Raw genomic sequence first — 53,389 nt, 5'->3', positions numbered from 1 at the left:
TGATCAAGCGATTTGTCTCCTGCCATCCCTCTCCAGCCTCTGACAAACAGAGGCCAAGGACACCATTTTATCCCCTGGCTAATAGCCTTTTATGGACCTAACCTCCATGAATTTATCCATCTTCTCTTTAAACTCTATTATAGTCCTAGCCTTCACAGCCTCCTCTGGCAAGGAGTTCCACAGGTTGACTACACGCTGTGTGAAGAAGAACTTTCTTTTATTAGTTTTAAACCTGCTACCCTTTAATTTCATTTGGTGTCCTCTAGTTCTTCTATTTAGGGAACTAATAAAGAACTTTTCTTTATCGGCCCTCTCCACACCACTCATGATTTTATAGACCTCTATCATATCCCCCCTCAGTCTCCTCTTTTCTAAACTGAAATAGCCAGGAGCTATTTAAATAGGATCTTGCTGTTAAAGCCACCGCCTGGAAATTCAGTGGCACAGGCAGCAGGATATCAATAGAAAGCGTCCGGATGCCATCAGTGGGCCAGATCCGAGGGTTAGATGGGCCGGATCTGGCCCCTGGACCATACCTTGCCCAGCCCTGTTGTAGTCTCTTTGAAACGAGCACTTTTCTGCTCTCCGGGCTCTCATGCTGCCCTGGGCATTGCTTTCCCAGGGGTATCTGGGCCCACACCCCTAGATTTCCGTGGGCATTAGAAGCCTCGGTGCCTTTCCAGCCCTGGGCCTGAGCGCCTTCCAGAATAACTCAATAAATCGGTGAGTTCCCCGCATTCCTGGTGGCCATATGCAGGAGCGTCGGAGGCTGCCTAGATGTGGGGGGTGGGTACTGGTGCCCAAACAAAGGCCCTGCCCCCACTCTGCCTCTCCCCACCCGAGGCACTGCCCTCACTCCGCCTCCTCCCTGAGGCCCCGCCCCTTCTCTGGAAACCCCACCCTCACTCCACCACGTCCCCTTGGCCCCGCCCACCTCTTCCTCCCAAGGCCCCCTGCTCTCCCCCACCCCAACCCCTGCTCTGGAGCCCGGCTACACGTCCTCACCAATCCAATTGCAGCTGGGCCCAAGCCCGAATGGGCCTCGGCAACTGACCGACCCTCTGGTCCCGGGCCAGGGTTGAAGCGTGTTGGGCAGGCAGCCGGAGGAGGGTTGGTATGACTCAGGTGCCCACTCGTCAGTGGCTAGCTGGGAGAAGCCAGGCCCCCGAGGGCCACTTTGCCCCCGACTGAAGGACTTGAGGGCACCAGGCGCTTGGCAGAACCAGATCCGCGGGGCTCCCGCCACTGACCCCGAAATGTGCTCCCCTGCCTGAGAGCTCACACATACCTCACGGGGGGCCCCATGAGCCCCGCCATGGTTCAAGTCTCTCATCCCGAGCTATGTCCCCCGGGGCTGTGCTAAGTCATTCCCTCCGCTCGGGCGTGCAAATCCAACACACGCCTGGGAGCGTGCTCGCCCCGACAGATCCTTTCCCAAACTTCCCCTTGGGGAGCAGCCGACGGCTCCAGCGGGAAAGCTGGGCCTTGCGGGGAAGGCACAGGGCTGGCACTTGCGTTCATTTCCCAGCTCTGATACAGCCTCCCTGCGTGACCTTGGGCAAATCATTTAACTTCTCCGTGCCTCAGTTTCCTTCCCCTGCCTTTGTCTATTATAGAGCAGGGATGGTTTCGGGGTACGCGTATGGACAGTGCCTCTTTCAACAGGCTCTGGGCTCAGCTGCCGCCTGTAGGTGCTGCCACAGGATAAGCAATAACACAGGTAAGACCCCTCTGGTCCAGGACTCTCTGGTCCAGCAACATCCGTGGCCTCCCTCACCGCGCCCGTCCCAGACAGCAGGAACCCGGCCAATAGGATAAGGGACCCTCGGGAGGTTGGGGTGGGTTCTGGCGTGACCTCGGGGATACGGCCTCCAACCACTCATCACACCCACACTGACAAGAGCCCCTGCCGCCCGGCACCACCTCCCGCCTGCCCCTGCGGCTCGGACAGCAGCGAGATAGCGAGCGGTTCGTCCAGAGCTTTCCTGGGCCTGTGTCCTGGCGAGCCGGTAAGGCTGGAGGTGCCTGTTTAATTCCTGGCCTGTCAGTTCCCAGCATGGCGAGCGGCCGGGGCTGGAGCCCAGGCTGTGTCCCCAGGGAACATCAAACACCACTCAGCGGCCGCCAGCAGAGAGGACGTGCGGGCCGGACCCTGGGAGAGCGTCTGACACGTGAGAGCCGTCGTCCCGAAGGAGCCCACAGCGCTGCTCAGTTACCCCCTCCCTTTCCCCGTGCCACGCTTCCACACCTCCCATTGGGCCTTCTTCAGCTAGACTCCCATAGGACCCCTGGTTAGACTCTGGGCTCCAACGCTCTCTCCCTTCCTGGGGTACCAGGGCTTGGAGGCACCTCGCTGCCCCTCGTCCTTAGGGCGAGGAATCCTTGGCTGAGCCGGGCATGGCTCAGCTCCCATCCTCCATTGGCCACTCGCAGGCTACATCTACACTGGCATGATTTTCCGGAAATGCTTTTAATGGAAAAGTTTTCCGTTAAAAGCATTTTTGGAAAAGCACGTCTAGATTGGCAGGACGCTTTTCCGCAACAGCACTTTTTGGGGAAAAGCGTCCGTGGCCAATCTAGACGCGGTTTTCCACAAAAAAGCCCCGATCGCCATTTTCGCCATCGAGGCTTTTTTGCGGAAAACACTAAGTGCTGTCTACACTGGCCCTCGCGCGCAAATGATTTGCACAAGAGGGCTTTTGCCCAAACGGGAGCAGCACCGTATTTCTGCAAGAACACTGACAATCTTACATGAGATCTACCCTGCCGACGGCAATGCCAGGTCCCAGGGCAGTACCGGCAAGTCTGTAATCTAGACAGCACCACACCCCCTTTTTTGACCAGAGGGGCCACGTGGCCTGTTTGCTCCTGCCAGCTGAGCGAGTCAGCAGGGACCGTCGTGCGCTTCGGTTTTTAAATGAGGCAAGTGCCTCTGTGAGGGAGACAGGACAGGGCTTAAAAAAGGGCCCGGCCCAGTCAAAACGGGTCATATGGTCACCCCACACCAAGCCTGTGCTGGGCCGGTGAGCGATACGGAGAACCCCCATCGAACGTGAGCTTCCAGCTATCTTAGGGCTGGATCACCTTGCCCTTTCCCCACTGTTGGCTTTTCACACCCTCCATTGTGTCACATTGTGATGGAGCCAGGCCCAGAGGGCCATAGAGGAGTCCTCCAGGAAGCTAGAGTGGCTGTGGAGGACTCGTCCAATCAGGAGCCAGGAGGGACGATATAAGAGGCTGCAGGGCTAGAAGCAGTTCAGTTGCAGCCCAGACCTGGAAGGGAGATGGTCAACGGGGGTTGGTTGGCAGAACCAAGTACAGCTCAGAGTGGTGAGCTGTTTTGGCCACTGTCTCCAGGAGGAGAAGCCCTGGGGGGCACTTTTCCTGAGTGGAGAGACAGGCTGAGAGGCATTCTCCAGAGGGCTCGGGGATGGGCCACTGGTAGAGGTGTACCGCGGGAGGGGCTTGCGAGCGCATGAAGAGGGCTGAGTAGCCACAGGGCTTTTAAAACTGAGGCAATGCCAGAACCCGCACGCGGCCGAACGGGGGTGCTCACATGAGGCGGGTCCTCTTCGACTGTAGCCTCTTTGCCGTGGCCTGGCCAGTGCCCGACACGTGTCAGGGTGTTACGGAGCCCGAGGGCCGGATCTAGCTTCCCATTCATGTCGGCAGGCCGTCTCCTGCTGATCTCAAAGCTGCCCAGGGACCCATGCACAGCACTGATTGGCCCTTTTCAGCATCGCCACAGCCAGTCACGCGGGGGTGATGGATTTTTCCTAAACGGGGGAGGGCATGAGGCCCCACCTCCTCCAGGACCCTGTTTTTGGCTCCGCCTCTTTTCCCTGAAGCCCCACCCCCAGGCAAGTCCAAATCCAGAGCTGGGTCCGGGGGAGGGGCGAGCCTGCAACCCCACCCCTGGACTCCCTGCCCAGGGTCTGCGGCTCGCCTCAGAGGCCCATGTGACCCACCTCCACACGGCTCCGGCTTCCATCCTGGCCTCCGGGCTGAATGCCTGCAGCCGGGCCATGATAAGAGCCACCCAGGCCCCTGTGGGGGGCTACAGAGCCTCCTCCTGACTTGCACGTGGGGCCGAGGGGGGTGGACATGGGGCAGGGGCTGCTCTCAGACCCCTCCTACTCTTGGCAGGTGGAGGGTCCCCAGCTCCCCACGGCTGCCCCTTGGCCCCCCTCGACCTGGTGCCCCCGTAGTCGCAGGCTGTCTTGGGGAAGGGCCATCACTGGCGGGTCTGAGGCCGCGTGGCTGAGCCCCCAGCCGCGGAGGGGGAAGGAGAAAGGTACTTGGCTTTCTGAGCAGTGTCCCTCTCCCCTCGCAACAGGCTTAATTCAATGCCCGGGTTCCTGGAGCAGCTCAAATCTCATTACTCATCTCTGCACTCTGGCTCCTTCAGCCAAGTGCTGCCAGCGCCGGTGACCCTGCGGCAGGGGGCTCTTCTAGACCTCATCCCTGGGAGCCGCCGGAGAGACGGGGCGGGGCGCCTGTCTGCACTGCGGAGGCGAAGCCTCGCCACGTCGCATGGCTCAGGCCAGGGGAAGGCACCAAGCGCCCTGTGCCCACACTTGCCCCGTGCTTCAGACAGCAGCCAGGACTCACGGGGGCCCAGGACCCCAGGGAGAAGTAAGGGAGCCCCTCGTTTAGCCGCTGTCTCTGTGGGGTCCTCCCCGAGCTCCGGCAAGGCAGGACAGAACTGTTATCCTCACTGCACAAATGGGAAACTGAGGCACGGAGCGGGCGAGGCCCAGGGCCGCTGAAATATTTCGGCTCCTCACGTCCATTCAAGGCAATGGGACCAAGGGACCTAAATGTCTTGGAGAATCTGGGTCTAAGTGACTTGCCCAAGGTCACACAGAAAGCCAGGGGCAGAGCAGGCGAATCCAGGTCTCTCCTAGGCTAGTGCCCTCATCAGCAGACCAACCTCCCTGATTGCCCCAGAGACCCCTCTGCCCGGCTCCCCCGGGGGCTCTGTCCTTCCAATGCTCCCCACTTGCTTCTCCATCTTTCCCCTCCCCCATTACCCTTTCCTGACGCACACGCCCATCGGTTCACTCTCCTTCCCCAAGCCAGGCCCTATTCACCCTCCCCCAGCAGCCGTCTTCCCCCTTGGGCTGTGAGGAGGAGGCTGATGGAGCCAGAGGCTGCTGGATTCTACGGCAGCAGCTAGGGCAGGCAAGAGGAAGCCCAGAGTCCTATGGGAGGCAGGCTAAGGGGGTTGTGAGAGCCCCAAGAAGCGCAACTCCTGGAAGGGAGAGCGGGGCTAGAACCCCTGACAGAGCCATTCTTGTGGCGGGCAAGGAAAAACAAGGGGCGGGCAGGAGTCAAGCCGTGAGGGGCGCAGTTCCTAGAACCAGCCACAGGGGGTGCTGCTGCGCAATGGTACATGCAGCCACACCTTGAGGAAGGGGATGTGTGGATGGGACGTCGACCGTGTCCCATCTCGGCGCTGGCCTTTTCGCCCGACTGCAACGCTCCGCACAAGGGAACATAAACCAGCCGCCCGGCCGGACGGGGCAGAGGAAATCGGAATCTGGGCTCTGCTACACGGAGGGGGAATGGAGAATGACTTGCCGGTCAAGGGATCAGACAGCTGATGGCCGGAGAGATGTGGGAAAGCGGCGTGGGGACGCGCGCTCTTTAACAAACCCGTCTGCAGCCTGACAGCCTCATTAGCCGGAGCTGGCTGAGGGCTGGGAGGGGGGAAAAGCTATTTTTAACGCTGTGGTCTCTAGTTTTTGTTTTCCTATGAGAGCCTGGTGTGCACCCGGGCGTGGGGGCCTGTGGACATCCCCCCGCAATGTCTCTGCAAACAGTTTCTTCTTTCTGTGCTAGATGCAGGCCCGGATGCAGGAATTTCTTTGGGGCGGGGTGCGAGCCGTGGGAGGAGCTAGTGGTTGCCCCGCCCCCCATAGCCCAGCCCCACCCCCAGCCTCGTTCCTGGGGTGGCGGGAGGGGGGGGTAGAAATCACCCCCAGCCTTTCCCCAGCTGGCTGGAGCATGGGGGAGGGAGGCTGGGGGAACATGCCACCCCAGCCTCACACTTACTTGGAGGACGATGGGGGGTGCATTCACACCCTTCGCAGCCCCCCCCCCTGCCCTCTTGCATACGGGCCTGAGATGCTCCCCTTCCCCCCCTCCCCCCCCCTCACGTCTTCGAAAAAGGAGGCTGGCATTCAAGCGGTGACAGAGTGAAGGTGACATTTGCCCTGGGTCCAATTTCCTTAAATTCTCCAGCTGTGTCCAGCAAACAGCGGGATGGACAGTGGGTGGAGCCCCAGCCCTTCCCCTCTGCCGAAGCCCTGTTCCTATGGGAGTCAAGTGCTCCCCCCACTCCCAGCCCCACACCACAGGGGTGGGCGGGGCCAGGCTGGTGGTTTGGGAAGGCAAAGTCTTCCCTCGCCTGGCACAGCTGCCGCCCACAAAGAGCAGTTATAGAAAACAGGGAAAAGGCAGGAAATGATGAAGAATTATCTTCCGGGTCCCCCACAGTGAAGCAGGAAGGGGACATACGGTAAAGGACTTACTGGGTGACCCACTGAACACTCTGTGCCTCAGTTTCCCCCCACCCCCATCCAATGGGGAAACGCTGTCCTTTCACTCACCCTGCATCCTGGGCTCCTTGTAAGCGCTTTGGGGCAGAGGCCATCTCCGATTCTGTGTTTGCGCAGTGCCTGGCACGGTGGGACTCCAGCTCTGGCAGAGGCCTTCAGCTACGGCTGCAATATAAATAGTGATGATGCCACAGACACAACACACCAAAGTGCTCGCTGTATTTGAAGACGCCCTTTTCTTCTCCGGTGGGGATCTCCCCCCTCGGGATGGCAAGCTCAAAAATCAGAGTTTTATTTAGTTCCTAAGGGATTGTTAATGGCTAATGGTCAATAGCAGATCACATGGGTGCTGGTTTTTAATGAAGAAAATTCCTTTGGTCTCTGGGTTGAAGACGATCAGTGCAAAATGGCCAAGGTTGTTGTCCCCAGCCTCGGTTTTGCTACAGGTTGCGAATGGGCAGCAGGGCAGGAATCACTGGATAATTCCCTGTTCTGTTCGCTCCCTCTGGGGCATCTGGCAATGGCCACAGTCAGCAGACTGGACACTGGGGCTATGTCTACACTACAGAGTTTTTTCAGAAAAACAGTTGTTTTTCCAAAAAAATGTCACTTACTCCACACTGCAATCGTGTTCTTTTGGGGGGAAAAATCGAAAGACCAGAGGGGTTTTTCCAACATTGGTAAACCTCTTTCTACAAGGAAGAAGCCTTTTTTCCAAAGAGCTCTTTCACGAAAAGACGTGTGTGGACGGGGAAAAGGGAGTTCTTTTGCAAGACGAGGAAAGAGGAAAAAGCACCGGTGCCCTGGTGGCCACCCGTCCATAGCAATCACAGCTTAAACGTGAGTGTCCATCAGTGTGGATGCTCTCTTTCGAAAAAGCAGATCGTTTTCGATGTACTTTGGCAGTGTGGACGCTCTCTTTTCGAAGACGTTTTCTCGGAAGAGCTCCTCCGGAAAAGCTTCTAATGGGTTAAGCCTGCAGTCTAGATCAGTGTATCTCCACCTTTTTTTTCATAAAGTACCCCTTTAAAAAAAATTATACGTACCCCCAGTACCTACAGTCTTCAGACCTCTACATTTTTTTTCTACCATTGCAACACATTTGTTTAAACAACTTGGCTATGTCTAGACTGGCATGATTTTCCGGAAATGCTTTTAACGGAAAAGTTTTCCGTTAAAAGTATTTTCGGAAAAGAGCGTCTAGATTGGCACAGATGCTTTTCCGCAAAAGCACTTTTTGTGGAAAAGCGTCCGTGCCAATCTAGACGCGCTTTTGCGCAAAAAAGCCCAGATCGCCATTTTCGTGATCGGGGCTTTTTTGCGCAAAACAAATCTGAGCTGTCTACACTGGCCCTTTTGCACAAAAGTTTTGCGCAAAAGGGACTTTTGCCCGAACGGGAGCAGCATAGTATTTCCGCAAAAAGCACTGATTTCTTACAGTAGGAAGTCAGTGCTTTTGCGGAAATTCAAGCGGCCAGTGTAGACAGCTGGCAAGTTTTTCCAGAAAAGCAGCTGATTTTCTGGAAAAACTGGCCAGTCTAGACACAGCCCTTCATCGTAAGTTTAAGCTTAACTTACACTTAAACAACTTAATCGTGGGTGATGAAATTTTTGGGTGTAAAAAGTACAAAACTAATAAAGCGCTGTAAAACTTAAAACAAAAATTCAGTTTTCTCCAAATTTCAGTTGTCTTGACATACCCCCCAGACGTCTCTCGAAGGGTACTCGTATCACTGGTTGAGAAACACTGATCTAGAGGTAGCCTGGGCTAACTGGACCTTTGGTCTGATCCAGTGTGGCCGTTTTGATGTTCTAAAAGTACAAGCATCAAGACTTGGGTCAAAGACTCTGGAAAGTCTCGCGGACACAACAGTAAGATTCCCATGGGCTCCGGAAGCTGGAAAGGACCCAGGAGTCCAACTTACGCAGATCAGGAATGAGCTTTTGGAGGCTCACATTGTCACTCCACTTCGCAAGCTCCAAGAAAAATTCATTTCCTGCCCAAAGCAGGAACCCCCTTGGGGAGAATAGCTGGAGTGAGATGCACCATGGGTCTGGGCAGACTTGGCTAAGGACAGACCAGGTTGCCTTCCCTGGAGAGTGCACCCCCCCCAAGGATATAAGGCCTGACTGTAAGAGACGTAACTCGTATGTTAGACTTGCTTTACACATTTGGGATCAGTCAGGTTCCAAGCCAAAGGCTGCCAGTGCCGCTGTAACCCCAGTGTTCCCTCCCTACATAAGAACATAAGACTGGCCGGAGTGGGTCAGACCAAAGGTCCATCTAGCCCAGTATCCTGTCTGCCGACAGTGGCCAGCACCAGGTGCCCCAGAGGGGGTGGACCGAAGACAATGATCAAGTGATTTGTCTCCTGCCATCCCTCTCCAGCCTCCAACAAACAGAGGCCAAGGACACCATTTTATCCCCTGGCTAATAGCCTTTTATGGACTTAACCTCCATGAAATTATCTAGCTTTTCTTTAAACTCTATTATAGTCCTAGCCTTCACAGCCTCCCCTGGCAAGGAGTTCCACAGGTTGACTACGCGCTGTGTGAAGAAGAACTTTCTTTTATTAGTTTTAAACCTGCTACCCATTAATTTCATTTGGTGTCCTCTAGTTCTTCTATTATGGGAACTAATAAATAACTTTTCTTTATCAGCCCTCTCCACACCACTCATGATTTTATAGACCTCTATCATATCCCCCCTCAGTCTGTGAGCTTCGCACTGCTGCCCCTCATCATGGCATCTGGGTGCCTTCCATAGAACATAGGTTAGCAATAGAGAAGCCCCAGTGGACTTCTTGAGGCTTTGCCTTTGCTCCAGTTTCAGGGCATAGAGTGCTCAGCATGGGGCTGGTTCTAGGGATGGGTAGCCGGTACTGGGAGAGTCACTCCAGTTACAGTAGCAAGCTTTATCGACTAGGGCGGTTTGGCGGCGTTATCCCAATCTGGTCTCCGGTTTCATCAAATCTCCTCTTCCGCGGCCGATCCCCCGTGCTGCGAATAGGGAGAATTCCCTCCCCAAAAGACCACCTTCTCATGCAGGTGTGGATAAATGGGGTTACTGCCTTTTAGGGTCCCCACCAGTGTTCCCTGTTAGCTGCGCACTTGTGCCACCACTCCGGAGAAATTCCAGTGCTGCCCAGCTGATGAGCAGAGCACCCACCGCTAGGTTTGTGTTTCTACTGGTGGTGCACATTCGCACATGCCTCGGTGCACATCAAATTATTCCACACATGTGTGGGAAAAAAAATCTGCACGTGGAAGGGAAAGGTTAGAGGGAACATTGGTCTCCACTCACCTTCTACGCTAGAGGATTTTGATATTTACGCCCACTGAAAAATAAATAGATGGGCGACAAAGGGGCAATAACTCCAAAGGCCAGCAGAGACTCGGGTGATGTTCCATTCCTCGCCAGTTCCAGGCATCACCCTACTCTTCCCCAGCCTATCCCATGATGTGCCAAGAGAGATCCCTAGGATTGGGCCAATGGTGCCCCTGGGTGCATCGCATCAGACGCTGATTCCAGGGCTGCTCTGAGGCTCAAGCACCCACTGCAAAAACAGGAGCAGCTCCGCGTCCGCAGGGCCAGATGAATCTTTTGTGGGCCCTGTGATGTAGTGTTGGAAACTTGCTGGTGGCTGTGCTGGGCGGAGGGCTGTGGGTGACCTCCACTGGTTGCTGTCTGTAGCACGGCCCAGCAGGACGGGGGGATGAGTCACTAGACAAGGGTCTCCCAACCTGTCCGACCAGTTACCTCCCAGGGAGAGAAACAAAGGAAGGAGGGGAGGGGAGGCCAGCCCCTGGCTGGGGGGCAGGGCTGGAAGGGACGTTTTTTTAGTTTCTGTCTGGTATCATGGAGGAAGCAGCCTAGGAAAGGGTCTGGGGTTTAGGGGCCCAGTCTCCCCATCTCAAGGGGGGCTGAGGCATCCTAGGCCTGCCCTGGAACCAGATGACATCTTTGCTGTGCTGTATCCTGGAGAAGCAATAAACTGCCTCTATTCTACTGGCTGGTGGAGTCTGTTCGTGCCACTACGGGGGCGCAGGAGGCGGGGGAACCCCGACAGGCTGCCACAGGCCCCCAGGCCCAGACCTCACCACCTCACTCTGCCCTGAAGCCCTGCCTGTCCCTCCGGAGGCCCCACCCACTGCTGGCACAGGGGTGGGCAATGGGCGGAGAGGAGCACCCATGGCCACACACAAAAGTCACTGCTTGAGGTCCACTGTGAGGGGGCGCCTGCCCTGCACTGGCCCTTTAAGGGGAGAGGCCTGGAGCTGTGGAGCCAGCAGCTGAGGCAGATACAGCCAATCAGGGCTCAGCTGAGGGCTGTATAAATAAAGACGCCTGGGGGAGGAGACTCTCTGACTCACTCTTGCTGCTGCTGAGGAGAAGGAGGGACCCGGCTCCCAGGGAAGCTGGTGGGTTCCTGACACAGAGCAGGGCTGGGGAAAGGCAGGCAGGGCTGGGGAGCTCCGGCCAGGCAAGCTCCCAGGCTGCAAGGAGGCAGCCAGGGAAGGCCAAGGCAGCAGGTCCACACCCCCTTGCCAATGCTGAGCGGCCATTTCAGACTGTAGTCTGCCCCGAGGCGGGGGCTAGCTGACGATTGCTGGTGGGTCGCTGAAGCTGGGTGGGCATAGGGGGTTGGGGTTCCCTGAGGGGGTGCTGCTGTGGGGCAGTACCCGGTGGGGAGGACGCTGCCGTTTGGGAGGGACGTGGCTCCTGACGCCAAGTGGTTCGCAATAACAGATCACAGCAGGTGAGACGCCAGCCAGAAGGGGGCGCTGCAGGGGCTGACGAGCTGATTCCCTGAGTGGCCAGCAGGAGGCGCCGGGGTGGTGAGTGGCGCCCTGCCACACCCACGCTGCAGTGGCAGTGAAGTGAAGGCTCGCCCGCTGTCATCGCGCTAGCGTGGGTGGCGATAGTAACAGACGCCGTGGCGCTGGCTGGTAACCAGAGTCCCTAGCCAGGGTCCAGGCTGGCTTGTCCCTGTTTGCTAGGCCCTGTCGCCCTGTCTCGCATGTGGAGGCCCCTTTCTGCACTGAAAGATGGAGAGAGACATGCATAGAGGAGACTCCCGTGCACTGAACGGGGTGGGTACGGACTGCCCCAGTGCGGCCACTGACCAGGCTAGGCGGGTCCATGGAGCACTTCTGTATCTGGGGCTGCTGTTTCTCTGGCATCATCTTCCCTCCACCATTTAGAAGCCAGTGCACAGCGCTAGCCTCCTGGTCGGTGGTTTGACATCAACTTGCAGCCCATTTCGCTGCAGCTTATTTTGGCTTCTGAATGAGCCCCAGCTTTGCAATTACAACCGTCCGAGGCAGCTGTTCACAGGCGAATGGGTCCCTTTCCATCAGCGGTTGCCGGGTGCCCGCGCTCGGAAAGAGATTACATCCACCCACAGGCCAGTCATCCTGCTCTCTCACTTCACAGAGCTCAGTGCGGAGAGGGCTCGTTCAAATCAGCAGCAGGCATGGGGAGGAAGAAGGGGCTGGTTATAAAAACCTTTTAAGTAAACAAGCCCAAACTTTAGGGAAGGTTAAATCCAGAAATAGACACTTCCTGGCTACGTCTACTCTGCAATGCTGTTTCGGGAGTATTCCAAAATAGCTATCCTGCGTCTTAAAGGCAAGCCCATTATAGAGGACAAGAAGCAATGGGCTTAAACTGCAGCAAGGGAGGTTTAGGTTGGACATTAGGAAAAACTTCCTACCTGTCAGGGTGGTCAAACACTGGAATAAATTGCCCAGGGAGGTTGTGGAATCTCCATCTCTGGAGATATCTAAGAGCAGGTTAGATAAATCTCTATCAGGGTTGGCTAGACAGTACTGGGTCCTGCCATGAGGGCAGGGGACTGGACTCGATGACATTTCGAGGTCTCTTCCAGTTCTAGTGTCCTATGATTCTATTCTGATGTCTGTGTAAACCTCATTCCACGAGGAGTTAAGGGATGTTTCAGAATAGTGAGTTATTTCAAAATGTGGTGCTGTGTAGACAGCGCCAAATGGCGAAATAAGCTATTTCCAAATAAGATACGCAATTAACTACAGTGCAGTGTAAACGTAGCTGCTTCCCCCTGTACACTAAAGCAGTGCTTCGCAACCTTTTTTTATAAAGCACCCCTTTTTCCAAAAAAAAAAAAGTAACTCCAGTACCTACAGTTTTCAGACACTTTTTTTCTACTATTGCAACACATTTGTTTAAACAACTTAATCGTAGACAGGCGGGCGATTAAATTTTTGGGAGTAAAAAGTAAAAAATAATAAAACGCTATGAAACGTAAAGCAGAAATTCGGCTTTCTTCAGTTTTCAGTTGTGTTGACGTATCCCCAGACTGCTCTCGAATACCCCTATGGGTACTCGTACCACTGGTTTCGAAACACTGAAGTAAAGCCTTGGATTCAAACTGCACAAGATTTGGTGACTTAGATTGTGGCTGTAGATCTGGTCTGTGTTGTTAGCATCTGGTTGGCAATACACGCACACAACTTGTGGTTTTGAGGGCTCAAAACATTTGTGGGTGCGTCTAGACTGGCAAGATTTTGCACAAAAGCAGCCGCTTTTGCGCAAAAACTTGCCGCTTGTCTACACTGGCCGCGAGAATTTGCGCAAGAACGCTGACTTTGTAATGTACAAAATCAGTGCTGCTTGCGCAAATACTTGGATGCTCCCGCTCAGGCATAAGCCCTCTTGCGCAAGAATACTTGCGCAAGAGGGCCAGTGTAGATAAGAACGTTAATTTCTTGCGCAAGAAAACCCATTGGCTAAAATGGCCATTGGAGCTTTCTTGCACAGGAGAGCATCTACACTGGCATGGATGCTTTTGCGCAAAAGCAAATCTTTTGCGCAAAGGCACATGCCAGTCTAGACGCTCTCTTGCGCAAATACTTTTAACGGAAAAACTTTTCCATTAAAAGTATTTGTGTGAAATCATGCCAGTCTAGACACAGCCTTGTGTGTATAAAGATTTTATTCATCTAGCTAGCCAGAGGAGAGATTCCATCTATAACAATAGCTCCCTCCTGCAAATACCTTCCTAAATTAACTCCATGGCCCAGCTTAATGTTCATTGAGTTCACTGATGGTGGGTCTAACACCTCCACCAGTTGGCCTTCTTAGCGCTTAGCAGGGTTGTTGATTCGAGTCCCATGACTTGAACTCGAGTCGGACTTAAGTCGCCGAGGTGACTCGACTTGAGACTCGACTCGGGTTCGTTGTTTGTGACTTGAGACTCGACTTGAGACTTGCTAATTTTGTTACATTGACTTGGTGAAAAAATTGTCCGAAAATGCCGCTGTTGTTAGTAACAAACAGTCCACAGTGGCGATCGCGGCCCCGCCTCCCAGCTGGACTACTAGTAGTTGATAAGTACGGCAAGTACGATTAAGGTTAATAAATGAAAACAGAGAGTGATTATTGTTATTTATCGATATCAATGGCTTGTACAAAAGTGACTTGCCATTTTTAAAATTAAGACTTGAGACTCGACTTGGGACTTGACTTGAAAGTGACTTTAGGGACTCGAAACTTGAACTGTAGTGACTTGAGACTCCACTTAGACTTGACAATGATGACTTGAAGACAACACTGATGCTTAGTGCCTTCCCCGTGCAGTCAGGCGATTCACTGGGCACACAGCTTCTATGACATTAACGTCACAATTTAAAGAACGCAAGGATCGATCCGTGGTAAGGAGGAGCAAACACGTTAGTGGGGGAAAGAAGAGGGTTAAATTAAAAGAAAGGGGCTTTGGTAGGAACCAGGGAGACCACAGCGGTAACTAACGGCTCCCTTTCTCGGCTGCTTACTGTGATGTGGGCAGGCTAGGTGAAAGCTCATGCCGACATCCCCAGACCTCAATGAAACACTGACACAGACATCAGACTGGATCCCCTATGTGTTAGTAGCATTAAAATAGGTAAATGGAGTTATAAGAATGGGGTTAGTCTTTACTGAAGACGTGTGGAGTTGCTGCCCGCAGTAATTTCCCCTGTAACGCCCATATCCCATATTGTAAGGGCATATCTGAGTGTTTGCATTGTAGGCATCTCTAAATGTGCAAATCAGCTGACAGGTGAAAGACATTAACTAATACGAGTTTCCAACAGAAACGAGGAAGGCCCGTTGACAACAGATGGACTATTGTGGTACGTTAAAGAGGACAAAAGATTTGGTTGTTTACTCTCTCCCTCACTATGAAGGTACGTCTTGCAAGTGAATTTTTTCCCTTGGCTAAGTTTGCAGCTCCACGCAGAAGGGGGAAAGGGACTAAAAACGCAAGGGACTAGAAATGCAAGGATTATTAGGCATAAGCAAAAGATCCCAGTGTTTAGTCTGGGTTAGCCATAAAGAATGTGCTTATTATACAAGCTTCTATCATTTTATTCAATTAAGATTGAAACTCCTCTGTGCACAGGTATGTTTACCTGCTTTAAACTTGTAAATGACTCTCTTAATTCCTTTTCCTAGTTAACTAATCTTTAGATACCTTATTATTGGATTGATTACAAGTGTTGGCTTGGATGGGAGATCTAAGGTGCAATGGGCCCGGGTAAGTGACTGGTCTTTTGGGATTGGGATTAACCAGAACATGGCTGTAATTCTTGGGGGACCGTCTATCGCAAAGGTAGGGTCACCTGGGTGGCGAGATAGCCTGGAATACTCAAAGGGACTGTGAAGCTATGCGGTGGCTGGCACAGTGCTGGAGGAGTGAACGCTTAATAACTGGTGGAATCTGATTAGAGAACTCATCGCTCGTTGAGGGATTAGGCCCAACTTCGGAACAGCCTGCCCTGAGGTGGGGTACACATGGCGTGGAGCCAGGCACTTCCCTGGCGTCAGGAAGATTTGCCAAGCGGAAGCAGCGTTTGGGGTCTTGTGAATGCTGGCTGGGACCAAAATCCATGACAGGAAACCGGGTACTTCCTGAGTGATGTGTCAAGCACAAGTCCCGTGCTCCTGAATCATAGAATACTAGGACAGGAAGGGACCTCGAGAGGTCATTGAGTCCAGTCCCCTGCCCTCATGGCAAGACCAAATACAGTCTAGACCATCCCTGATAGACATTTATCTAACCTACTCTCAAATATCTCCAGAGATGGGGATTCCACAACCTCCCTGGGCAATTGATTCCAGTGTTTAACCACCCTGACAGTTAGGAACTTTTTCCTAATGTCCAACCTAAACCTCCCTTGCTGCAGTTTAAGCCCATTGCTTCTTGTTCTATCCTCAGAGGCCAAGATGAACAAGTTTTCTCCCTCCTCCTTATGACACCCTCAGTCTTCTCTTTTCTAAACTAAACAAACCCAATTGCTTGCTGGTTTGACCATTTGCTTGCTGGTTTTTTTACTTGTCTCTTGGTTATAGTTCAAGATTGTAGAGGCCTGTCTTTCAGCCTTCCCTCATAGCTCATGTTTTTTAGACATTTAATCATTCTTGTTGCTCTTCTCTGGACCCTCTCCAATGTCTCCACATCTTTCCTGAAATGCGGTGCCCAGAACTGGACACAATACCCCAACTGAGGCCTAACTAATGCAGAGTAGAGCGGAAGAATGACTTCTCGTGTCTTGCTCACAACTGAGGGGGTAAGAAAGGACACAGCGAGTACACCTGGTGGATCAAATCTCCCCCCAGGCACCGTGGCCTGTGGCATGAAGAAGCTGTCTAGGGCTGCTGTGTCTCTCTAGGCCTCGCCTGCGATCTCAGACAGCTCCGGCCACTCTGTGCTGCTTCCCCCCTTAGCCCCTGCCTGCCACACGTGGGGAATTTTTAGTCCCACGCTCCTCTTGGATTGTGTAGCCTGAAGGGTTCAGCTTGGCCATCTTCTCTCCTCCTGCGCAGCAGCTCAGGCTCCCAAAGGAAACTCACAAAGGTCTCCGGGCCCAGACAAAGGCCAGGCGCCGTCCTGACTAACTCTCCACACTGCATAGGCCACCTTTGGCCTGCTCAGCACCGTTCAGGTGCTGGAATAAGGGGCAGGGTGAGTGGGGTACTCCTGTGCCGCCCCCAGCCTGGGAAGGGGGAGAGGGGACCCCACTTCCGGTCCCCGAGGCCTGGGAGGAGGTGGGGATCAGGGTTGCCAAGCGTCAGTGAATTCACAGACATTCTTGGCATAAGGGACCATCCTGGCGAAAAGAGCTGAAATTGGGCCTCTCCGTAAAATCCGTCAGAACGTTTAGATGTCAGTTAAAAACGCACCGGAGCGTTTGCAGGGGAGCTGAGGCATCCCTCCCCTTTGGTCTATGCTGTGGGGCAGCTCCGAGGAGTCCCAGAGCAGGAGTGGACGGGGGAATTCTCCTGGCCAGGGGCTCCCTCCGACCTGCTGCTGGCCGCCGAGGGCTGCTCTTCTCCTCCTGTGGCTTAGAACAATTCTTCTGCATCACCCGCACCAGCACCACAGCAGCTCTTGGTGGGCGTACGTGCAACATCCCCCCCCACCCATCCACAGACACAACAGGCCCCTCGCGGCTGGGGGGGAGGCGGGATACAGCGAGCTGGGGGTAAAAGCCTCCCCCTGGTTCCCTGCCAGGAAATCACAGCAGGACAGTCACTTGGACATAAGAAACAAACTGTTGCTGCCTGCACTGGAAGGATCCAAAATGGCCCTGGCGAAGTGACTGTTGGCAGGGTGGCGGCTGCACGTATGATCCCGAACCGGAGTACGTGGGGGACGCGGATCTGCCTGTCCGGCCACCTCAGTCAGGCGACTGGCCTGGGAATTCGTCTTCTCTGCCCCGGCCCAGTCTAAGGGTATGTCTAGATTACAGACTTGCTGGTACTGCCCTGGGACCTGGCATTGCTGTCGGCAGGGCAGGTCCACGCAGGGAGGCTGTAGCATGGTGACGCCAGGTAACCTGAGTGCTCAGTGCCCACCCTGGCCAGGTAACCCGAGCGCTCAGCGCCCACCCTGGCCAGGTAACCCGAGCGCTCAGCGCCCACCCTGGCCAGGTAACCCGAGTGCTCAGCACCCACCCTGGCCAGGTAACCCGAGTGCTCAGCACCCACCCTGGCCAGGTAACCCGAGCGCTCAGCGCCCACCCTGGCCAGGTAACCCGAGTGCTCAGCACCCACCCTGGCCGGGTAACCCGAGTGCTCAGCACCCACCCTGGCCGGGTAACCCGAGTGCTCAGCGCCCACCCTGGCCGGGTAACCCGAGTGCTCAGCGCCCACCCTGGCCGGGTAACCCGAGTGCTCAGCGCCCACCCTGGCCGGGTAACCCAAGCACTCAGCGCCCACCCTGGCCAGGTAACCCGAGTGCTCAGCGCCCACCCTGGCCAGGTAACCCGAGTGCTCAGCGCCCATCCTGGCCGGGTAACCCGAGTGCTCAGCTCCCACCCTGGCCAGGTAACCCGAGCGCTCAGCGCCCACCCTGGCCAGGTAACCCGAGTGCTCAGCGCCCACCCTGGCCAGGTAACCCGAGCGCTCAGCTCCCACCCTGGCCAGGTAACCCGAGCGCTCAGCTCCCACCCTGGCCGGGTAACCCGAGCGCTCAGCTCCCACCCTGGCCGGGTAACCCGAGCGCTCAGCGCCCACCCTGGCCGGGTAACCCGAGTGCTCAGCGCCCACCCTGGCCGGGTAACCCGAGTGCTCAGCGCCCACCCTGGCCAGGTAACCCGAGTGCTCAGCGCCTACCCTGGCCAGGTAACCTGAGTGCTCAGCGCCCACCCTGGCCAGGTAACCTGAGTGCTCAGCACCCACCCTGGCCGGGTAACCCGAGTGCTCAGCGCCCACCCTGGCCAGGTAACCCGAGTGCTCAGCGCCCACCCTGGCCAGGTAACCTGAGTGCTCAGCGCCCACACTAACCACTAGTCTCATAGGAGAGGCCCAAGAGCCTCCTGCAGCTGCACGAAGGAGCAGGGCCGCTCATGCAAAGGGAGCTTAATGTGTATTTTGCTAGGATACGTTTCCCGTTCTTCAAATCCCCCCCGGCTAACCCCCTGCTCCCTTGGGGCTGCTAGTGAGTTCCTGTAATGCCGCCAGGCGGGACCAAACTAGGAACCTCTGGAGCTCAGTGTGAGCCTCCGCAGCCGGGGTGGGGAACCTTTTTGGGGTCGGGGGCTGCTGACCCAGAGAAAAATCAGTTGGGGGCCGCACACAAATAAGAAACAAACAAAACCACCCCAACCCCTCACTGACGTGGCCCCTGAGAGGCCCTCCCCACGTTCCCCTTCCACGCCAGAGCCTAGGGGGGCCCAGGCTAGTAGATTTTGCGTGCTCCAGCCCCACAACGTGAGCTCCCCAATGCTGGGGGTGGGGGGAGTCCTGAGCCTCAGGGGTTAGATCCAGGCAAGCTGGGGGCCGCATCCAGCCCCCGGGCCTTCGGTTCCCCACCCCTGCTCTACAGCTTGAGCTACAAGCCAGCTGGCTCTCAGCTGAGGCTGCAGAGGAAACGCCTCCTCTCTCCGTGAGTGGTCCCCATGCCATTGCATGGGACAGGGACCCACCCCCAGCAGGCGGGCATGCGGGTGACGTGCACAGGTGCATCAGCATGTTGGTGCCAGGGCAGGGGCCAAGAGCCCGGGGCCAAGGCTGCATTGGGTCTGGGGGCAGCGTGGAGAGTGGGGCTGGGTGGCGCCAGGCCGAGATGGCTGTCTGCAGATGGCTGCACAAGCAGCACGCTCGCTGTCGGGGTGGCAGTATTACACACACACAGGCAGCCCGGTGGAGCAACCTTTCAGTGCTATCCGAACGCCTCCCCAGAGTACACCCCGCCAGCTGGAAACCAGGCCCCGCTGACGTCAGGGCGTGGGCTGCCGGCCTGCCCCCTTCCGGACCCCGGCCTGCCACTCCGGTCTGTGCTTCGCCGCGCCTCTTTGCCAGCCACAGGAGCAGGTGCGGAAAGGTCGCCGGGAGCAGCTAGCGGAGGCAATAATTTACAGAGAGCTTTATGGCTCGGCTTTTATTGGCTCCACCATGGAGCACGGCCCCTGGGGGGGCAGACGCCACAGCTGGCTCTGCACGGAGCCGGGAGAACAACGGTGATTCACCCTGTGCACGACACCAGCCGAGGCCCGGGTCCCACGTCCCCACAGCAGCGGGGGCTGGATTCTGACTCTGTGGGCACCAACAGCAGCACGAGTCCCCCTCTTCCCACAGGGGAACACCAGGGCCGTGTCCAGACTCAGGGGTTTTTTCGGGAAAAGTAGCCTTTTCCGGAAAAGACTTCCCCTGCGTCCAGACTCAAGCCGCGTTCTTTCGAAATTATTTCGAAAGAACACAGCTTTTCTTTCGATGGCGGTAAACCTCGTTTCACGAGGAAGAACGCCTTCCTTCGAAAGTTCCTCTTTCGAAGGAAGGCGTTCTTCAATGTAAAGAGGCCGTCTTCGAAAGAGAGCATCCAGACTCGCTGGATGCTCTCTTTCGAAAAAGCGGATTTCTCTTTCGAAAGATCCGCCTGCAGTCTAGATGCGATCTTTCGAAAGAGGCTCTTTCGAAAGATGCTTTCGAAAGAGCCTCTTTCGAAAGAAGCCTGCAGTCTAGACATAGCCCAGGAGTTTTAACCTCTGCACAGCAGATCAAACGGCTCCTACACTCCAGGCCAGAGCGTATTGGCTCCGGGCCTGATTTCTAGCCAGAAATCCGCCTCTAGCCCACTGCCTGCCAACTTACCATGAAAAGACGTGATGATGGCATTCAAAAATTGCCTGAGCCCAAACTCCAGAGATCCAGGATGGTCAAGGACTGGGAGGGGAGAAAGTTTAGCCCCGAGACTTTGACCAACAAGAGCTAACAGAGCAAACTCTTCAACATACAGTGATGCTCGCGCCACGCTCACTCAATCCCATTTCAAAACAGGAAGAGGGGTGTTGATATTTCTTTGTGACTGTTTTAGCCCAGGACAAGAAGCAACGGGCTTAAACTGCAGCGAGGGAGGTTTAGTTTGGACATTAGAAAAAGTTCCTAGCTGTCAGGGTGGTGAAACACTGGAATAAATTGCCCAGGGAGGTTGTGGAATCTCCATCGCTGGAGATATTTAAGAGCAGGTTAGACAGTAGGGTTGCCAGGTGTCTGGTTTTGAACCGGACAGTCCGGTATTTGAACTTTCTGTCCGGGAAACAAATTGAGAAAATACCGGACACAGAAATGTCCAGTGTTTTCTAATTAAGTTTTATTATTATCATGAGTATCAGTACGTAGTTGTGCCCTGCCTGGCTGGTAGAGACACTCACGCTGTGTGAGCGTGTCCATCAGGCAGGCAGGACGCAACTACACAGTAAAGAGGAGGGGGCCGGGCCAGGACGCGATGGAATCGCTGGGGCCGAACTCAACCCATGCGCCCTGCCGGGACTAGGCACAGGATGGGCAGCACCCCGGGATCTGCGTGCGCCTGGGCCAGCCCGACTCCCCGCCAGCCGGTTCCTCCCCTCCCAGATCTCCCCTGGCCAGCCCTGCTCCCCCAGACCCCTTCCCAGCCAGCTCCACTCCCCACCAGCTGGTTCACTCCCCCGATCTCCCCCGGCCAGCTCTGCTCCCCCCGACCTCCTCCCAGCCAGCCCCACTCCCCGCCAGCCGGTTCCCCCCCCCCCTCCGATCTCCCCCGGCCAGCCCTGCTCCCCTCAACCCTGTCCCAGCCAGCCCCACTTCCCGCCAGCCGGTTCCCTCCCCCCACCCAATCTCCCCCAGCCAGCCCTGCTCCCCCCACCCCCTCCCAGCCAGCCTCGCTCCCTGCCATCCGATTCCCCCCCCCTCCAATCTCCCCCGGCCAGCCCTGCTCCCCCCAACCCCGTCCCAGCCAGCCCCACTCCCCGCCAGCCGGTTCCCCCCGGGCCAGCCCTGTTTCCCGCCAGCCGGTTCCCTCCCCCGACCCAATCTCCCCCGGCCAGCCCCATTCCCCCCACCCCCTCCCAGCCAGCCTTGCTCCCTGCCATCCGATTCCCCCCGGGCCAGCCCTGCTTCCCCCAACCCCCTCCTGGCCAGCCCTGCTTCCCACTGTCTGGTTCCCTCCCCACAACCCCGATCTGCCCTGGCCAGCCCTGCTCCCGCCAACCTCCTCCCTGCCAGCCCTGCTCCCCTCCCATCCAGTTCCTCCCCCCCCCCCGAGATCAAGTGTGTCCGTTATTTTTTTAAAGCATCTGGTAACCCTACTAGACAGACACCTCTCAGGGATGATCTAGACCAGTGGTCCCCAACCTTTCGGGGCTGCCGGGTGCCCAGGGGCGGGGCCACTCACATGCCGTGCGTCCGGGGGCGGGACCACCTATGCGCCACGCGCCTGGGGCCAGCACCGTGCATGTGCCGCACGCCAGGGGCAGTAGCCGCCCACGTGCCGCGCGCCTGTGGAACCGACTGCCATAGGATTGGAGACGCACCGCCAACCTCATCCCCTTCTGGTCCAGGGGCACGTCTCCCACCGTGCCACCGCTAACACACACAGCCATCCTGCAGAATAATCGCCATGGAATTTTCCACCCGGGATAGAAGGAAAGCGCCCCATGTGGTCGGTTCTAGGCAGGTTGCTTCGCCCGTGGTGGGAAGGTGCTCAGATCTCACAACCGCAGAGCGTGGGCTAAGGAGCACATTTTGGCTATGTCTATGCTCACGGCGTCTTGTGCGAGATATATGCAAATTAGGCTACACGTGGAATATTGCCAAGCCTCATTTGCATACCTAAGGAGCCACCATTTTTGCAGAAGAGGCTCGTGCGCCAGAAGGAGCTGTCTACACTGCCCCTTCTTGCGCAAGAAAACCCCTCTTGCGCAATGCCGTTATTCCTGAAAATAATCAGCGTAACGGCATTGCGCAATAGGGGTTTTCTTGCGCAAGAAGGGACAGTGTAGACAGCTCCTTCTGGCGCACGAGCCTCTTCTGCAAAAATGGCGGCTCCTTAGGTATGCAAATGAGGCTCGGCGCTAGTCCATGCTTAGCCTCATTTGCATATTTCTCGCGCAAGCCGCCGCGCGCGTGGACATAGCCGACGTGGCCACATTTAGCTGCTTGCATGAGACACACGGCGGGATGCTGCCCGCGTATTTCGGGGCAGCGCTTCCTTCATTCCATCCCCGACAGAGACATGCGTTTATTCAGGGAATGTCAATATCGCTCGGCCCTTGGCTCTCCGCAGTGTCTCTCGGAGCAGCCGCGCTAATTAAGCTGCCGGTGAAGGCTGCTGACTCCGCTCCCCTGCCCCAGCCTCTTGTCTGGCAGAAGCAGGATTGATAACGAGCCAGCCAGGGCTTCCGAGTTCAAATATCTCGGCTGGGTCCGACGGGAAATCACTGAAACGGCGCCCGGGCGCGGGCCCCGGCTGAAAGTAGGTCTCATTTATCAAGGCGGGCTCTGTGCAGAGGGCGAGGCCAAGGGCTCCGGACAAGCCAACCAGGGGAGACCGTTCGCCCTGCCGCACTAAACAAGTCACAGGGTCTTCGCCTGAGCAAGGGGTGAGGCAAAGCCGAAGGCCAGATTGTGAGGCCTTCGCTCCCCCAAGAAGCCCCCCAGAAGACTTCGGGGGGGGCTACTTGTGTGCCAGACCCCGACTCGAGAGATCTGTCCTGCCTGCAGATGTTGCTTAATCGTAGTCTCCTGACCCCACCCCGCCCCATCCCTCTCCGCTGCCGGAAATCATCAGTGGCCCCCTCGGTGAATGAACGAGGAGTCCCTGCTGGGATCAGTCAGTTTCAGGACCCCTAGAGCAAAGCACAGCAGAGCCTGATCCCCCCCAACCCCACAATTGCTGGGGAAGATCCACTGGCTTCAATCATGCTAAAAGGCCTTTGATAGAACACAAGAACGGCCAGACGGGGTCAGACCAAAGGTCCATCCAGCTTAGTGTCCTGTCTGCCAACAGCAGCCAATGCCAGCTGCACCAGAGGGAGTGAACAGAACAGGGACTCCTCAAGCAACCTCTCTCCCATCACCCATTCCCAGCCTCTGACAAAGGCTAGGAACACAACTCCTACCCATCCTGGCTACTAGCCACTGAGGGACCTAACCTCCATAAATCTATCTAGCTCGTTTTTGAACCCTGTTAAAGTCCTAGTCTTCACCACATCCTCTGGCAAGGAGTTCCACAGGTTGACTGTGCGCTGAGTGAAGAAAAACTTCCTTTGGTTGCTTTTAAACCTGCTGCCTATTCATTTCATTTGATGACCCCTAGTTCTTATATTGTGGGAATAAGTAAATAATTTTTCCTTATTCGCTTTTTCCACACCAGTCATGATTTTATAGACCTCTGTCATATCCCCCCTTAGTCTCCACTTTTCTAAGATGAAAAGTCCAAGTCTTTTTAATCTCTCTTTATATGGGACCCGTTCCAAACCCCTCATCATTTTAGTTGCTCTTTTCTGAGCCTTTTCCAATGCAATCTATCTTTTTTGAGATGAGGCGCCCACATCTATACACAGTATTCAGGATGTGGGCGTACCATGGTTTTATATTGAGGCAATAAGATTTTCCCTGTCTTATTCTCTATCTCAGCCTTGGCCAACCCATGGCTCGCAAGCCACATGCGGCTCTTCCTCCCCCTTCCCCCTCCCCCGCCCAGGATGTGGCTCATGAAACCCTCCACCCCCGTGCCTCGTAAACCCGCCCCCGCACCCCTGAAAACAGCCCTCTCCTTCCAGCTCTCTGTGCTCACCGGGGCAGGGGAGCCGTCCACCGCAGCCATTAAAGATGGAGTATTAAAGACAGCGTCGGCCAGCGGGAGCCTGATGTGGCCAAAAAGCCTCTAAACACGTTTTCTTAAAGGGGCAGTCCTTCTTTTTTTCACTACGGTTTTGCCCCGGCTCTTCACGTTGGATCCACTGATATCTTGGCTCTTTGCCTGGAATGGGTTGGCCACCCCTCCTCTCTCCCTTTTTTAAATGATTCCTAACATACTATTTGCTTTTTCGACTGACGCTGCACACTGAGGGGCTGTTTTCAGAGAACTAGCCACAATGATCTCTCTCTCGAGTAGTTGTAGCTAAATTAGTCCCCATCATAGTGTACTTATAGTTGGGGTTATGTTTCCCAATGTGCATTACTTTACATTTATCAGCATTCAATTTCATTTGCCATTTTGTTGCCCAATCACTTAGTGTGGAGAGATCTTTTTGAAGCTCTTCAGTCCGCTTTGGTGTTAACTATCTTGAGCAGTTTGGTATCATCTGCAAATGTTGCCCTCTCTTTGTTTACCCCTTTCTCTAGATCATTTATAAACAAATTGAATAGGATTGGTCCCAGGACAGACCCTTGGGGGACCCCACTAATTATCTCTCTCCATTCGGAAAACTGACCATTTATTCCTACCCTTTGTTTCCTGTCTTTTAACCAGTTATCAATCCATGAAAGAACCTTCCCTCTTACCCCATGACAACTTACTTTACTTAAGAGCCTTGTCAAAGGCTTTCTGGAAATCTAAGTATACTCTATCCACTGGATCCCCTTTGTCCCCCTTTTTTTTGACCCCCTCAAAGACCTCTAGTTGATTAGTAAGGCATGATTCCTTTTACAGAAACAATGTTGATTTTCCCCCGATAAATTATGTTCATCTAAGTGTCTGACAATTTTATTCATTACTATGGGTAAGTTGTACTGACGTTAGATATAATTATCTGTAATTGCCAGGATCGCCTCAAGAGCCCTTTTTAAGTATTGGCGTCACGTTCGCTATCTTCCAGTCATTAGGTACAGAAGCTGATTTAAAGGATAGGTTACAAACCACAGTTAATAGTTCCGCAATTTCCCATTTGAGTTCTTTCAGAACTCTTGGGTGAATGCCATCTGGTCCCGGTGACTTGCTACTGTTAAGTTTATCAAATTTTTCCACAACCTTCTGTAATGACACCTCAATCTGGGACAGTTCCTCAGATTTGTCACCTAAAAAGATTGGCTCAGTTTGGGAACTTCCCCAATATCCTCAGCTGTGAAGACTGAAGCAAATAATTCAGTTAGCTTCTCTGCAATGACTTTATCATCTTTGAGGACTCCTTTAGCATCTCGATCGTCCAAGGGCCCTGCTGGCTGTTTAGCCGGCTTCCTGCTTCTGATGTACTTAAAAACATTTTGCTATTACTTTTTGAGTTTTTGGCTAGCTGTTCTTCAAACTCCTTTTTGGCTTTTCTTACTATATTTTTTACACTCAATTTGACAAAGTTTATGATCCTTTCTATTTTCCTCACAAGGATATGACTTTCACTTTTTAAAAGATTTTTTTTATCTGTCACTGCTTCTTTTACCTGGTTGTTAAGCCACGGTGGCACTTTTTTGGTTCTCTTACTGTATTTTTTAATTTGGGGCATACATTTAAGTTGGGCCTCTATTATGGTGTCTTTGAAAAGTTTCCATGAAGCTTGCAGGGATTTTACTTTTGTCACTGTACCTTTTAATTTCTGTTTAACTAACCTCTTCATTTTTGTGTAGTTCCCCTTTCTGAAATTAAATTCCAGTGTTGGGCTGCTGAGGCGTTTTTCCCACCTCAGGGATGTTAAATTTTATTACTTATGGTCACTATTTCCTAGTCCAGTTATATTTACCTCTTGGACCAGATCCTGCGCTCCACTTAGGACTAAATCAAGAATTACCTCTTCCCTTGTGGGTTCTAGAAGCAGCTGCTCCAAGATGCAGTCATTTAAGATATCAAAAACATTTATCTCTGCATCCTGAGGTGATATATACCCAGTCAATATAAGGATAGTTGAAATCTCCTACTATTATTGAGTTTTTTATTTTGACAGCTTCTCTAATCTCCCTAACCTCTGTGAATTTATCTAGTTCTTTTTTGAACCCTGTTAAAGTCCTGGTCTTCACAACATCCTCTGGCAAGGAGTTCCACAGGTTGACTGTGCGCTGCATGAAGAAATACTGCCTTTTGTTTGTTTTAAACCTGCTACCTATTAATTTCATTTGGTGACCCCTAGTTCTTGGGAGGAATTAACCAGAAAGGAAAACCCTAAATAGATAGCAAGGGGACATGTTAACCCTTTTCAAACCCCACTTCCTTTCTCTCTGAGGTTCATCGAAGGGTTTAGCCCATAACCAATTAGATCTTTGATGTATGTAGCAGAGTTACCTGTCTCTGGGGCTTCAAAACTATGACTAAATGACTTGGCCAAGGTCACCCAGACAATCTGTGGCAGGACCCAGAGGTGAAGTTCAGGTATCTTTTTCTTTTGTAGTTTCGGTCTGCAGTCAAACTGCCATTCAGCCTGTACAAACTCCTCACTGATCCAGCTCCTGGGCTTAAAACTGCCACAGACTCAAAAGACTTTGTCCTGGGTGGTTTTTTCTCTGTGTTGTCTTTTGTTATCAATGCAGCTCCTTATTTGGGCAGCTGGATGGGCTCTGGAGATTCTAACCCCATCGCTGACTCTTTCTGTCCCCTGGGGCAGGTCTCATAACCTTGCTGCCTCAGTTTCCCCCATCTGTCATGTGAGGACAATAATACCTGCTCATCTGCCACAAATGGGCTGAGTTGAATATTGGTGAACAAAGGCCAAATCTGTCCCTGATGCAAGTTAATTAACTCTGTGGCGTTCGCCGGGGGTGGACTTTGCCCAGAGACTCTGCAAATAAATGGAGGAGATGCTGGGCCAGATTTGTAAAGCTATAGAGAGGCAAATAGGTGTGTCAGTGCTTTTAAAAATCTTACTATCTTCATCATTAGGAGCCCAAATACCTGTAGAAATCTGCTAAGGATTATGCATTCCAAGCAGGGGGGTTCTGGCGAGGCAGTGCTGGAGTTTGCAACAGCTCCTCTTCTTGGTGTGACTCTTAATAGCCATCTCTATTTTTTTCTTTCTGAATGAGAAGTGACATCTCAGCCCCGTGACGTGGCCAGCTCCTTCTGATTTCCTTTTAATGAAATCATGTCCAAATGAAGGCTCCGCATCTGGAATTACGCTCCAGACCCCGTGATCGCTCATTTTTATATATACACAAGGGAGGAGGGAAAAGCGTTTCCATAGAGAGAAAAAACTATCGCAGCCCTCTTAATAACAATCAAAGAAAAGGCAGGAGACAGAAGTTCAGGGTAATGTGCCTGATGTATTTCTCCTTACTCTGAGACGGCGGCTTGCAACAGCGAGCGCTCTCGCTCCAGAGCTCAGAAGACTTGCAGGTGAGTGCATGGCTTGGAATTCATTTATGAAAGGGGAACCGGTTTCATCTGTAGGAAGTTTAAATATTTCAGTGCTTCCAATAAGTGCTTGGGCTCCTGCCGGGTGCCCTATTTCTATGCAAAAGGAGAGAGGCATTTTATCAAAAAGCTGTCTAGGAAACTGCATTATGAGACCAAAATGATTCTCTCTTTTGAGTTTCTGAAGCAAAGGTTCAGCTGCAATTTTCAGAGTTAAACTGCCTGGTTCCCAGGATGGGGAAAAGAGGTAGGTCGGACATTTTTCGCGGGAGGGGAGGCACAAAATGCTGTTTTTGTAACAGTCTGGGCAAGCAAGACGGAGCCATAAAATCAGTTTTGTCCTCGGTGCATCAGCGACAAAACGGGCCATTTGCAATATGCAGTTGGTTTATGAGTTTGCAAAGTGGTTGTGTGCGTGGCTCGGGTCCAAACTGGTAATATTTGATCACTCTGCAACGACTTGTGCTGGGAAGCTAAGCAGAGCAAATCAGATCCACCTCGTTAGCTCTAGCTGGAGTCGTTATTAAGGGAGGACACTAATCATAATTCCGAAAAAGCTTTGTTCCCAACTTGCTCGATCTGCCTTGCCTGTCTGCTTCACTTTTCCTCTCATCTTTAACAGCTAAGAGGCAGGTAGCAGTCCCCAGCTAGGGTCAATTCTGATAGCTCCAGCTGGCTATAGCTTTTCAATATAATGCCTGTAAATTGTGCATTGGAGCCACAACCATTTATCCCAGCGAAAGATGTGCCCCTAAAGTCACTTGTGGCTCATGTCTCATCATCAGACTCAATCCAAGCCTCTTCAAAAGCTGCTTTGCTCCTCCTTTCGGCTGAATTCCACATTTCTTCGGTGACAGTTCCGGGAAGCAATATTTTATAATGGCTAATGGTGCACGAGGATTCACAGGTACAAGAGATGCAGCCGGAGGGTTAGCATGAGTGGTTTTTGCAGTAGCCAAGAAAAGAGAACGCATTAGCCCGGCCACCGGTAGTGTATTGTGCGGAGGCTTTGCCTTGATGGTTACAAAATTAGTCCTTCTTCTGGGGATTTGAAAACCAACGATGCTTCAGGGCGTGCTTCCTTTGCATTTTTTCATGTTCCACAATTCTCGTCACCAATCACAAGGAAGTCCCCAAAGAGTCTTGTCACCAAGCCCCCAGGAAGTCCCCAAAGAGTTTTCAGAGACCGAACAAGCTAGTCTGGGCATAGCCGAACGTCGGGCCAGACGCTCCATGTCAGATGATAGTATAAAGAACGGTACAAACTGCTTTGATAGTTAGTTGTACGGGTCTCAGAGAGACGCAAATCCTCTGACGGATTCTCACACTGATTAGGGGACTGTCAGCCCCAGAGAGCACTTTGGAGGGGCCCGATTCGTTCTGAATTACAGCTGGGTGTTTCCAAACAAAATGCAAAATGCAGCCAGCAGCCCGGTCGCTAGTAATAACAATCCAGGGCCAATAGCCCTGGACCCTAACAGAGCACATGGGGCCAAATTGTCAATAGATGCGAATTCATGTACAGCAACACGGATTTCTAGTCGTGGAAGAGCTGGGCTCATGCATTTACAGGGAAAAAGTGAGCAGTACTTCCGTGGTTAGTGGTTGTTTGCTGAGATGTATACGGACGAGTCCAGGCAGCTGTCTGATGAATCCTGCCGGGCGTACGGTTTAAAACCTCTCAGAACTCCATCTCTCTGACGCCAGCTCACGCAGCCAGGTTTCTTGGCTCAGTCGATGACTCCGGGAACACAGCGTGAGAGCAGGGGACTTCAGACAAGTGGGAGAACAGAAAGTTACTTTCCCCAAACAACTCCTCGCCCATGAGGCCCTGTCCCTCTAGTACAGGGGAGGGGAACCTAAGGCCTGGGGGGCTGTATGCGGACCATGGCTTGCCTGGATCAGGCCCCCTGATACTCGGGACTCCCCTTGGCACCATGGGACGCTTGGGACTCCTCCTCTCCCCACGCTGGTGCTCCAGCCTCCCCACATTATCCCCTCACAGGGCTGGAGCACACACAATCTACTAGCCTGGACCCTCCCCCAGCTCTGGTATGTGAGGGGAACATGGGGAGGGTCTTTCTCTTTCTCAGTCAAGGTTCACATCTGGGGGGGTTGCTTCTCACTTGTGTGCAGCCCCCGACTGATTTTTCTGTGGGTCAGCGACCCACATAGGTCCCCCACTCCTCAGAGGCATAGGGAGGGGGTTATGCACCCAGGGGCAAAGGCAACATTTCCACCCCCTGCCCCAAACCTGGCGCACAGCTGAGCCCAACCCGGAGTGGGGGGGAGCTTGTACCATGTCTTCCCCCGCCCCCTCCAGTTTGGGGCCAGGCCCCCACATGCATTAACCCGCTGGCGGAGATGGAGGAGGGTCGGGCTGGGGGCAGAGAGGAAGCGTCAATGAGGGTCCAGGGTGCTGAACGCCCCACAGGATCGCGCCCAGGAGCTAATCCCACCGGCTGGAGCCAGGCAAAGCGGTGGCAGAGGCCGGGCACGTGCCAAGGAGCCGCCCTCCTGAGCCGGGCTCCTCATGGCTCGGCCTGCACGCCACAGGCCAGGCAGCCCTCCCTCGTGCTCCGGCACGGGCTGCCCCACACGGTGCGCTTGCGCCGGTGGGGCTCCCCTGCCCTGCACAGAGGTGGCCAGTTGTTCTGAAATGGGCTGCACCGAGGGGTAGCGCCCACGTGAGGAAGATGGTTCCCTGGTCAGCCACGCCGGAGAGGGGAACCTTGTTCGGGTCGGGGGCCGTTGACCCACAGGAAAATCAGTCCGGGGGCTGCACACACGTGAGACGCAAACAAGAGAAACCAACCCCTCCCTGACGTGGCCCCCGACCGAGAAGGAGACAGACCCTCCCCACACTCCCTTCCCACATCAGAGCCGGGGGGGGGGGCCCAGGCTGGTAGATTTTGGATGCTCCAGCCCTGCAGTGGGAGAGCAAAGGGACTGGAGTGCCCGCGCAGGCTCCCCAAAACTGGGGTGGAGCCCCAAGCCTCTGGAGCAAGCCACATCCGGCCTCCAGGCCTTCGGTTCCCCACCCTGGCTCTAAGCTGACTCGTGCGCCTCTTTCCGCAGAGAGAGGTGGTGAAATATGGCGCAAAGGGCCCTGTCTTCCACCAAAGCGCCCCTGCAGCTGCGAGCATGTGGCGGGATCTACTGGCTCCAACGGGCTCGGTGTTACACACAGGCCTAGGTCCTCCATTGGAGCCAGGCCTAGCTCCGTTTCTGCAGTCCTTCTCCCGTTGCCATGGCAGGCAGATGCAGGCAGGCGCCTGGTTACACCCACGTTGCACCTGGTGCGTCACCCCAAGCGGATGTATCCTAAGTGAGACTCCCGCAGGCACCTCCCTGTCTTCTAGGAGTCAGGCAGGCGCGTCCTTTTCGCCCAGCCGTGAGGAGCCTTGCTGAACTGATCTCAGCGGAACGGGGTCCTTGTAGTAGTTGATTCAGGCCTGTCCTCAGACAACTTCCCAGTCCAGCTAGAGAGTCCACTGGGATACACCAACACCTGCTGTGGAGCACCCCCAGGGACGTCTCTCGAAGAAGACCTGACGTTATTCCAAAATAACAAAGAGCGTGCCGATACAGCAAACCGTTATTTCGAAATAATGGCAAGCTGGAATCATAGAATCATAGAATCCTAGGACTGGAAGGGACCTCGAGAGGTCATCGAGTCCAGCCCCCTGCCCTCAAGGCAGGATCAAGCTCCGTCTACACCATCCCTGACAGATGTCTATCTAACCTGTTCTTAAATATCTCCAGAGAGGGAGATTCCACCACCTCCCTTGGCAATTTATTCCAATATTTGACCACCCTGACAGTTAGGAATTTTTTCCTAATGTCCAATCTAAACCTCCCCTGCTGCACTTTAAGCCCATTACTCCTTGTCCTGTCCTCAGAAACCAAGAGGAACAAATTTTCTCCTTCCTCCTTGTGACACCCTTTTAGATATTTGAAAGCCGCTATCATGTCCCCCCTTAATCTTCTTTTTTCCAAACTAAACAAGCCCAGTTCATGAAGCCTGGCTTCATAGGTCATGTTCTCTAAACCTTTAATCATTCTTGTCGCTCTTCTCTGTACCCTTTCCAATTTTTCCACATCTTTCTTGAAATGTGGCGCCCAGAACTGGACACAGTACTCCAGCTGAGGCCTAACTAGTGCAGAGTAGAGCGGCAGAATGACTTCACGAGTTTTGCTTACAACACACCTGTTAATACAACCTAGAATCATATTTGCTTTTTTTGCAACAGCATCACACTGTTGACTCATATTCAACTTGTGGTCCACTATGACCCCTAGATCCCTTTCCGCCATGCTCCTTCCTAGACAGTCGCTTCCCATCTTGTATGTATGGAACTGATTGTTCCTTCCTAAGTGGAGCACTTTGCATTTCTCTCTATTAAACCTCATCCTGTTTACCTCCGACCATTTCTCTAACTTGCTAAGGTCATTCTGAATTATGTCCCTATCCTCCAAAGAAGTCGCAACCCCACCCAGTTTGGTATCATCTGCAAACTTAATAAGCGTACTCTCTATCCCAATATCTACATCATTGATGAAGATAAAGACTTTTATTGGAAGACTTCTTATTCGAACTCCTGGGCTGTGTCTAGTCTACACCTCTCTGTCAACAGAGAGATGTAGATTAGGCACATTGAAATAGCTAATGAAGAAGGGATTTAAATATCCCATGCTTCATTAGCATAAACATGACCTCCGCTTTTTTTCGAAACGGAGCTTTTTAAAAAAAAAACCCAACCCTCTAGACCAACCCTTTTTCGAAAGATCCTGTAAACCTCATTTTATGAGAGAGAAGGGATCTTTCGAAAAAGGCTTTATTTTTCGAAAGAGTCCCATCTAGACTGCCATTTTCTTTTTTCGAAAAAGCTCCGTTTTGAAAAAAAGCAGAGGCCATGTGTATGCTAATGAAGCGCGGGATATTTAAATCCCTGCTTCATTAGCAATTTCGACGTGCCTAATCTACATCTCTCTGTCGACAGAGAGGTGTAGTCTAGACACAGCCCTGTGGCCCTCGTTTCACGAGGAGTAAGAGAAGTCGGAGCAAGAATGTTCTTCCCTTGACTTCCTGCTGCGTAGACAGCGCCAAAAGCCGAGTTAAGCTATTTTGACTTCAGCTGCGCAATTGACGTAGCTGAAGTTGCATCACTTAATTTGACTTTAGACCTGCTGCGTAGGTCTAAACCATAGAGCAGTAGTCCTCACCGTGGTGCCCGTGGGCGCCATGGCGCCCGCCGGGACATTTCTGTGCGCCCGCCGAGTGATCAGGGCCGGCGTGGTGCAAGGGCTGTGCTGGCCCCAGGCATGCAGTGTATGAGCGGCACCAGCCTGGGCGCCCGGCACAGGAGTGGCACTGGCCCCAGGCACATGGCGTATGGGCGGCCTCGCCCCTGGGCCCATGGCACAGGAGCGGCGTCAGCCCCAGGTGTGAGGCACATGGGCAGCCCCACCCCCAGGCATGAGGCACAGGAGCAGCAGCGGTCCCGGGAGTGTGGCACATGGGTGGCGCCGGCACCGGGCGCACGGCATATGGGTGGCTCTGCCCCCAGGCGCGTGCACGCCCCCGCCCGTGGGCCCATGTGTGGCCCCGCCCTCGGGTGCCCGGCGTGTGAGCGGCCCCGCCTCAAGCACCCTGCAGCCCCAAAAGGTTGGGGACCACTGCCATAGAGATTAAGCCCAGATAGACACATTAGATCCCCGGCCTAGTGCTTGGTCCTGCCGTGAGGGCAGGGAACTGAATCTGATGATCTGTCGAGTTTCTTTCCAGTTCTGTGATTCTGTGAGGCTATGTCTATGCTGCAGAGTTTTTGCGTAAAAATGGCATCCATATGACAAGAATGTTTTTGTGCAAGAAAATGTACAGTGAAGCAACAAAACTGAGGGGGTTTTGCGGTATAGGTACTCCTCTTTCTACAAGGAATAACTCCTTTTTGCGTAAGAGCTCTTGCGCAAAAAGGTGTGTGGGGATGGGAAACGGAAGAAGCACAGGTACCCTGCTGGCTATTTTGCGAATGGCAATCAGAGCTTTCTTGGAAGAGAGAGTCCATGCAGTCTGCACGCTCTCTTGCGCAAAAGCCCATCACTTTTCAGATGCGCTTTTGCAGGGTGGACGCACTCTTGTGCAAGAAGATTTTGTGGAAGATCTCTTCCGCAAAAAGCTTCTTGCGCAAGAAGCCTGCAATGTAGACATTGCCTGATTCTATGATCTCCTGTCACAGGCCACTATATTTCCCCCCAGCTCCTCTAGTCCAGGGGTCAGCATCCTTTTCAAACCAAAGAGCCAGCTGCAGCAAAATTCAGAATAACAAAGAGCCGTATCCGAATGCCCATTTGCATGACTGCAAATATACAACGTCGTATTATTGATAACTGACCTGAGGATTAATAGCAGCATCAATGAAACATTGCACTCACAGACTTTGTCGAATGGGACTTCTGCTGCTGCTTCTTTTTGCACTTTTCTTATAGAATCATAGAATCATAGGACTGGAAGGGACCTCAAGAGGTCATCGAGTCCAGCCCCCCGCCCTCAAGGCAGGACCAAGCTCCACCTACACCATCCCTGACAGATGTCTATCTAACCTGTTCTTAAATATCTCCAGAGAGGGAGATTCCACCACCTCCCTTGGCAATTTATTCCAATATTTGACCACCCTGGTAGTTAGGAATTTTTTCCTAATGTCCAATCTAAACCTCCCCTGCTGCACTTTAAGCCCATTACTCCTTGTCCTGTCCTCAGAAACCAAGAGGAACAAATTTTCTCCTTCCTCCTTGTGACACCCTTTTAGATATTTGAAAACCGCTATCATGTCCCCCCTTAATCTTCTTTTTTCCAAACTAAACAAGCCCAGTTCATGAAGCCTGGCTTCATAGGTCATGTTCTCTAGACCTTTAATCATTCTTGTCGCTCTTCTCTGTACCCTTTCCAATTTCTCCACATCTTTCTTGAAATGTGGCGCCCAGAACTGGACACAGTACTCCAGCTGAGGCCTAACTAGTGCAGAGTAGAGCGGCAGAATGACTTCACGAGTTTTGCTTACAACACACCTGTTGATACAACCTAGAATCATATTTGCTTTTTTTGCAACAGCGTCACACTGTTGACTCATATTCAACTTGTGGTCCAGTATGACCCCTAGATCCCTTTCCGCCATGCTCCTTCCTAGACAGTCGCTTCCCATCTTGTATGTATGGAACTGATTGTTCCTTCCTAAGTGGAGCACTTTGCATTTCTCTTTATTAAACCTCATCCTGTTTACCTCTGACCATTTCTCTAACTTGCTAAGGTCATTTTGAATTATGTCCCTATCCTCCAAAGAAGTCGCAACCCCACCCAGTTTGGTATCATCTGCAAACTTAATAAGCGTACTCTCTATCCCAATATCTACATCATTGATGAAGATATTGAACAGTACGGGTCCCAAAACAGACCCTTGAGGAACTCCACTTGTTATCCCTTTCCAGCAGGATTTAGCACCGTTAACAACAACTCTCTGACTACGGTTATCCAGCCAATTATGCACCCACCTTATCGTGGCCCTATCTAAGTTATATTTGCCTAGTTTATCAATAAGAATATCATGCGAGACCGTATCAAATGCCTTACTAAAGTCTAGGTATATGACATCCACCGCTTCTCCCTTATCCACAAGGCTCGTTATCTTATCAAAGAAAGCTATCAGATTAGTTTGGCATGACTTGTTCTTCACAAACCCATGCTGGCTATTCCCTATCACCTTATTACCTTCCAAGTGTTTGCATATGATTTCCTTAATTACCTGCTCCATTATCTTCCCTGGGACAGACGTTAAACTGACCGGTCTATAGTTTCCTGGGTTGTTCTTATTCCCCTTTTTATAGATGGCCACAATATTTGCCCTTTTCCAGTCTTCTGGAATCTCCCCTGTCTGCCATGATTTTTCAAAGATCATAGCTAAAGGCTCAGATACCTCCTCTATCAGCTCCTTGAGTATCCTGGGATGCATTTCATCAGGACCTGGTGACTTGCTGACATCTAACTTTCCTAAGTGATTTTTAACTTGTTCTTTGTGTATCCTATCTTCTAAACTTACCCTCTCTCTGCTTGTATTCACTACGTTAGGCACACCTCCAGACTTCTCGGTGAAGACCGAAACAAAGAAGTCATTGAGCATCTCCGCCATTTCCAAGTTTCCTGTTACTGCTTCTCCCTCCTCACTAAGCAGTGGGCCTACCCTGTCCTTGGTCTTCCTCTTGCTTTTAATGTATTTATAAAAAGTCTTCTTGTTTCCCTTTATGCCTGTAGCTAGTTTGATCTCATTTTGTGCCTTTGCCTTTCTAATCTTGCCCCTGCATTCCCGTGTTGCTTGCCTATATTCATCCTTTGTTAGTTGTCCTAGTTTCCATTTTTTATATGACTCCTTTTTTATTTTGAGATCGTGCAAGATCTCCTTGTTAAGCCAAGCTGGTCTTTTGCCATATTTTCTATCTTTCTTACACAGCGGAATTGTTTGCTTTTGGGCCCTTAACAACGTCCCTTTGAAATACTTCCAACTCTCCTCAGTTGTTTTTCCCTTCAGTCTTGCTTCCCATGGGACCTTACCTACAAGTTCTCTGAGCTTATCAAAATCTGCCTTCCTGAAATCCATTACCTCAATTGTGCTGGTCTCCCTTCTACCTTTCCTTAAGATCATGAACTCTATTATTTCGTGATCATTGTCCCCTATACTGTCTTCCACTTTCAAGTTCTCAACTAGTTCCTCCCTATTTGTTAAAACCAAATCCAGAACAGCTTCTCCTCTGGTAGCTTTTTCAACCTTCTGAAACAGAAAGTTGTCTCCAATGCAGTCCAGAAACTTATTGGATAGCCTGTGCCTCGCTGTGTTAGTTTCCCAACATATGTCTGGATAGTTGAAGTCCCCCATCACCACCAAATCTTGGGCTTTGGATAGTTTTGTTAATTGTTTAAAAAAGGCCTCATCCACCTCTTCCACCTGGCTAGGTGGCCTGTAGTAGACTCCTAGCATGATATCACCCTCGTTTTTTACCCCTTTTAGCTTAACCCAGAGACTCTCTACACAGCTATCTCCTACGTTCATCTCCACTTCAGTCCAAGTGTGTACATTTTTAATATACAAGGCAACCCCTCCTCCCTTTTTTCCCTGTCTGTCCTTCCTGAGCAAGCCGTACCCTTCCATACCAACATTCCAATCATGCGTCCCATCCCACCAGGTTTCTGTAATACCAATGATATCATAGTTGTATTTATTGGTTAGCAATTCCAGTTCTTCCTGCTTATTACCCATACTTCTCGCATTTGTATATAGGCATCTAAGATACTGATTGGATCTTGCCTCCCTGTTGTGCCCTGACCCTCCTTTCTCCTTGCCATTATAGGCCGTAGTCCCCCCCCATTTCCAACCCATCTCCCAGTCCCGCACATGCAGCACTTACCTGTGGGCTTTGCTCACCTGCCCGCAACAAACCTAGTTTAAAGCCCTCCTCACAAGGTTAGCCAGTCTTTGAAGTTTACATCATAGCTGGTCCCATTCAGGTTCATGCGCGCCTTCAGGCTGCAGGAGGAATGACACGGTTTTAAAATGTTGAATTAATTTTTCATTTCAATTTAAACAGTGGCCTGTATTTTGGGAATGGCCAAAGAGCCGTATTTGGCTCCACACTGAGCCATAGGTTGCAGACTCCTGCGCTAGACTGATCCCACTTTCTTTAATTCAGTTCAGCTATTTCCATCCTCAAGAAGCCAAATTGGGTGCCACAGGCTCAGGAGAGCAGGAGAAACCGCGGTGCCACCACACCAACCGCTCCTTCAATCCAAGGTTCCATCCCAAAGAGCTCAGAGGGGAGAATTAAAACCCGCAGCATGTCCATGGTGCTTTGCAAAGCCCTACACAAACATTAGCTAGTCCCCATCAAACCCCTGTGGTCCAGGGGAAATAACAACTGCAGACCTGTATCAGGGTTCATAGAACCATCGAGCTGGTAGAGACCTCAGAAGGTCATCAAGTCCAGCCCCTTGTCCAAAGCAGGACCAATCCCAACTAAATCAACCCAGCCAGGGCTTTGTCAAGCTGAGACTTAAAAACCTCTAGGGATGGAGATTCCACCCCCTCCCTAGGGAACCCAGCCCAGTGCTTCACCACCCTCCCAGGGAAATAAAATTTCCTAATATCCAACCTCGACCTCTCCCACCAGTTCTTCCCTTCTGAGCCCATCCAAGATAACAATTAGTATTATAGAAACCTAGGGAGTTCCAAACTGAGCTAGCATTTCCACCACCTGACACTCGGTTACCCTCAAGTAACCGCCCCAGCCTCTGCCGCGGTGGAGACAACAGCCACCAAACCTCATCCGTGGGGAATGGAGACACTGCACAACTTGGTCTTTGGGAAGAGCAGGCAACAGGGCCGGATTAAGAGTTTTAGAGGCCCTAAGCACTGAAAAGATTATGGTGCCCCCCATATATAATTCAAAATATATAATATAGTATTATACTATACTGGAATATAATATAGTATTATACTATACTGTAAAATAAAATTGTATTTTTCGAAATGACACAAAACTGACATGTCTTCTGAAAACAAAATAGCTTCTTTCTAGATTTTCTGATTGCAAAATTCTGGCTACGTTCATCAAAGCTGACTTGACGAAGCACGTCCACTTCCATACACAATAGGGAAAGTGAATCGAGTCTGTCCTGACACGCTGTTCTCTGAGGGTTTTATATTCTTTTCAGCTGAGAAAAAGAGCGGTCTGTGGAGTTCTGACTTTTCCCACGATGACAACTTTGATGCTTTTTTTGAAATATAAATTTTTTTAAAAAAAAAATCTCATTTTTTTTTGGTGCCCCTGCTTTGCTGGTGCCCTAAGCACGTGCTTAGTCTGCTTATTGGATAATCCAGTCCTAGCAGGCAAAGATGCTGCTGCAGCCATTGAGCTGAAATGAGCCCCTTAAAAAGACTCTTCATGGATTCCTTGTCTAGACATCCTGCCCCATAGTAGGGAGTTGCGTTCAGTAGGACATGCCTCCAGCTCACACCAGATGATGCATTCTGCGCCAGCGGCCAAATGCAGGCCCTCTCTGCGTTTTCCATTCGCAATCCGCCGTCACTACATAGTTTCTTAAGGTAGGGGGCATTTTTAAAACCATTTTCCCAACACGGTGGGCCCAGTCCCATTGTGCCGTTCATTGCGCCTGTGCAAAACGGGGGCACAACGCCACCAGCGTCTTTCCAACCTCTTGGCACCCATTTTGCACGTGTAAATGACTGTATTTTAGTGGGCCAACAAATCGAGACCAATTTTCTTGTGAAAGCTCAACTTTTCTAACGTGCTCTACACTTTGCACGGTTACGTGGATTGCTTTGAAATTTGGGAAGGAACATGGGGATCAGTGATTCAAATTTGAGATCGTTAGATCCAGGGATTCCTGAGATATAAGGTATAAGGCAGTTAAAAATCAGGCCGACAGTTTTCTATGTAGTTATGTAAGTAAAGTCACCCATCAAGACAGGAATTATGGGGCCATTCCTCCACTCCTTACACATTAATAATTATAAACCTGCATAGAGATTCTAGTCATTATTACCCTAAGATTTGCCAAATAGATAAGAATTTGAAGCCTTCTGGGCCAAATGTGCTTGAACAAGAGTTGGGTGTTTGGTCCATAAATCAAATGGACCATTTCACTCTTGCTTGCTTAGATGACTTCTTTCACTCAAAAGACATTCAGCTAAACCATGGCCTTCTTTAAGCCTTAACCCTGCAGTGATGTTATGCAGTTTTTCTAAACCCAACTGAGAATATTCCAACCTTGAGGCAAAATGGGGGCAGAGTTAAGGTTATGGGTATTTTGTGTGTGTGACTGGCTTGTTACAGAAGTGAAACCTCAGTGCTGAAAACTTCTGCTATTTTATGAAAGGGATGGTCTTGCAGCTTTGAACACCCTGGAAGAACTTTTTTTGCAAGGGAATTTACTTCATTTTCTAAATCGTCCTACCGAGGGACTGGAGAGAGCAGTGGGGGGATGTGATTTTCTCTCCCATCTTACCGACCCCCTGTGACAACGCGTCGGGATTTTCCCATCTCCTGCACCCCCGAAATGGCATGAACAGACTCCACCAGCCAGTATAATGGAGGTTGTTTATTGCCCCTCCAGGATATAGCACAGCACAGATGTAATCTGGTTACAGGAACTGGGGGCTAAGAGGCCTCAGTGCCCCCCTTGAGATAGGGGAGTCCCAGCCCCCCTCCCCAGCTCCTTCTCCCCTGCTTTCCAGCCAGGAACTAAACTAACTCTCCTCCAGCCCTTCCCCCTAGCCAGGGTAGCATCCACCTTCCTTTGTTCCTCTGCATGGGGGGTGGCTGGTCAGACAGGTTGAGACACCCTTTGCATAATGACTTATCCTGTTTTACTGGGCCGTGGTACCAACTGCAGCCAGTGGGGGTTACCCCAGAGCCAGCAGCATAGAAACCAGCCAGGTACCCCCACTACGTCACACCCCCTAATGCCTATGCAGAGAGAAGTGCCTCTCCAGCACATCTTAGGATCTTGTGAAGGGCAGAGACCTTCTCAGGTCTCAAAAGGGGGGGGATGAGGGAAGCAGGAGGACTTGGGGGCACATCTCAAGGGGCCATCCCCCACTCACCTCCTATGCATCTCCTCGGGCCCAACACCTGTGGAGTTTACAGGACACCTTCGAGAAGAGCTCAGTTTGGCAAGTCCCAGAACGCTACTCGGAAGGGTGTCCACCTCCCAGGCCCTACCCAATCCCAAAAGCCTTAGAAAGCTTCTGGGGTCCCTCAACCTTCTCCAAACAGATAGGAAGAGGATTGGGGGGCCCCATGAGCCTTAGGTGGCTAGTGGAGGGGCCCCCAATATCCACCCTCTTGAAGTTTCTCATCAGGACCACACCCCCATCCAATTTGGGCCCATTACAGGGGCCAGCCCTAGCTGGATTTCCATGTGGGGTCTGGCAAGCCTTATAATGCCCCCAGCAGGTGGGTCTGGCTGGGAGGGACCCCTAGGAGCCGATGGAGGCTTGGGCAGGCTAGCTAAAATAAAAAGGTCTATGGAATGGGTGGGAAGCCCTCAGCATGCCTCCTAACTCCCGGAGCATGGCGTCAAGGAGCCCTTAAAGGGCCGGTACGGCCTGGAGGCTTTCTTCACTGTCTCCTGCTTTGCTGGGCCCATGAGCTGCAGGGCACCGAGTAGCTGGCGGCAGGACTGTCTCTTCCATGGCTGGCTCCTGTCCCGCTGGCCCCCTCCTCCAGCCTGTACCATCAGGTGCGGTTTCATAGTCTCGGCTCTCTGGTCTGGTGGCCTGGAATTGTCTCCAGCCGCCCCTCCAGCAAGTCCCGGAGAGCTGTCGCAGGGCCCTGCGCGAGCCGGATGAGTGACCCCCTGGGACCGACAATCCCAGACTGCACAGAGCTTCCGCTTGGGCCTCACCAGCGTGTAGCCACGCTCCCGGCGGGGGGGGGGGGGCGCAGTCGTGTTGCTTCCAGGGTATTAAAGAGTCACGAAAGCTATGTCTACACTGCTCCCGTTTTGCACAAAAATTACGCAAACGAGGCAAAGCGTGGAATATCGCCGCCCCTCATTTGCATAATTAACGAGGCTCTGTTTTTGCGCCAGAGGCTTTTGCACAAAAAGGAGCCATGTACACGGCTCCGTTTTTGCTCAAAAAACCCCTCGTGCACAAGAGCCGTTCTTCCGCATTTTTTTCAGGAAGAACGGCTCTTGCGCAAGAGGGGGGTTTTGTGCAGAAAGGATATTTTTTGCATATTTTTTTCACAAAACGGGGGCCGTGTAGGCATAGCCGAAGGGTGTCAGAGAAGAACCAGGCAACCCAGGAGCGGATGGGGTGAAAGGAACTGCTTTATAGCCTACGCACGTTTACCTCAGACATTCAACATGATGTCGGAGTGACCCCGAATTGGCTGTAGTCAGAACCTTTTATCTATTTTAGTATGTTAATTTAGTAAAGTTAACTCCCATAAAATGACTATTAATAAGCAAATAATGAATACAATTATACCCGCCCCTAATTACTAAGTATAGAATTTCTAATTGACTCAACAGTTTCCTATACTACAAACTAACAGGTGACAGAGATTTCAAGGAATCTGACCCTGAAGATGTTCTGCAGTGACAATGAGAATCTGACAGCCCCAAGTAACATTGCGGGAGCTGACAACAGTTTCTTGGGTCCCGCCCCAGAAGCAGCTGCATGTCAGCAAGAGTAAAGCAAAGCAATTTCTACGTGTAGGTCTCCAAAAGCTCCGGTCTCCTTGCACAATTAGAGGCCACGTTTCTAACTGTGGGTCTTAGCAACTCACCCAAAATTACAGAGGGAAACCATGGGTCCCCCCTGCTCTTACCACTAGACCACACTTCCTCCTAGCTGTGGGAATAAAACCAGGCGTCCCGATGCCCATCCTCTTCTGTAACCACTAGACCACACTTCCTCCTAGCTGTGGGAATAAAACCAGGCGTCCCGATGCCCATCCTCTTCTGTAACCACTAGACCACACTTCATCCTAGCTGTGGGAATAAAACCCAGGTGTCCTGATGCCCTATTCCCTGCTCTAACCAACAGGTACTTCCTCCAAGCCCTGGAAATCTCCATTCCATCCCGGAATTACTGGACCATTCTGCTTTGAGCATACACTGATTAATACTAATGACACTCACCTATGTTTCTACCTTCCCTGCCTTCTCTCCCTCTCCTGAGCCTCAGGGGGGAACCATGTCTCCCACCAGATTCGTGCTGCTGCTCCTGATTTTGTGCGCCGCAAGGACGGGCCTGTCCCTCAAGCTGTACAAAGCCGAGTCCCTCTTCAACTGCATCAACGCCGCCCTCTCGGAGGCCGAGAAGAGCCTCCTGGAGGAGAACTCCCCCCTGGACAAGAGGAATTCCGACTACCCGCCTGGGAAGGAGGCTCCCTCACCGCGGGAGGAAGCGGAGGAGGAGGAAAAGGAGAAAAGGACGTTCCCAGAGGACGCCCGTTACCAGTACCAGGCGCCGCTCAAAGGGAAGATGCACCAGACCCGGGCCAAGAGCGACCGGCGCACCAAATTCACCCTCTCCCTCGACGTGCCCACCAACATCATGAACATCCTCTTCGACATCGCCAAGGCCAAGAACTTGAGGGCAAAGGCTGCCGCCAATGCCCACTTGATGGCGCAGATCGGGCGGCGGAAGTGAAGGGGGCGGGGAGCGAACTTGCGGGTGAGGTAGGGTTGGGTGGGCTGGGGAGGGCGGCGGCCATTTTCAGCCCACCCCTCCTGGGGCTGCCCAAATGGAACTGTGCGTCAGTGCTGTCTATTTTTGACCCTTAAAGCTGCATCACACTCAGCGCGCTCTGTCTCTCTCGCTTTCTCTCGCTGAACTTTTCCTCCCCTCAGCGCCCTGACGGCTGCCCGCGTGCTCTGGGCGAGGGGGCGTCAGACCACGGGGAAGGGGATGGGCAACAGTCTCTCGAGTTTCCAGTCCTGTCCTTCCCCCTCAGTCAGGCCTCGCTGGGCAAAGAAAGCTCGACGGGGCCTTGTCCCTCAGGCTAGAGAGGAGTCTGTGTGAAGGTCGCACAAGGGGATTTGTCACTGAGGCGCTGGGACCCAGACAAGACCGTGTTGCCATCAAACGCAGCCGAACGTATCCCACAATTCCCTGGGACAACGTCCTTAGTCCTCTCTCCCAACCCTCTGCAATGGGCCCTTTGGCCAATGGCCGCAGGTCAGGCCAGTATCTCCCCGTTGTCTCCTGATCCCCGGCTGAGCAGGGAGGAGCCATGCCATCAAGCGAGCTGGCGACAGGCAGGGCAGGTAAGTTTTCCCACAGTTCACCCCGATCCTAAGGCTGGAGTGGTCACGTTGAGGATGACGCTGAGGATTCTGGGAGAGGGTTACTTGGACGCTGGGCTGTGCCCGGCCGTGTGGAGACTAGAGCCAGCGGTTTGAGCCTGGCTTGGCAAGACCTTACCCTGGGGTTCAAATGCCGTGGGGATGCTCCACCCCGGGTCCCTCGCATGAATCGGCTGGCGCGAGTCCCGCTCGCCCCGGGCTTTCGTTGCCATAGACACCCCCACGAAGCAGTCACAGAAGGGGACGCTGAGCATATGACAAGCCTGGCCAAATGGCCGGCCCTAGTAAGATGCCTAACCACCCCGCACATGAGGCGGCAGAACAGCCTCTCCCCTCCAGGGGGTTAATGACGCCCACTAGGTGCCACCGCCCAGCCGCCGCTCCGAGGCAAGCTGAGTTTGGGGGTTCTCAGCCGCTGCCCCCCGAGCCTGTGCACCTGGCTAGAGGCAGGGCTGAGAGTGGCGTGAATAAAAGGAGGGAGGGGGCATTTGGTCCTCCTCGGGGAGCAGAGCTTTGGCCAGACAGCACTTAAAGGGCACCCCGCAGTGAGCCGTTGGGGAAAGCTAGCCCTGTATCGAGCATCCCTGGGATGGCTCAGTCTGCAGGGATGGAGACCGCTAGATCTACCCGGGCTCTGGGTCTGGAGCACCACGGAGGAAAACTAGTGGGTGCTAAGCACCTCCTATTAGCTCCCCTTCCCCCTCCCGGACCTTCGGGCCCCACCAATCAGGGCCTCCCCCTCCATCCTGCCCACTGTGATCAGCTGTTTCGTAGCCTTTGAGAGGCTCAGTGGGCGAGGGAGCAGAACTGGGTGAAAAGAGGCGGGGTGGGAAGGGTGGAGTGGGGCCAGGGGCAGAGCCAGAGGTCAGGCACCCCTCGCCCCCAGCATTTATGAAAGTGGGTGCCGATGTCTGGATCGAACACACACCCCTCTCCTGCCTGAGCTAAAGGAGATTCCTAAACCGCAGACGTGGACCGGCCAGAAGACAGGGACACAGCTCCAGGCTGTACTGAGATGGCTAAACAGAGCCCTACCAAGCCACTGAGACATTCACCCCAAAGTAACAAGCAGCAGGGAGCAGGGGGGCTGCCTGTTTTGGGCTCATCTTACTACTTTTCAAACTTCCCCTCCAGACGCCCCCACCCAAATCTGCCCGAATGCTGCACCCAACTTTCTACCTTCCGCATCAGACAGCAAATGGCAGGTCACTGCATCCAGAGAAGACCCGAGACTGAAAGTAGGTCCGGGTTCAAAGCATGTGAATTCAGGCCCCCGCAAGCTGTGGGGCAATCCCCAGCCCTCAGATGCCACCCCCATGATGACGTGCGGTGAGTTACACAGGCCTTCTGGGTAAAACTAGTATCAAGTTGGTGCAGCTGGGGAGCTGGGGCTAGACCCCACTCAGCATTTTGGTTCCTAAAACTCAAGCTGACTGCATGTGCTAAAGGAGAGCCACATGCAACGGCTCCCAGGAGTCAGGTATGTTTGGGGCTCGTCTCCACTACAGGGTGGATCGACGCTGCAGCAATCCATCCACCGGCCATCGATTTGTCACGTCTGCTTAGACGCACTAAATCAATCTCCGAGCCCTCTCCCATCGACTCGATACTCCACCAGAACAAGAAGAGCAGCCCACGCTGACCTTACCTCACAGAAGTAGGTTTGTGAGATGCTTTCACCAAAAATCCCAAACATGGCCAAAAACACCCGAAAAAACAGGAGACCAAACTTGTTGAGCAAAAAAAGAGACAAAAGTTGTTGAGCAAAAAAAAAAAGTGTTGCTGCGCCTTTAAGAATCTCCACACTCCTCACTTCCCCCACCCAGGCCAGATGCGGCAGGGAAAGATTGTCGCCATCGGCCTTCCAGCCTAGAGAAACAGAAAATACCAGACATTTTCGGGGGGGGAGGGGGTTTACCGGACAGGGGCCAGAAAAAACAGACTGTCCAGGTGAAAACCGGACACCTGGCAACCCTACACAGAAGACACCGTAGTAAATGTGTCGACTTCCACCATGCTAGCTGCATTGCTGTAGTCAGGTCGATTCGAGCAACGGCGGGAGTTAGTGTAGACAAGGCCTTCGTCTTCAGAGGAGCATGACAAAGCAAACACGAATGAGCATCTCGTTTTAGCCTGAGTTTTCCTGCTCACAGCCAATTCAAAGTAGTCCAGGTGTGTGAGCTGCCAGGAAACCACTAAGTTTCTGGGGTCGCTTGTGGCTGCAGAGCCGTCATTTCTGTACCTTGCCGCTGGCTGCCAGCCAATCAGATGGATGCTACATGCAAAGCTGGCCCCTGATTCGCTGATAAAACAGTGAGGACAATCGTTTAGCTTATCAGCTGATTCGAAAGAGTACAATGAAACCTTCAGTAAAGAATGACTTTGGAGTGAGAACTGTGTGTTCCTGAAACATTCGACAGAGCCTTTGTAGCCAGACGGCAACAGCTCAAACCTGGCCAAGCGGTCATCCTGCTAAAACAAAACCTCACTCAACCTAACCCGCGTGCCCCATTTACCCATCACCTAATGGTCCCTACGGGGCCAGATTTCCCCTTTACTCTGCCCTACAGACAAATGGGAGCTTCCAGAATGAAATACATATGGGAATGGTCACATATCCAGTGAGCCCTTAGTGGTCCATTATGGCAGGTGTGGCTATCGCATTATTGCACTGATCTAAACAAACCCATCCTGGGACTGTCCAGCACCATTCCCTTAGGGCCTGATTGGTGCCCACTGGGAGGGGCGACAGACTGGATGGGCCACTGAGCAAGGTGGGAGTGGTTCTACACTCCCAGAAGGGGTGGGGCCTCAGGCGGAAGGGTGGGGCCTCAGGCAGAAGGGCGGGGCTGGGGCAACCAGTCCTCAGTGCCTCCCAGACTGCATGTGTTGCATTAGGTCCTTCATGCCCTTGCCAATTTCTCCTTCCGAGTGCCTTAGGATACAAAGGCTACTTCACGCGCTGCCTCTGGCCCCAGCCCAATCTTAGCAGCTCCTATTGGCTGGAAAATGGCCAATGGGAGCAGCTACGATTGGGCTGGGTGCAGGGGACTCTCTCTACATGCAGAGACTCTCTCTGCACCCCGGCAAGTGGCACATGGAGGGAGCAGCCAGCAGCTTTGAGCTGGGGCTACGGCAAGCAGGCCCAGGAATTGCCTAGGTAAGCACCTCCCGGCTAGAGCCTACATCTGGCACCCCACCCCCTCCCACGCCCCAACTCCCTGCTTCAGGTTACCACCCTCTCCTGCCTGAGTCCCCACCCAAACCCTCTGCACTCCCCTGCTCCTCCTACACCCCTCCCAAAACCAGAATTCTCTCCTGCAGCCACACCCCTTCCCTGAGCCTGCACCCCTTTCTGCACCCCAATCCCTTGCCCAGGTCACCCCCCAAACCCACTGCCACCCCCTTTCCTTGCCCCAGATCACAACTCCCTCCAGACTCTGCAGTCCCTCCTACACCCCTCCCCCAGGACAGAATCCTTTCCTGAACCCAGACTCCCTCCCCGACCCTGCATCCCAATCCCCTCCCCCAGGGCACAACCCCCTCCTTCACCCAAACTCCCTCCCCGATCCCACACTGTCTCCTCTACCCCTATCCCCAGCTCCCCTCTGCACCCCACTTCCAGCCCAGACCCCCCACACCTCCTCCATAGAAAAGTGCAGCCCACGACCACTGACCAAAACCTTGGAGTGCCCCCTCATCAAAAATTATTGCCCACCCTGGATTTAAACCACCCCTGACAGGTGTCTGTCCAACCTGCTCTTAGAAATCTCCAGTGATGGAGATTCCACAACCTCTCTGGGCCATTGAGTCCAGTGTTTCACCACCCTGGCAGGAAAAGGAGGAAAGTTCAAAGGAACCTGCACCAGAAGTCACAGCAGCTTGAAATGGAAATCACTTAGCAAACACTAAACAGGAGTGGATCAGAGATAGCTGCTCTCGGAGGCCTGGGGAGCTCTTGGGTGCTACTGCTCAATGGAGACCAATCTGTGAGGGGGAGGACGAAGGGGGAGATAGGATACAGCTCCATCAAAGCCTGCACGCTCCGGAGCAAGCGACCAGGGGCGTGCTACTTACCACTTCACAAAACGCCCAAACCAGGGCTCGCCCCATGAAACGAACAGGCAGCTGGTTTAACACAAACGTACGGACACGCCGCACCCAGCCAACCTGTGGAACTCCTTGCCAGGGGCTGGTGTGAAGGCCAAAACTATAAGTGGGTTCAGAGAAGAAAGAGAGACGTTCACAGAGGACATGTCCCTCAATGGCTATTAGCTAGGATGGCCAGAGAGGCAACGGGTATCCTTACAGTCTGACCGCTGAAAGCTGGGACTGGCTGACGAATCACCATTCATTCCCTTGAGGCACGTGGCGCTGTGAGAAGCCAGGAGACTGGTGAGGCGGATGATGGTCTGACCCAGCGTGGGCATTCTCATAGTGTGACCTCACCAGAAGAACGTAAGGACAGCCAGACTGGGTCAGACCAAAGGTCCATCTAGCCCAGTATCCTGTCTGCTGACACTGGCCAATACCAGATGTCCCAGAGGGAGGGATCACACAGATAATCCTCACATGATCCCTCCCCTGTCATCCATTTCCAGATAAACAGAGGCTAGGGACACCATTCCTACCCATCCTGCCTAATAGTCAACCTCCATGAATCTATCTAGCTCTTTTGTGAACCCTGTTAAAGTCGTAGTCTTTATAACATCCTCTGGCAAGGAGTTCCACAGGTTGGATGTGCGCTGAGTGAAGAAAAACATCCTTTTGTTTGTTTTAAAGCAGAGGCTTTATTCTGCAGGCTGGGGAGGTGCCTGGAAACTAGCCCAATGCTTTGTCCTTCCTTTATTCACCAGGGGCCAGGGTTAGTTCTTATTCTGACTACCCCGTAGGAGCATTTCCTTTTCCTTAGGGCAGGAAGCTGTAAGCAAAGCAGAGAGCAAAGGACAAGAGTGAACAATTCACTGCCTGGGGGGCTGTTTTGTAAGGACTCTGTGTGGTGAATAGGGCATTCACATAGGGCTGTACATCTTGAAGCAAGAGTCACTCCCTGTCTGTGTCAGAACCCCCCGCAAGCTGATACCACGGGCCGTGTCTCCCCAGGAGGGAACTAGAAGCTGGACTGCCAAAGGAAGTCGATGAGGTCTCAGCAGAGCCATGTGGGGAAGCTCACTCTGTCTGCTTCGGCAAGGCCAGGGCTGTCTAGCTCTTGCTAATGTAAGGGGACTGTTACCCCTTACTAAAACTCTGTGGGAGTTTTTTGGTTTACCAGCTTCAGAAGGGGAAGGGTTCATGAGACTGACAGACCCCAGAGACAATGGAAAGCAGCCAACACTCCAGCTCAGCCTGACTGACAGGTTGTAAGTGGGGATTGTTCTGGCTCTGTCTCTGAACAAACAAGCTGTGTGCAGAAGAGGTCCTGCAAAGACAGAGAGCTGAAAGAGGAGGACAAGAAGAAGTCCTGCAGCGACAGAACCAGACACAGACAGGCCAAGCAGTGCAGACCCTGTGTTGAGCAGCAGACTGGCAGTGCTCAGAAAGCCAAGAGCAGTGGTCGGCAACCCGCGGCTCGCGAGCCACATGCGGCTCTTTACACGCTTTAATGCGGCTCTTCTGTGTGCCGGGCGCCCGCTCCCCTCCCTCCTCTCGGGCGGCCGCCCCAAAAGTCTAGTTACTAGACCAAACCGCAATTCAAACCGCATTTGGAGTGGGGCGGGGCCGCAGGGGGCGGGTGGGCGTGGGCCAGGATCCAATGGGGCTCCGGGGGCGGGGCCTCACCTGGGAAGGGGGCCGGGTGGTGTTTCTCGGCACCTCCTGCTGCTCAGCGCCGCTTCGTGTGAGTGCCGGGCCGGGGGGCAGTGAGACGGGGGGGCGGGAATAGGAGGGCATAGAGATAGTGGGGGGGGGGTAAAGGAAGGGGGCTAGAGGCGGGGGCGGGGGGGGGGGGCGCCGCCCGGGCAGAGTGGCGGGTGGAGAAACCGTGGGACGGAGGGGAAGATGGGGCGGGGGGAGATGGAGGGGGCAGGGGCGGGGAAAGGAGGGCAGTGGGGCGGGGGGGGGGAAATGGAGGGGGCAGGGGCAGGGGCAGTGGGGCGGGTGGGGAATGGAGGGGGCAGGGGCGGAGGGGGAGAATGGAGGGGGCAGGGGCAGTGGGACGGGTGGGGAATGGAGGGGGCAGGGGCGGAGGGGGAGAATGGAGGGGGCAGGGGCAGTGGGACGGGTGGGGAGAAAGGAGGGGGCAAGGGCAGTGGGGGGGTGGCGCCCGGGGCAGCATGGCGCCCGGCCGGACACACAGCGGGGCGGGGGAGTGGACGAGACAGGGGCACTGGGAAGGGGCAGAGGACGGGGCGGGTCAGTGAGGCGGGCGGGGACGGAGAGGGCAGACGGGGAAGTGGCAGGAAGGGCGGGGTGCGGGAAAGGACAGTGCGGACGCGTGGAGGAGGGGCAGATCAGACACTTCTTTTCGTTGCGGGAAGTCGGGGTGTCTGCATTGTATGGTCGGGGGGTGGTGGCGTTGGGGTCTCTACACGGAGCTGCCTGTCTCTGGTGCTGGGACCCCAGTCTCTTGGGGCGGGCTGCCTTTGCTCACGGGTCTCACTCCTTGCTTCACAGCTCGTTTGTTTTGTTGCGGAGCCTTTTCTCAGCTGAGACCCCCCACCCTGGCTGGCCTGTGCTGCTGTTGCGCTTTGAACGTTATGCTAAGCATTTTGGAGCATTTAGTTTGAACCTGTGTAAAACACTCCTGGGCAGATAAACGGCCCGGGAGAGTAGAGGGGTGGATTTTAGCGATGCTTCATTCTGAATTTTTGCTTGGTCTGAAATGAGAGAAGAAGTTTCTTTCTGTGTGAATTAAACAGTCTGTAAAATACTAGTTCTTTCTTATCGTAATCACTCGGAGGGGCCTGTGCAAAGATACTCAGTGCAGAAGGTCCCTTATCATGATAGCCAGAGACCCGACAACACACAGATACCTCTAAGAAGTGTTAACAAGAACAGCCGGGATTCTGGAAACTGGAAGCTCTCTAAAAATCCAGTGCAGTCTTCACCCTTGAGGTTACTCACTTCTTGCAATTGAACAATGAAAATAGGGCGATTGGGTTGCAGGATTTGGTTTTTTTTAATTGTAGCCTTTCTGTAATTGTTCCAGTGAGTTAATGCACTTCCTCATGTTTGGATTGCAGATACTGCTGGGGAAGCTTTGTTTATTTAAAACTGACCTGCTGGGAGGGGGTTGTTCCTTTTGTGCTGCTTTGTGATGTGTAACTGTAGCCTGAACATTTTAAGGTTTTATTTGCTTTCTGTGACCTTATAGTTAGGAATTTCAAGCTTGAGATGTGAATTTGGACAGAGGGAGACTGATCTGAAATACTGAGCTGGCAGCATAGAGATGGTAGTTGAACTTCTTTGCAATTTAGTTTACTTGGCTATAAGGTATAGATGAAGAGCCCTATACAACTTCCACAGAAAGATGGAGTGGGGATGAGGATTTTCAGAAAGACCTATTGATGGAGGATTAGAGATGTAGGGGAATCAGAAGAGAACAGTTCACTGCTGAGGAAAAGGGTTTTAACTCATGCTCACTAAGGCACAGCAATTTAGCTTTAAACTTGGGTTAGCAGTGCTAGCTCATCTGAGGCTGCCCTATAGACTTTAACAGTATACTAATAAGAGTTAAATGCTGTGTTGCTGTATCTTCACTGTTTTGTCCTAAATTAGCTACCCTTGAGTTAAGCATACTTTTTTTATGTAGACATACCCAAGAGTGGTGAAAAGGCATACTTGCATGCAGAATATTCTCAATAAAAACTTATTGAAACTAAAAACAGTGTACCATCCTATGTATTTTCGGGTTTAAAAATGTGGCTCTCAAAATAAATTTCAATCGTGGTTTTGGCGAGATTTGGCTCAGTTGAAAAAAAAGGTTGCCCACCACTGGCCAAGAGGAACAGAGAAGCAACACAAGGAGCTGGAACTGGCCAAGCAGCACAGCCTGCAGCTGGATGTGGTGAGCTACTGGGACCTGCAAAGTGTGGGGAAAGGCTCTGGACTGGGAGAGGGGTCTGGCCACTTAGAGACTGAGGCTGTGTGGTCACTGCCAGTGCAAGCGTGTCCAGCCTGCAGCCCCTTGCAGCACATCCAGGGCTTCTAAGGAAGAGACTGTGAACTGTCCTTACACTCTGCAGACTGCTGTGTTGATGTGCCTGTGCTACAGAGCAGGGCTGTGTGTTCTCATTTAACCATTCTCATTGTTTCTTATTCTATTCTCTTTAATCAGTTGATGTTTAATAAATTGTATTTGCTTTGAACCTTATGAAGTGATCACTGGGCCAAGAAGGCCTGCAGTGTAAAGAGAGCACCTCGGAGTGGGGACACCCTAACTCCTGCCCCTAGTGACTACAAGGTCAGGGATTAAGCCCCAGGAAACCTGGGCCCAGCCTTGTTGGGGTTTCAAGGGCTCTGCTACTCAGGAGAGTGGAGGGGGAGCCCTCAGGATCAGGGAGCCGTGGGGTAAAGGAAGTGGGAGCGGGGACTCAGATCCTTTCGCTGGTTCATTTCACCGGGGTGTATAGAAGCCAGGAAAGTTCCCCACAAGAGCGGGACCATTCCCCCGCTTACACTTTCAAAGCCTCCAGGGCTCTAGAGAAGTGTTTGGGGCTCCAGGTCAGGACCGGGAACCAAACAGAAACCAGACAGCCTATGGCAGGACTGCTGGGTTCACCGGTTCAACACAAAGCGAGTGAAGCCCCGGAACAATCTTCAAGAGGTTTTGCACAGCCTGTGTGCCATTCAGCGGAGCAGCAGAAGGCCAAACCAACAGGACAGGACTAGGAATCAGGAAAAGTTGGTTCAAAACCTCAGGCAAGTCACTTTGACTGTGGTCTGTGGCCAGCAGTTGGAAGCTGTGAGCTTGTAAAGGTTAGAAATCTAGATGCCTCTGTTAATTGGCTGAGCCTTAGTCAGGGGGCGGGGCTATGAGGAAAGTCAGGGCTTTATAAAGCAGTGAGTCAGCAACCAGGGAGCTTTGTGACCAGGAGCAGCAAACAGGGAGTTTTGAGAGGGAGTTCTCCAGGTAAAGAAGGAGCAAATACAGGACCCTTGAGGTAAGTGGCTGTCTGTAGTGTGTGTTTGTGTGTAGGGGGGGTTACTTGCTGTGTGCTGAGCTTGTGTTTGTTTTGCTTGTTTTGTTTGTTTGAAGGAGCGTGTGCTGTGGCTGGCAGTTAGCAGCTGCGAGCTTCTAAAGGTTTGAAATCTAGAATCCTCTGTTAATTGGCTGAGCCTTAGTCAGGGGGTGGGGCTACCAGGCAGTCCAGGGCTTTATAAAGCAGTGAGTCAGTGACCAGGGAGCTTTGTGAACAGGAGCAGCAACCAGGGAGTTTTGAGAGGGAGTTGGGAAGGGGAGTGGGAAGAGGCTAAGGTACGCTTGCCATTCTGTATAGTTTAAAGGTTTTAAATCAGGAAGTTTTGATTAACTAGAAACTATCAATAACCTAGGTAGCTGTAGGAGAGAATGCAGGCAGAAGCAGAATGGGGGCTCTCCTGTTTATTGCCCTCAGTGTAGCAGCTAGGATTACCTGCCCTGTGGGCGGGTGGCATATGTGTGCTTCCCGTGCAAAGCGCTCCTGGCCCTCAGACTGCGTCCGGGCTTTGGAGGCCAGGGTGGCTGAACTGGAGGAGCGGAGGGAGGCAGAGAGGTACATAGATGAGGCTTTCCGGGACACTGTACAATTGTCCCACCTCCGGTAAGACAGCCCCTGTGCTGTTAAGGAGGATGAAAGGCTCAGGGAAGGAGAGCAGTGAATGGAAGCAGAGGGAAACCTTCCCGTAGTCGACAGGAAGTCCTGTAGCATCTTAGGGTATGTCTACACTACCCTCCTATTTCGAAA

At 52.9% G+C, this 53,389-nt stretch overlaps 1 protein-coding gene across 1 annotated transcript; it reads left to right on the top strand.

The window, feature by feature from the left end:
- Window positions 1-26,122: 26,122 nt before the first annotated feature.
- Window positions 26,123-42,882, top strand: UCN3 (urocortin 3). The gene is made up of 2 exons (XM_006120335.5): window positions 26,123-27,601; window positions 42,382-42,882. Exon 2 carries the CDS (start codon window positions 42,391-42,393, stop codon window positions 42,847-42,849), a length of 459 nt encoding a protein of 152 aa, XP_006120397.2. The 5' UTR covers window positions 26,123-27,601; window positions 42,382-42,390; the 3' UTR covers window positions 42,850-42,882.
- The last annotated feature ends 10,507 nt before the right edge of the window (window positions 42,883-53,389 follow it).

Source organism: Pelodiscus sinensis, chromosome 1 (genome assembly GCF_052426305.1).
Source record: "Pelodiscus sinensis isolate ZL-2025 chromosome 1, ASM5242630v1, whole genome shotgun sequence".
NCBI lineage: Eukaryota > Metazoa > Chordata > Testudines > Trionychidae > Pelodiscus > Pelodiscus sinensis.
This window is presented reverse-complemented; position numbering and strand designations above follow the sequence as displayed.

What these genes read in the sequence shown, in the direction of transcription:
- UCN3 (XM_006120335.5), top strand. Translation starts at nt 42,391, where the DNA reads ATGTCTCCCACCAGATTCGTGCTGCTGCTCCTGATTTTGTGCGCCGCA.